Here is a 55,783-nt window from a genome sequence, read left to right on the forward strand (position 1 = left end):
GTACTGAAGAAACAAATCATACTATTTAATGCAGTGTTAATTTTTAACATTTAACCATATTTTCAGTGTATGATATACTACTTGTACTTGATAAACACCTTATTGAATTTAAGGTACACACAGTTATTTATATTAGAATAAGGTGTGGGGTGACTTCAATGATGAAACAATACGTAACAGCAAAATCTAATCTAAAAATAGAAAAAATAAAAAAATTCTAAGATTGATATCTTATTGTCGAAATTGACAACGCAAACTGAAACTTATTATTTAAAAAATATGTGCAAAATGTCACGCTCAAAGAATAATTTATAATGACACCATACCTTGTTTTCCAATATTCTCGACAATGGGTATGGCCCTTGCAGGCTATAGGGGAGTAAGAATGTTGTACCTGCTGCCCCTTATTGCTATGATCGTAAATAGGCGACTTAAATTTAGGATCTATTTTTTTCCTCTTCTTCCTAAACTATGTCTTTTATCTTCCTAATGCACTATCCCTTGGCACCGCCTACCTCACTTTTGGCCTTGAGTTGAGCGTTCGCCCCTGTGAGGAATGGCCTCTGGGTTCTGTCCCCTGAGGCGAGGACACACCAAAGTATGAAAAAGTGGTAGTAGTTTCTGCTCCTGCTTAGGCGCTCTGCATACAGGGGGTGTGGGGACCCGACTGGTTAGCCCGTTCTGTCTGTATATTCTGTGAACGGGGTAGAGGGTGTGTTGCTTGGTGTCTTCGGCGGCTTCATGCTTCAGTGATATAATGCCACTATAAAAAGGGGCAACAACAGTTCAATCTATACAAGAAGACACAACATGAAATATACCACAGTACTCCCAAAACACGCAACTCGCTCAACATACCTCGCATAACACCGAATAAATGGGGAGAGCCGTCCTTTGAATGACCATAGCTGCTTTTATTAGGACCGTTTCAATTAATCAATACAAAACCAAACATTGTCGTTGATTTTAAACATTGTTGATACTAGTTTATGTTTGTTTTTTGATAATCCAGTTGTACTGTTCCATTTTGTGCAAAACAGGCAAGGTAACTATTCAATGTCTATTTCAAGAGTTTATCTGTTTGTTTTTTTTACTCCTTTTGTCCAGTTCCTTTTGCTAAAAGCAAGTAACTTCAATATACAAAGGTTTAAATGATATTTTTTAAGAAATTACAAAACCTAACCAGTATTTGAAAATAGTAGATTATACTTGAAAATATTGATATCAAAGTACCAAAAAATCAATTCATGTATATCATGTTGTCATTATATTGAGTAAAATTTATAATAAGTAACTTATGGGTTTTTTTCAAATAATACATCTATCATTTATAACATTTTCATACTTACCTGATGGGTCAACCACACTTTCCTCTTTTCTAAGATTTGCATATCCACATCAGTAATATTAAATCCATATACTTTTGCTTAATATGTAATTGGACTCCTCTGCATTGCTCCGAAATCGCGTGAACAACATGATTCTGAGCTGAAAATATCAACAAAAGATGATGCAACTACAATATCTAAATACATCTTTATGCTGGAAAAAGAACTTATCCAAAGTGTTCAACCATTTAGACATAACCTTTTTCTCGTTGTGTTGGTTTCATAAGTCATCATTTGAAGCATATTAGCAAAATTATTTCTGTAAGTTATCAGTTCTCATTTTACTGATTATTACTGCTAATAAACATCTGATAATGTTACCATGTGTGCAGTTGACCCCTGGATATTATGGACATTTCAAAACTTCTTACTTTATACTAACCTTTCTGTTGGTCAATGTCACTGTCTGAAAGGTGGGTATTCGAAGATGATGGTTAAAATTGTCATGCCATGTAAAACATGCCTCTCTACGTTTCCTCCTTTTCAACTTATTGCTGTTGATACTGGCTGTAAAACAATGGTCATATGAACATTAACTAACAGACATAGCATTAGAAGTAATAGGATGATCCTTCAGGCGACTATTCAGGAGAATGTTTGAATACGAAGGTTTATATGGGTACCAATTTTCAAAATATACAATGAATTGTGACAGCAAAATTTCACATGTGATCAAGCTATGGAAAGTTCAAAAGGCAGCATATTATCATTAGAAACTAAACCCCATCTGATTTTCAACGTATTACTATGTTATGGGACATGACTACAAACAGTAAAGAAGCGTAAAAAACAGGACATTAAAAAATATGTGAAAAATGTATTGCTTTTGCAAAGTATCATTAACCATCTATTTTATTCTCAAATCCAACAACGCAAATTTAATAGCATTCTTTTTTTAAACAGTTAGTGATATTCAAAGCGTCTTCATCCTGACACAGGTATGTATGTTGCATTCTGCAGGAGAGACAACTTTTCCCGACATCTGATGGCAAGTGCTTTTTAGTTTTCTTGGTATTTTCTTTGCTAGAGGCAAATCACCAACATCCGTATCCGCCCACTTGTTGCATTGGGTACGATGTCTGGGTCTGCAAGCAATTCTTCTGGGATTGATACATGGAGTAGTCATCGAACCTACGAGTCACAGGAAGGCTCTTCACATGAATACCAGGTCCCATCATCAATGTTGAAGAAGGGAAGGAACTGCGCATTAGCTTGGTCATTCCATCAAATGTGTACGCCAGCTAACAAATTTTCTATGACTTCAGACCCCCAGCTGCCAGGGGCGGGGTCAAAAAGGGTTCAAATACATATGTTATTCTAAGAACATTTGGCAAAATTCTTCGTGAAATTCACTGAAATTGGCGGTTTAGAATCACAATTTGAATTCAGAAATAGGTCTTAAGCCTACCTTTATAAAAAGTGAACCTTATATGGTCCTGGGGGGTCCATGTTTGAATAATTATGACCCTGGGGTCTCACTTTACTATTGAAGTTCCTGTTTGGGTAACACATTTAGCATCTTGTTGGTCAATTTATTTGGATAATTATATTCAAACCTAGCCTTTAGAAATTTGTCAACATGCATAGGTATACCTCGTCAGGAAATATACGGTGGATGCGGTTTATTGTTGGGTCTATTGTGAATATACATCTTGGACTTCATGTAATGTCTGTGAATCCTTGCCCCCCCACCTCAAGATGGTAAAAGAATAGACAGAAGAAAATATAACTCAGAAAAAGAACTTCATGTTGGAATGTGGGAAGAAAAGGAAGATGGCATAAACAAATACTTTAATAAAATAGAGAAGGTCCTTAAGGTCCTTTAAAAAAATTGTGAATTATATGGACCCAGGGGTTCTCACAAATCAGGACCCTGGGGAAAAACTAATATGTTATTCATGTTTTACGATAGTTTATATACAGGAAAACCCATTAATTAGCTTATTTGAAAACCGCATCTGCCCAATACCTTCATAGGAAATGAGTCAAAACTTGGTTAGAGTTTATTAGCCAATTGATCAAAGGCATTTTTAATCACTGAAATGATAAAATCACCTACATTGGTACATCGTTTTTGGCTTTTATAGTTTCTGACCCTGTCTATTTTGCTTCAAGCAATGTTTGATCGAAGGCGTGTCTAAAAAAGTTTCAAAATAGTGCTAAAGCAGCTCTGAATCAAATCTTCTAAAGCAAAAAATTCCTCGATATAGTAAGCTGATTTCCCTATGAAGGTATTTACTGTTTTTGGAAAGGTCTTCAGGTGTTTTATAAAGATAGTTCGTTCATCGGAATTATATGACCTTTGGGGTCCTCACTGGTAACTGAAATCTCATGGGGAATATGGTGATTTTACTTATGTAACATATAGTAACTTAAGGCATATGATGATTGTCCAGTTGAACAATATATGTGCCCAAGTCTTCGTAAAGGACACTTTAATATTCAAACTTGAAATTCATAATATCATATATGCAAAGATCATGTGCATTTGTAGTAACATCCATATCCGTCTTATCCCCTGGGGGACCAGAGGGGTTCACTCCAAAGTCTGATTGAAATTTAACAGGGATAAATTATAACCAATCCGTTCAAAAAATACCTCTCGAGTAATAATCCGATTAAGGGGTTTGTTCGGATGGAAGCAAATAACTTCATTCATGTCTAATTCAGATCAAATGCATAAATCACTGCACCGTTTTTCTGTCAAATGGCCCCCCAGCAATATAAGCTAATTTCGCGATGTCTTTTTTATAAATAAGATTAGCTTTAGCTGTCTCTTTGGGCGAGATGACTACGTACACGGAAATAATTCGGACAAGAAATTTTACAAGACTAATTCGTCCCCGGAAATTCACGGTCAAAGATTTGCTCAGCAGCAATTTGATTGGTCCATGTTACAAAGGTCGCCTGGACATGACCCTAAAGGGATTTTTCTCAGATCCTCTTTTCATCTAACGAAGTGATAATAAGGTATAAGATAATTTAAAAATCAAGGATTTTTTTCTGGCGGTGGTTCACTATAAAAAAAAAAACCATGGGGTGGGGGGGTCCTTATCACCGTGGCCAATGGTATTTAGAACACCACACCGCCCCCCGCCTCCTACTAATCAGAAGTTCTAAATAAGTCATAGTCCTTTGTAAAATAACATTAAAATAACTAAAATCAATAAATTGTATATATGAATTTAATGTAACTTAAAGTTAAGGCAGTGAGATGTCTTTCGAAAAGGAAATAATGTTGGCGGGTGGGGGGGGTGAGTATGTTGGGGGAGTGGAGAGAGGGGGTCGACATTTCACCATCTGGAACACAACACCCCCCTGCGATAATAATGTGAAATTACGTGTTAACAAATGCCCCCTAAATTATTTCAAATAGTATGATTAATTAATTCTAGGATTAACCTAATATGTGTAACTCATTGTTTTATTTTTTGACATGTATCCGCTACTGGCAAACAAACAAACAGTACCACAGTCTCCTAGACTTTCAGCCACCCACAAAAAAAGCCACCCGCACTCGCACTTCACACATAGCAAACACACCCGCAAGCATGGGTAAGCCGTCTGTACATGACCATGCCTGTTAAGTAGGACGTTATAATTAATTCAAACAAAATAAACCGAAGATAATTATTCTTATCTTCTTATCTGGATCTTATAAAAAACAAAAAAGAAAAAAAAAAAAAAAAACTAGTGGCAATGACTTGTGAGATATATTTCAAAATGACCTTAGTTAATCAATTGGGCCGTAAACACTCGAAACAAAGAATGCATTTAATAACAAAACTTGATCATCTAAAATTGAGAAAATTAACCGAAGCGCAAAAAAGGTAACTTGGTTTTCCTTACACAATAGAACAGTGCGATTGTCAGATATTCCGATTTATAATATGCATTTAACATTATAAAATTTTATGAAAAAATTATATCCACATGCATCTCATTAAGATTTAACAGAGCAATAAACAACAGAAATTTCTTGTTATTTTAAAATTGATTGAAACTGTGTTAAAAGTCCGGGAACATTATGCAACTGAAAATTACGAATGACAGCCCTAGCATATTAATATTTTGTGGAAACTGAAGTTATACTAAGGCAGGGAAATGTTAATCAGGCTTTTTAGTCTCACCTAAAACTGAAAGGAAAGGGGATAACTCAAACAGTAACAACGAATACATTCGCTATGGCGGAACACGGAAGAGAATAAAAATGACGCCGCACAGAAAGAAATACATGTAACAAGTTTCAGTTGTGGTGAGAATCATTTCTTAATTTATTGATCGAATCGGTATAGAATTAATAAATCACTATAAATTAATTTGATTTCAATGACATGAAAATACTGTAATTCCAACACCATTATACTACAAATCTTATTACAATACAGAGACGCTAAGACGGTATTCTCACCGTCCATAATTCTAGGCGCTCAACGATTTACCCAAAACTACCCAAAACTTACCCAACAACTACCCAGAAAGAATTTATATCACTTCTCATAAAGTTAGTATACATTTTCTAGAGTCTGGAATTTATGACGTATAATTCTATTCAATACTCAAAGAAACGACAAAACCGGAACGTACAAGTTTTGTAATAGTGGTTATCGCTCCCATGTAACTGGGAGAAACCAAACCGTGTCCAGGGTAAACAACTTGCCGTCGGTCAGATAAGCACGCTTTCTGTTAATTAATGACGGATATGATAGTTCCCTATCAAATGATGAACGACATAATCACCAGAATGGTTGGACTTATCCACGTTAATGGTAACTTTACCCATAGTGATATTCAAAGAGAAGTACCTATGCTAAAGACGAATGAGCTGCCTCAAACCAAAAATATAACATAACTATTCAGATGAACAGCTGTTTCAGTACATTTTATTCAGTAATAGATTATAAATATATCATAATCACAACCAAGCAAATGTATACCCGGAAAATATTAAAATGATTAAAATTCTTACAACTTATAATCAAATTAAATACGTGTACATTCGACATTAAAATGAGATATACGTCTATTGAATTATATACTTAACTACTTTACAACAGAAATGGAATCTATCAAAAATATGAAACATGAATTGATATCACCCTTTTGTAACAACATACAAAGCATTAATTATTAAAAACGGAAGTTCCAACTAATAAAATGATAACTCAGTATTATGTACACATCATAATTTCAAGAAAATAAAGTTAAAACTGACTAAATTATAGAAGATGAATAATTTATTATGTATATATCAGTTAAAAACAACTCAATTGAAAAATAAAAATGTATATATCGAAGTACCGTGTGAAATATGCACGCGACACGCGGAAACTGAAACTGAAAATATACCACTAATTAAATTCAAAAAAAGCACACAAGACACATATATAAAAAAGGAATTTAAAGATATAAAAACAACCTAATGAAAAATAAAATTATTAAGAGCATTATGTAAAAATCATATTTAGATTATCCATAAAATATTGGCTCCGGAGACACACGTGAAACAGTAAACTGAAAATAATAAAAAAAGAATGCACAATTAAATAAACAAAACAGCAAGACAACATAATATAAAAAAGGAATTCAGTTAAAAACTAATAAATTAAAAATACAATGATTACAACGATATGTATAATTCCGTTATAAGAATACCAATACAAATTGATTTATCAACATCTGTGGCTATTAAATATGTACATGGAAAACCTCCAAAAACATTATAATTATATCCAAGAAATATAAACAAAAATATGAGACAACATTATAATTTCTAGATGCATCCGATCAAAACTGGTGCCGCGTGAATAACTTAATAACCTGTGTAACTTACCTTTACCCGGCCACAAGTACAGTTTAGACATGTGTTATGTCGTTAATATGAATAAAAAGTAACGGATAACGAATAACTGTATCAAATTTAATTCGCTCCAGCATATTGATCACCTGCAGAATCTGAGTCGGACTCACTCGTATTTGGTTCCAATGTGTCCATTTAGTTCGCATAAATCAGTCACTTGTGATCATATCCACTCCCATATCCGATTCCTTTTTTTGCCGACAGTGGCAACATACTGAGGTTCGTGGTCCTAACTCATGGTTTGGTACTTTTTGTTATAGTTATTATATTAATTAACAATTTACAAAGGACAGTTCAGACAAAACAATGAAATAATCCTATGACCTCCACCCCTTCCTTATATCTGGAAAGTCAATACACAGAAAGACTGAAATCCTCGGAGACGAAACCTCTGATTAAATCGATGTGTGAAGTTAAAATCATCAACCCAAACCTCACAGCAGCCGTCTTACATTTTTAGAAATCGTCTTTCAAGTAAATCTGAATATACTGACACTGCTTTTTTCTACTTTGGTTATTGTATCCACACCTGTGTAAACAATCCATGCCATGACACAACAAGAACTTTAGCTTGAGTCTCTAGAACCACTGTGGTTCTTAAATCCTAATAGTGCTGCGTAGGTAATGGTGTGAAATCTTCAGAGATACTTTTCCCCCTTCCTCTTCAACTCCTCTAAAGGCCTTAGTAATTGTTGTGTTTGATTCCAATCTTTCCGGTCGAACCTCTCCGAGTCGTATAGTATAGCTGGCTTCCCGTTTTTCTCCTGTGGAGTGTAACAGTCGTCCCCTCTGCGTCTGTCTTTACCGTTGACGTTCAAATTAATTAACTTTTTAATATTATATTTGTTTTTCAGGTTTTGTGAGGTACAGTTATAAGGCACAGGCTGGTATAAGTGGAATCCGCAAAGATATTTTTCGTGAGTCACCGGAATGCCAGAGTCGAAACTAATACTTGGATGGACAGAGTAAGTTTTGTGACTAGAGGATAGTACCTTAATTGTTTCTGTGACGAATAGTCAATGCGATTTAAAAATACATATCCATATTATCCCTACAGATCCACTGATATAGAGTCTGTAATTTAATCAAGATTGGCGACTAATAACGCGTTATATTATCGTCGGAGTTCGGTGAAACGGATTCTGAAAGTCAGATTCATTCGGACTCTTGCCAATATAATCAAAGTTTCTCCACTCCAGCCCAACGCGACTTACCAACAATTTTTCTTCTTCTCTCTTGCCACCACCCACACTTTTGGCCTTTAGTTGAGCGATCGCCCTTTGTCGAGGTATGCTCAGGGTTTTATTCCTCTGCGAGACACAAAAAAATTTTATAAAAGTGTAGATTTCTGCTATTGTTTAGCGCTCAGATAGTAAGGGAGGTGGACTACTGGTTTTCGTCTGTTGTCCTGTATAACATGTGACTCGTTAGGGGTTGTCTCCTTACGTATCTACGTGTGATTATTTTCCACTTATATACATGAAGAAACAACGCGAACACACCCACAGTCTCCCAGGAACTAGCACCCAACACTTCATACACGCAACACACCGCTTGCATGTCCCCAGGCTGTTAATAGGACGTTTCATTTAAAATCACACAAAACAAATTGAATCTTTAATTGTTTATTCATCATGATAAACAATAACTTATTATTACATTTGACGTGTCCCTGTCCTAGTTATAGACTAATCCTACAGATACAATTGTATAAGTTACTTTCTATTCGATCGGCCACGATACCAACCTTACTCCGAATTTCAAACTTTCCCTCTGGCTCGCGCTTTACTAATTAATCTTATTCCCGCTTACTAATTTAATAATTTCCCAATTTACTTATATACTAATTTTAATTCCACATTGTGAGCAAATCTAAATTAGACTTTGTAATTTCGCTCCTCAGCTGACGATACTCGTAACGTTTACGCGTCCCTTGTATTGAAGCGTAAAACGTCCGAGTAACTGTAATGTGAGCGAATTACAAGTTTAATTTTGATTCAGATATGACATAAGAGGAACATAATTTAATTAGATTGAGAAAGACATATGAGGAACTTAATCTCGATTGAAAATTAATCTTAGAAAATAAACATATGCAAAACATTTTATGACCCAACAAATATTAAAAATATGCAGCGCATTTAAGACATTTACGGAGGATAAAAAAATATTTTTAAAATAAAAAATCCCTCAAAAGAGAATAAGTTACACGAACATATTTTCTCCATAGACCTTAATATTTAACTCGTGATCCTAGTGTGTCAGCAGACAAAAGGGGCTGTGCATGTAAATCACGAGACATAAGGCAAACACTTTTCATTAATAAAAATTAAGTTACATACTCAAGTTTGATTTTGCACGAAGTAAAGTTTGAAGAGGAGAATATGTGCCATCATGTTGTATACAAAAATAAATAAGACCACACTCTTAGAAACATCTTTTACCCTGATTGTAACGAACATAATCTCTAACCTACTTCTAACGCTCGTAAATATTGCGTAACAATCTGGTTAAAAATCAGATCCATATTATCAATACTGTTTTGTAGCAACGCATAGAAAATGCAATTTGATCTGTACGTACAGGTGAATATTAAAGGTCATCTCCAGCAATGACCCTTTATCGTATGTTGTTACTGTTATAGACGTAAGCGGTTATAAGAGAAACTGTATATTTAATGAGATTGTTTTTCGTAGCAACATGAAAGTTAAGAAAAAACATAAAATAAACACACTTTGATATACCATTTTGGTTTGCTTATCAGACTTGTTTTCGAGGTGCGCTTATCAATACACAAGCTTATTTTCTTCCAGGCGAAACTTAGGGGTGGGTATTACCCACCGAAGAGCTGACGTCGTTTATTCAGTCATGTTCATCTTTAAAACTCATTTAACACCACTGTAAGCACACATGAAGTCTCTCACACAAAGCCTGGGAGAGTCCATTATTGTATTTTCAGGTGTAAATGAGTTAAAAGGTTAAAGTCATGTTTTTCCATATTAACGGATTACCATTCTGCCGACAAAGCCTAATTAATAGTTATCTTTGAACAATAGTTTATGTTTAGGCGTATATATAATGTCCTAATTAACACATAAAGAGATATAAAGTTATGCATAATATTAACAAACAAAGACGTCAATAGCACAGCGTAACATTATCATTGAGAAAGTTGACACATCCAATCGCCCCTGAAGTTAATGTAAGATCTTTGGTTATACGTTTTGACAGAACTCCCTTCGCAATTCAAACATACAAGACACCACAATCATCGAGAGGGTTTGTTCTGAACATGTACCTGGCTAATTTATGTTTTTTTCATAATTTATTTTTTCCACAATGTTGTTAGTGATATAACATATTTACAAATACAAGGTACAGCAAACACAAATTTGACTAAGACAAGATACATTGCATTTCAATCACACACCAAAACAAAACGAAACATGAAAAAATTCTCACGATTGTTAGCTATCATAGAATATGAAGTTAATTAGATATGATATTATATATACACAAAAACAAATTTTTCTTCATAGTAAAATATGAAGAAAAAGAGATCTGCCAATCAGAGAGCTTGATTTAAGTATAAAAAACAAATAAAAATTGATTATATTTTTGTGTAGATGAATTTTGCGAATACTATAATTGATAAATTAGTTTTGCCGAGCTATTCGAATCTTTATAGAAGAAAATTGGTATGTGCTTGAACGTGTATTTTGATTGATTTAATGAACAGCTAATAGTAATAATACTAATTGGGTCATTTATATACTTAGTAATAGGACGTTCATTCTAAAAATACCAAACCAAACCCTCATTTATTGCATAATTCGTGTTTGTACTGCGTTAAGGGAGTAGTGTTAGGATGATTTTAATATACCTACTTGTTTTAACCTACACCAATCCCAGACAAGGCTGGTCAAACAAGTAGTGACTGGAGAAGAACCGGAGGAAATAACGAGGAAATAACGAGGACAGATCCACATGGCAGTCAGTATCATCTTGCGATATGAAACAAAGATGGAGATAACGAGGACAGCCAGCAGTCAGTGCTGTATCATCTTATAAACAAAGGGAAATAACTCAAGTTTAAACATCCAAATGACCTGTTGGCTGAAAAATTGATAGAAAATTTAAATCAAAATTATCATAAGAGGAAATTCCGAAAATTTGACAAATGTTGTACTGTCTTAATGTAATTATATAAGTCGGGGATCCGTTAAATCCAGAGAAAAATGGCAACGACCAACATCTTGAAACCCGGAAGGAATGTTGATCTGATGTAGGTAGTGTTCTGTCTCTGCGATTTGGCTGAAACCCAGCTTATTAAATCCTGACATGTAGTTGTAAGTTGTTATTCTTCGGTTTTATCCAAAATCCAACATGACTCTGTATATTGGCCGCCATCTTGATACAAACAATTTTTGAGTTCTTCTCAATTCTGTCGGTGCGATTTGTTCGCGGAAAACTTGAGTGAAATTAGATCCATTTTTTTATGGTCCCCTGAGACGAAGTGTTGTTATCGCCTTTTGTCCGTTGTCCAAAATCCAAGATGCGCCGTCACAGCCGCCATCGTATGTGTAAAACTTACATTTTGACTTCTCTCTCAAAACTGCTGAAGCGATTTGGCTGAAATTTTGCATGAAACCTCCTCTGTATCCAGTATGAATGGCCAATCAAAACTGAAATTATATTGTTACATCCAGATCTGTGGGTTGATCCTTATAAAAAGGGGTAAAATTGACTCAAAATTTCAAAAATCTTTTGACTACTCATAGATCCAAAATGGTAGAATCAAATACCTATATGATAGAAAGGTCATTTGGGCCTCTTGTTTAAATAAAATTTGTTGAATTATATGAATTGAAAGTTGAACCTGGCTAATTTATGTTTTTTTTTCATAATTTATTTTTTTCCAATGTTTTTGGATATAACATATTTACAAATACATGGTACACAAACACAAATTTGACAAGACATATACATTGCATTTCAATCACACACCAAAAAAAACGAAACATATATAATTCTCGGATTTTTCTTCATAGTATATGAAGTTAATTAGATATATATATATATACACATAAAACATTTTTCTTCATAGTATATGAAGAAAAAGGATTCTGCCAATCAGAGAGCTGGATTTAGTATAAAAAACAAATAAAAATTGATTATATTTTTGGTGAAGATGAATTTGCGAATTACTATATTTGATAAATTAGTTTTGCCGGCTATTCGAAAAAATAGAAAAAAAAATTATATGTACTTGAACGTGTATTTTGATTGATTTATGAACAGCTAATGGTAATAATAATATTGGGTAATTTATACTTTAGTAATAGGACGTTCATCTAAATAACCAAACCAAACCCTCTTTTATGTTTAATATGTGTTTGTACGGCTTTAAGGGAGTAGTGTTAGGATGATATTAATATACTTCTATGTTTTCCTACCACAGATCAGAAAGGCTGTCAAACAAGTAGTGAATGGAGAAGAACCGGAGGAAATAACGAGGACAGCCAGCAGTCAGTGCTGTATCATCTTATAAACAAAGAAAAATAACTCAAATTTAAACATTGACTTTTGGAAAATCTGATAGAAAATTAATTCGAAATTATTATACAGAGGAAATTACGAAATTTTCCATATATTATACTGTCTTAATGTAATTATATAAGTCAGTGGGACTGGATATTTACGTAGAGAAAAATGACGACCAACATTAAACCCGGAAGGAAGTGTTGATCTGATGTAGGTAGTGTCTCTCTCTCGGTTAATAACCCAGTCCTACTGTAGTTGTAAGTTATATACTGGTTTACCCACTACATGACATTGTATATTGGTATGATCATACCATATTGTTGCAGTTTTATATATACTTGTCGGGGTTCTGTTCGCGTAAGAGACAATCAAAGAACTTTAGATCCGTCTTTTCGAATACTTTTCTCTGTGCATTATTAAAGGTATCCTTAAATAATTGATTTGAAAATTAAAATGTATTCTTATATTCACTTCGGATTGATAATAAGGATTTTTCTGATACTACAACTACCTATTATACCGCTATCCTCATCTGGCTTGTTATGGATAAACTTCTGGTTTCGGGTAATTGGATTTAATGAACAGACATTCCACATCAGCTAGTTTGTCTTTCCCGCCAATGAAATCCTGACCGATTGCCAGAAATGAGATATTTGGATGATATTTTAGCAATGTGAGTCGTCAAAAAGGCGGTAGACACTAACTACTATAGTAGCTATTGCTACCTACATGTAAACTATTATGATGTGCCATAGATAATCAATAGTCGTACACCGGTGTGGTATTTTCATTGTCCATCTAAACGATGCTGTGATATGACGTTCATCCATTCAGTGATACCACAGGGACCTGGCACGATGTTTACCAACAGTATATGTATAAATAGATACTTTTAAATATATATATACTGTTGGTAAAATATCGTGCCAGGTCCCTGTGAGTGTTACTGCCAACTTACTTTCGCGAACGATTTAGTTTTGTTGCCGATAAGAATTCGCTAAAATTATTATATAAGTGTTCCACTATACAAGAAGACCCAACAGGAATATACCACAGTCTCTTAAAATACGCACCTCGCGATTCACATACCAAAGACTTCACATATATGAGAGGCCGTCCTTAAAAGACCCTGGCTGTTGATACGACTTAATATATTATACCCAATCAATCGTTGCGAAAATAATTTAACCATTTTACAATTTAGTGTTTTACTTGTAAATCACGAAATCAAATCGCCAACCAATTAATTAATTAATTAATCAAACAAACAAATCGCCATGAAAATATTTTTTCTTGTGAAAACGCGAGATTCAGTCCCGTGAAAGTTGGTGTACAGTATATCTAGTATTAGTCTTTCAGGACAGAAATAGATTATTTTAATCTTATACATAATGTACTATTTCTAACACGTATATAATATGTATTTGTTATAGCGATTCAGCCTTTGGTGCCAATGAGAACTAAAATGCAATAATGTAAGCATTATAAGGCAGCGGTTTTTATAGGCATTGTCTCACCTACAACTACAAATATACTGTGTATTTTAAGTACTACAAGGCAATTATTTTGCTAAAAGTCAATTGTTTATCACTCTTACATTACATTATCAATGTTTTATATGTATTTCTATAGTTTTAGATGAGTATTGTGTTATATTACAGATTTCCTACTTTCTTCTATTTCATGAAAATAATATTTGCATTTATTTATATATGGCATAATATTGATATACTTATTTACACCGGATTTGTAAATAAATGTTATGGATAAAAGTACTAAAGACTTTGTTTATAAATTGTAAAGTTTCATCCCTCAACAAATAAACAATATGACGATGCATACAATATATATAGTTTACCTCTGATAACTGATATAATACTCCATTGGATGGATCATAATTGGACAAAATATTATATTCTTATATAAACGATTGGGCGATCTGTCTAAACATATTTCTGGACGATTGAAATATGATTTCCTGATAAATGATTGGTGGATTGGTAGCCATGGTAGGTATACTTACTGATAAATGATTGGTCGATTGGTAATCACCCTAACTGATAAATGATTGGACGATTGGTAGGTACTCTTTCTGATATATGATTGTCGATTGGTAGGTATACTTCGATAATGGTACTCTTAGTGATATACGATTTGGACAAGGTTAAATGATTGGACGGTTGGTAGGTATCCTTACTGATAAATGATTGGACGGTTGGTAGGTATACTTACTGATAAATGATTGGACGGTTGTGTGGGTAATACTTACTGATCAATGATTGGTACGGTTGGTGGTATACTTACTGATAAATGATTGACGGTTGGTGGTATACTTTACTGATAAATGATTGGACGTTGGTAGGTATTCTTACTGATAAATGATTGTGACGGTTTGGTAGGATTAAATATACTTACTTAGATAAATGATTGGACGGTTGGTAGGGTTACTGGTGGGACGGTTGGTAGGAATACCTTACTGATAAATGAGATTACTGGACGGTTGGTATGGTACTCTTAGTGATATACGATAGGACAATAAATAATGTCTCTTCCTTATAATGATTGGTAATCTTTTCTGATTAATGTTGGACTATTGATAAGTTTTTTTCTGGACGTAAATATTTCAAATGAATCCGGAGGATTTGTATGAACGTTACTGATAAAAATACAAATGTAATTGAACAATGAGTATTGGTATATCTAATAATTTGTGGGGCGATCTGTAATGTCCACTTTATATCAGTCGATTGATATAGATCATTCTAACGATAGAACAATATTTATCACATACTGTAAACTGGCCCGTCCAGCCATATCATAAATATTGTAAGGCACATGTTTAATTACACTATTATGACGTCACATGTAGATTTGACGTCACAATCTATATATGACCGGGCAGGATTGTCTCAGTAGACAGAAACGTCATATCCGAGCTGAATTTCTACTGTTTTGTGTAGAGACAAATTAAAAGTTTCACTTAAGTTATGTGATAAATAGAATCTTACGCTTGTGATTATGTAATATGAAGGCAAGTGGCATATGAAATTATTTAACGAGTTTGATGTATGATCATATATGTATACTTTGTAATTAATATATATATATAAAGAAGAGAGAACCTGATAATGCTTATGGATCACAGGCGTTTGACTCTATAAATATTTTGCTCTGTTTAAATGTAATACAATATTACATATAAAGAAAAGTATCTATAGAGCCAAACACCTGTGGATGGATGGTCTAATGATGATATTAATCCTTTTAATAAGAAAGTGGACAATATGTAGATATTTGATGATAAAAGATTGAACAATAAATATGGAGAAATTTTATAAATCTTTATTAGAGATAACAAACTATATTTATATAGGATATCTATCCACTAAAATGGGAATCATAAACACAATAAATTTCATCTTGAGCTTTTCTGTTAAAAAACCACTTTGAAACATCATAGGGAACATCTAAGAATAATTTGTGGCAAAAGACTAATTAAAAGTAGTTCTATCTGACTAAATATTGCCTTTTATTTTTGGTCAAGGGTTGATGCAGTCATAAATGGACTTCTCGCCAATATGTTAAGACATCTTTACAAATAGCACTAAGGGTTATGGCTACAATGACCCAAGTGCATTGCTTTTTGTAGACCAGCTGTGGGTGATTCATGTACATATTCACTAGTACAGTCGAACATCAATTTATCTATTATGGTTTTTACTTTTAAAGCCATCAACTGCACCAAACCAATATTAAAATGAAATGCTAAGCTCACAATGTCAAAATGGAGAAGATCTCTAAAAAGTACAAAAATAAGTACAAAATTAATGTAATAGAAATCTAAGATTGATTCAGGAAAACTGAACCTAAACAAGCCCAAAACACATGCCTAATAGAGCTAAGTGATCTAGAGTATAACTATTCTATTAAATGAATCAGATTTATTTTTAGTGGTAATCCCATGAAGGTCAAGGTAATTGATTAAATGTTAAAAAAAGAAATATTCTCTTGACTTCAATTCTCGTAATTGTTGATAAAAATGTCTTGATCGTTTATAAGTAGGAGAAAAAAGGATAACAATTAATAACAGATGACAAGTACATATGTACTAACTTTAGAATAATCCACCAAACGACTGGTGTAAAATTGCTATAGTGTACAAATTACACAGAAGACATTTCCCTCAATCCAGCAGATATTACAGAACTCTTTCAGATATAAATTCAGGAGGGATATTGTGATATAAAAATACATCTGAGAACGCCTATATCTCTGTGTGTATATATACAATCATTATTAATAATAATAAATAAATATATAATATAATAATAAGGGTCAAAGAAGTAATATCAACAGGATTTTCCAGATGACACGGGATCCCATCAAACGTAATTCTGTAGGATACCAATTACTTCCAATGATAAATATGGGACAAAGAAGTACTTCTAACCGTGTGGACAAAAATAATTTGTTGGTCTTTTCGAGGCGATCTACCCCTTTACTAAGACACACAAAACGAACATAATTACATAATAAGATATGAACAGTAATAAGAGATAATGAAAGTAGACGTTGGAATTACTTCTGCATCCCATACATATAATAAGTAATACATATATCTATCTTGGATGTGATTGATCTCATCAAATGGAGGGAATTTCTTGGCTAAAACCCACCCCTCCAAGTGTTTAAAAGGATGATTTAATGATGTTTCAGATTGCATCTGACTGAATTGTTTCTCTTAAATTACATATGTAAATGTTGTTCAATTAGAGGAAATCCTGCTAACAGAGAAAGAATGAATGGCATTTGTATACAAGTGTTCATGACCTAAACTCTTCAAATTAATTATAAAAGACTAACCCAGTCTATATTTCTCCACAATCAAACAAAATTAAATCACAATTAAAACAATACTGCTGCCATTAACACATTTATTTCCTAATGAATAATAGATACTGGAGAGTTATCTTAAATTGGGTAAATATTTATAAAATTATAAATGTACTTTCTTAGAAATAATTTTGATAGAAATTACAACTTTTGCAAAATTAGTCTTCCTGAACTCTGTATCAATCAGCATCATACATTTTTTAAAACTTGTGTATTCCAGTTTCATACTAAATCATGTGACTTGATTATAGATCCAATCATGTGACTTAATTGATTATAGATCCAATCATGTGACTTGATTATAGATCCAATCATGTGACTTGATTATAGATCCAATCATGTGACTTGATTATAGATCCAAGTCATATTCTAATAGTGTAAAGCAGGTACTACCAACATTTGTTTGACTAAATGTTAATTTACAGAAGCATACTTAACTAAGACTTTTTTAACCTTGACATGCAAAATACACACTTAGGAATTACTGCATTGCGAATAAGTATTGAAGGTGTTTTTCCCCACTATATTCACAAATGATTATACGAGCGAAATATTCATGTCAGGAAGTCATTAAAATACCTTCAAATGTATTTATTCAATAAATATTTGTGTTGAATTCATCTTAATTTCTCCATGTATGAACATAATAGTCCTCCAAAAGTTCTGTTACAATATAACTTACATATGTTAAAATTTGATGGCAATTTATTGGGGAGAAAACTCTCAAAAAAACAATCAATGACTTAGAGAAGATAAATAAATAATATATACGGATGTCTGTTTTGAAAATGTTTGCATATTTCTGTACTTTAGGTATATTTGTCAAACTGCACATGTAATAGAACTTTTGGAGGGCAGTGTATATACCGGTATTTTAAGTGCATACTCTACAAATAACTAAAATTAAACAAATGTCAAACATGCTAAAATAAGTCACCCTAAGAAATTGGTTAATGGATACACTAAATAATTCTTCACTATGTACATATGCTCATGTAACACGATATAGGTTAATGATTCATTACATCCTTGATATCATACAATATATATTTCACTTTAAAACTGATTTCAAATCATTATCTATTTATCTATCTAAATCCTAATCTTAAATAGACATAACACAATACATAAACACTTATCAAATAAAAAATATTTTATAAAGAAAATACCAATGAATCTAAAAGCTAAACTTCTATAATAACACCTCCCTGAATATAAGAGCTAAATTTCATTAACTCCCTCTCTCATATATTACAAAAACAAAAATTTATTTCACACATCACCATTGACAATAGTACAGTTCAACAATTCAGATTGTAAATGTTTTTTCTCTGCTTCGTCTTTGAAGTCAAACACCAGCACACTCAGCTTTTTACAGGCCTTGAGGGTTGATAAACCTGAAAGAGTGAGTCTACTGTTGGATTTAAGATCCAGGTACTCCAGCTTGTCAAGGCCGGAGGAAAGCGTCTCCACAGCGGAGTCGTTGAGTAAGCTACAGTTAGACATGTTTAGATGACGGAGATTTTTCAAATGTCGTGATATGTGATGAACTGCTAGTTCGGTACATTGCGTATAGCTCAGCTCCAGTCGTTCAAGGTGAGGTAGGTTCATTGCTACATGTTGTATTCCTTTCTCGTTCAGTCTGTAAAGTCCATTTAACTTCAGTGACTTCAGATTTGTCCAGCTTCCGATGTCTTGCATGTCATAACTATCCACTCTGCAACAACAGGAAAGATCCAGATCCACAACATTTTTGAGAGTTTGTTCATTTCCCTTCAGCCATCTTGGTTGCCAGGAGCAACCATGAAGGACCAATCGAGTAAGAGAGCTGGGTAGGTTGCTGGCGGAGATGTTATCGGTGTTACACATATGGAGGTGAAGGTCGCGGATGTTGGGACATCTTTCTCCGAGATCTCGTAACATGGCATCAGACAAAGATGGCTTCTTCTGTTTAGGTCCACCTTATCAACAGAAAAATATCTTTTAGTTTACTGATTTATATCATGTCCTAGGGTACATCAATAAATCACAATGATGATCGCATTTTTCAGATTTTCAATTTATAGTGGAAAGATATAAGAAACCAGAGTTTTCCAGTCCTCGATGCTCCAGGGGTCACTATCATTAACTAGGAAAGAGGTGGATATAACGACGGTGATAATAACCCCTGGTGCATCCAGCATGGTGAACAAGGAGCTCAGTTCGTAGATCATTCAGCGGAGGTTCTAAAGAATGTGCACTACATGTACACTAATAATATTATAAATCGGGTTGTTTCTCTCTTCAGCAAGGATTCCAGGTTTTCTTTGTATTTAAAGCAAAATAAGTACATGTACCTGATTCCACAAATCCGCGGACCTTCATTGTGAGGAGACATTCGGAGAAGTGAGCCCGGATCACCTTCCACATCTTCTGTAGATTGAGTCGGTAAGGAAGCAGATCCACATGTCGCCACAATGTGTTATCTCTCACCACACGGCGCCATGCCCGACACACTCTGAAAGAATCAGATTAAAGTCAGTAATGTGTTTGTTTCACATCCCTATAACAGTCTGAGCCGGTCAAAGACAAGGATTTATAGGTGACTGCAAATTAATGTAATATGTGAGTTTTATCCATATCACAAAGTTTTAGTTATAAATGTAGACAGCTAGTGATATAGCCATATTCCAGCTTCATTCGGAGGTTCAGGGTTCGATTCCTGGTCTGACCCCTACATTTTCTCCTTTCCTGTTACACATAACACGTCAGTGTAAAATATACTGAATGTACTTACGTGATAGCATGTTAGGACTCATGAAACAATTAATTGGTGATGTAAAGGAGGATCTCATTTAGTCATATAATTAATGCACGTAAATTGCTGATGTAATGTTACAATATAGATATATACATTTGCATACACATATAGCAGGATTGGACTGGGTATATCATCGGTGACCAATTGTAGCTCATGTAGAGCATCTGGCTAGTGTTCGGAGGTCCTGGGTTTGAATCACTGTCTTGCCACTACATTATGTATATATATGAGACCGGCCTTCCAAACACACCCAGCGGTGCAGCATCTTTAATTATATTATGATAACTACGTATTTGGGTTAAAATTACAACAGTACTACAATGAAATCAGTTTATAAGAGCGCAGCTCTCTGCGCGGCCAACGGCCGCGTAGAGTGAAGCTCTACTAACCATAACACGTGTGTGAGCATATAGATTCCAATACATTCCAGTACCCCTTGGACTTTGAAATTGTGTCCCGCGGGAAAAGTCTCGCGCCTCTATGCAGGCAGCCATGTTTTAATTCTTGTTATCAGCACGACAAGATTTGAAATTTTCTCCAAAGTTAAAATGTGTCATCAGAATATACTTTGAAATTACTGTAAGTAGTTTTAGATAACTACACAAAGACAAGAACAACACAATAAATATACTGGTCAAAATGTAAATGATGTACTGTTTGTGTGTTCTCAAGCGCATCCTTACCCGTGACATCAGGAAGCTTGGTGCCACAGGATGACAGCATATATAAACGCGCTTTTTTTGATACATGGCATGTTTGCAAGTTTTCAGCCTTAGAGAGAAACAAGATCGAAAGGAAATTGAACAATTCCAGTTGAATATTTCTTTCTGGACTGTATATGACGACTGTCAATAAATTGCTAGACACAAATAAAAACATCCATCATTTCCCAGGTATTTCGCAGGTATTCAGCCTCATTGAAAGTCAGGGGACTTGTTGAGAGGCATTGATGCGGCTCCATGCTTGCGATGTCTGAATCAATAGTATTAAAGAATAGCGTTTAATAAAAAGCAATGATCGGACTCACGGACTACAAGTTTAAACAGTTTTAATCTCGTTCTGAGGTTACAATCCTAACTATAAAATTTTTTACAAGAAACTGCGCTCTTATGAGGCTTTGCCTTAAATTCATATCAAGAGCGCAGCTCCCGCACGGCCGAAGGCTGCGTAGAGCGAAGCTCTACTAACCATAACACGCATGTGAGCATATAGATTCCACTACATTCCAATACCCCTTGGACTTTGAAATTGTGTCGTGCGGGAAAAGTCTCGCGTCTACTTTCCATGTAGGCAGCCATGTTTTAATTCTCGTTATCAGCACGACGAGATTTGAAATTTCTGAACTAGACTAAATTTGTTATCAGTATATGTTTTAAAATTACTGTAAGTATAACAAGGACATAGTCATTCAGATCCCCCGCCAATGGAGAGCTAAATCAATTAATGCATTAATTTTATATGCTTGTAAGAGTATAGGGAAAGTATTTTAAAACCCAACTGCAATTGAAGAATATATACAAAACATATTTATGGGTTTTTTTAACAAAGTGAAACCAACTTTGAAAACATTTGCTTCTTTGAAAAATACCAGAATTAATCTTAGCTTTAACAAAGTTCAGCAGCTAACAGTGCGATTTTTTATTTGTTTTAAACAGCGACGAGTTACATAGGAATTAAGTGAATGTTCATAGTAATTGAGTTTGATATATCTGAGTTTTACTGCATGCATATTAAATAAAAAGTAAAGCATAATACAAAATTAGAAGTCCTACATAGAATGTATCTATGAAGTTTCATGGAAATATCTCTGCTGGTTTTAGAGTTGTGCTCCGGAAACGATTCTTACACAAAAATCTGCCATTTTCAGCAATGTTTCCATGGTTACAGAAAAAAGTACAAAAAGTGAAAACATTAAAATAACAAAAGGCACTACTAGACCATAAGACTAATGTGCCTATGGAGTTCCGTGCATATATCTCAACCGGTTTTCCAGTTATGCTGCGGAAACGAACCTGGTACAAAAATATGATATTTTCAGCAATGTTTCCATGGATACGGAAAAAATGTAAAAAATGAAAACCTAAAAATAGCAAAAGGCACTACTAGACCATAAGATCAATGTGTGTATGAAGTTTCGTGGAAATATCTCTGCTGGTTTTAGAATTATGCTCCGGAAACCATTAAAATGGACGGACGGACGGAACCCATTTGTATATCCCTCGCCAACTTCGTTGGGCAGGGGATAATTATAATTTGCACATATACAAGAACAACGCAATTAATGTACTGGTCCAATATATACTGTCCCTCAAAGACACACGAGACCCTTCCAAACACCACCACCGTGGGTTATTTAGTTGGGCGCCAATTTTGTAACAGGAGAGGAGAAAATGTAGCGGCCAGACCGGGATTCGAACCCGGGACCCTCCGAACACTAGCTGAGTGCTCTACCGACTGAGCTACCTGGTCACCGATGATCGAACCACAGGAGTTTGACGTTCTGTCAATATATATATAGTAAAGTATACATATATAAAAAATACCCCCTAATCTACATAAAAACACTAAGGGTACGTATTTTTATATATGTATACTATACTATATATATTGAAAGAACGTCAAACTCCTGTGGTAAGTGCATGTCAGTTAAACATTTTATTGTTAATCTCGTAGAAAAATTTAGACAATATAAAGTTATGATGTTATAATCTTTTACATGTAGCTGCGCTCTTCTGAGGCTTTGACTTAAATTCATATTACAATGTAGGCTACAATGTACTGGCTCCAGAGTCCAGTACAGATCACATGGCCATGTATAGTTTTCTATATGAAAAAATAGCCAGAAGTACATATAAAATGTATAGTTTCTATATGAAAAAAAAATAGCCAGAAAATGAGAAAATCAAACAGCGACAGACGTCATCAGTTTATCAGTAGTCTGAATTAGGTACATAGTTACCTTCCTGCCCGACACAAATCCTTGACAGAGAGGTAGGACAGTATTTCCAGGAGAATATTTTCAGGCAGGTGTCTGATGTTTACATCCGTCATGTCAGCCATTTTGTCCGGAAATCGACGTCGTAGGAACGCTTGGATATATTTTAAGACTTTTTTAATTATTTATTTCGAGCTCCAGCTGAAAATCATTTTGACGAGATTTGATTTAAAAGAAAACGAAAATAACAGATAAGGATTCATGACTCTGAAAGTTCGAGTTAATGTGTAAGTACATACTAGAGTTATCGCCCTTGTGTAAACAAAAAAATATTCTATCACGAAGATGTTTGCAACGAATATCTGTCGCCCAACTTTTCAAGCAAGAAGACAATCCGTGGCGGTTTTATGGCAAAGATTGTTGCCACCCAGTTATAAAATACTGAACTATCAAAGATGCATCAATGTTTTAACAAATATTCCACCAAAAACATAGGAAATGTTCTACTTTCGTTTTCCGAGTACAATACACAGGTCATAGTTCAATTTCAAGAACGTATGCACAGCCGCTAGAAAATCATATAATAACTCCATTGAATTGTGTTCCAAGAAGATTTTATCAACAAAATAGCTCCGGCGTGTTGAACTCGAAAATAAAACAAGACAATGGATATTCGCAGTAGGCCTAGGCAGTGTAGTTTGTTTATATATTGGATGGTACAAGATGAAAACAGAAATTTACAGTTGTGATGAGCAGTGTCACGATGTCGGAGAGCAAAGCAAGGGAAAGTCCTTGACACTTCAAGAAGCCATCAATAAATCAAGAGATTTGGCTACAAGAATCAAGGTAACGGTTAATATTGATATGTATACTTACATGCATGATGTCCGAAAAATGCTCTATATTATTTGTGCTGGTGCTGGGACTAGAACCAACATACAGTGGTCACCCATCCAAGCGCAGGCTGCATTCGATGTTACTTCCCTTCGTTTCATTATCACAGGACTAATAGAAGCACAATAACTCATTAACAATTAAGAGTATAATCCATGAAAAGAGGACCGGGCATTATATAGTGTTAATTGCTTGCACCATCCTATTGTTGTTTTGTTCCTTTCAGATTTGATAAATAAATATACATATATAATTATAAATTGCAGACATTTCTAGTTTGAGTTATTTGAGTAAGGTGACCTGTTTTTATAACAATCAACAAACATGACATTGTAGAACATTGATTGTTTCTTGTGTTTAGGATGAAACTGGAAGCCCTGGCCTCGCCATCTCTGTCAGTGTCGATGGGAAAGAAATCTGGAGTGAAGGTTTGTATTATCATCTCATCCCTGGGCACACAATTAAATTCTTCTGATTCAAAGACTAGAACAGTTCATTATGATTTTTCAGGGGTTAATAAGTAAAAAAAAATTCTGAAAAGAACCTCTTGTAGTCGCATTAATGCAAACCCCTTTACTTATTTGTAAAGCTTGATATGCTTTGATATTGATTTGACCTTTTGAATTTGTTTAACATATTTCAAGAGTTTGCATCAATGCATCCTCGATACCTCAGGGGTTCAGATCACTTACGATCTACACTTCTGGAATATCTCTTAGTAAAACTGAAGGCAGCTCAGCAGAAAACATTTGACCAATCACAGGCCAGCAAAGATTTCCTTTGAAAATTAAAGAGAAAGCGCCTACCATCAAAGCCCTTCAGTGTACCTTTATAAGGCTCTTTTGATGTACTTCAAAGGACTAAATTACCTGTTCTGTTCTGTTGCCTCTAGTTCTACCATGATAATCCAGGGGTGTAGAGATCATAAGTGATTGGAACCCCTGGAGTATCGAGGATGGCATCAATGATGCTACATGTAACATTTAGTTTTAAAAAAAATAAGTTTGTGGGCAAATTTCCATTGTTGGTGAAAGAGGTGCTTTGATCATTTTTTTACGACAGTTTAACAAAAATTGAGGTGTGTGACTAACAATCTAATAATTCAATTGTAGTTCATTTAATAATAAAGTGAACACTTTATATATTCACACTCATACAGGTATAATTATGACGTTGAGGTTTTGATGGTGATATAAAAGAATTGATGATTATGTAATACAGTGTTTGTTTTTCTCAATTGTATATAAATTCAATTATAAATTGCATTTCAGTTATGGCAATAGCTACATGTATTTTTGGTAGATGATTTGAACTCATAAAAAAATCAAATGTTGTTAACAAAAAGTAAATGGTGGGACATCTGAGCAACTAAATGAAGTTTACTGAAATTTTATATTAAAAAATTGGTCATGAACAACAAAGAAATTGAAATAAGATATAATGGTGTTTTTTGGGTTCTATGAGTTTGAGATAATGAGGTTCAACTCATTCACCCCAAAGACAAATTTAGACTCTCCTAAATCAAGGACTGGAACAGTTCATTAAGGAATTTAAGGTGTGAATGAGTTAAAAATCTTCAGATGAGAAATTGTTATTCATTATTTCAGGCCTTGGTTATGCTGACGTTGAAAATCGTGTCCCTTGCTCCGCCGATACCGTCCTGAGAATAGCCAGCATCAGTAAATCTATCTCAATGGTAGCAGTTGCTAAGCAACTAGAGGCTGGCACACTGGATTTAGACAAACCAGTCCAACATTATGTACCGAACTTTCCGGAGAAAAAAGTTGATGGAAAGAAGGTAATCAACAAACAACAGCATTGTTCTTTCTTTTGGCTAATGTTTTCAGAACTTCATCCTCTCTTTAATGTCAAAGCCTCGATCAGTAAAAGGCTGCATGTGCTTCTCGGACTCTTTGCCCTGTGACTCTCTGGTTAATCGAATCAACAATTTCATTATTTGTGCAAAATTACACAGGATCTCTATAAATTGAAAGTTTTTAGTAATTATTTATTGTGATGTCAAGACAGTAACAATAAAATGAGGCCAGAAAAAACAACTTGATGTCAGGATTTCGAGAACAGCGGGGTAAAATGGCATTCCCCACTGTTTTTTTGCAATACATTTTTACGTGAGATTCTCCTTAATAGGTTTTTGTAGTTTTTTGATAAAAATTTAGGATCCTATATAATTATATGATTATTGTGTATAACAAGTTGGAGCAATGAATCCTCATTTTCAGATGCCCTAACTCCTGAAATATTGGTAAGAACCCTGTCATAGCACATAACTGATTCTGTGTAGTAGGTGTAGAAACCATATACATGTACATTATATATTATCTAGTGATGGATTAGTGTACTTTATAAAACTCTTTCATAAGTGGATATAACAGTTAGGGTTTTTCTACATGAGGGTTACAAAATGTGAAAACTGGACTTACAAAACTGGACTTATAAAACCAAATACTTATGAGAGTTTTAAAACATTTTGTGATCAAGATGGTAGCCTACATATCCACACATGATAGAGTATTATTCTCTCATTCCTCGATGTTTGATCACAATTTTACAAATATAATAGTCCACCATTTTGAGAAATAAGTCAGAAGAAAGCTGCAACTGCAAATCAAGTATCCATGCATGGAAATTGCGTGATAATTTCTAAGCAAATCACTTGTTTGCATTCTTTATAGTAAAAACAGCATAATTTATGAATATATATCGTTAAGATTCATCGCAAAAATTGTAATTTTGTTGACACTATGACATCATGATGCTGTATTGCATACCAGATTACTAGGTAATGTACTACAGCCTTAGCCTGAGTGCATTATTACACACATAGGTATGAGAGAAACAATTGTATAGCTTAATGGGTTGGTGAAGGAAAATCTATAGACAAGATTAATATTTATATCATCTCGAGCAATTAAAATGATACATGTACACCCTGCCTTAGAGGCCTTATGAGAATAATCTGGTGGTGTAGTGGTTAAATCGTAGATCTACTATAATCAGACTTATTTTATCAAATTTAATCGAATTTTAGCACAAAATCGACCTTAAACAGCTAGGTGCAGCACAATTTTCATGATATGATATCTAAATGATATTGAGCCAAAAACCAGTACAAGTAATTCGTTTCTTGAAGTGTACCACTTTGTTTCCTAAATGACAAACAAATGTATTTCATTTGTCAGTAAATTATCCTTTTTGTTGACAACAAGACATAGTAACTAGATTTATATTCGCTGAAATTTGACTTATTATGTATTTTTGTGTAATTTGAATGTTGTAGCATAGTCAGTTTCATACATGTTGTAGCTGGTGGCTTCCTTACAGAAGAAGAGAAGCTGTAACCAAGGTGATTACAATCAATCAATAAGTCTTACAGACCTAAATCTTTAAACTTAAATGTTTTTACAGGTAACCATAACAACGCGCCATCTTGTCTCCCATCTGGGAGGAATCCGACACTACCACACCAGTATCGCGTCACAAGAGGATACAAAGGTAAGCTTTTGTTAAACATTCTTTATAAAAGTAGAATTTCTGTTAATATAAGGATTCATCTGAGAAATTCTAACTAAAAACATCAATTTGGTCCTTGTACTTAGATTGAAACTAGGGGAGATAATCCAGTGAAAGAATTCAATAGACAAAACAGAGGGATAGGTGGCCATCAAAATATGTGAAACATTGCATGTTAAACAAGACATGCCATTTCCAATAATGATACTTAAGGATATTGAACACGATTAACGTGCATCAGTTGTGCGCAGCCAGTCAAGTAAAGCCAGCCCACAAACATTGTTACGTATTTAATAGGGTATTTATTGAACAGCATCATTAAAATTCTTTAACAAATTGATGATTATAGCAAGTTATAACTATCTGTCAAGTCACTTTTTTACTGCTAGCTGTCAATGTTACATTTTGCATTGTGTATGTTCAGACATTTGATCTGACATGGAATGGATCCATATTCGTGTGCAAATTTGGGGTATGGTTAGATATACTGCTTAGCAATCGGTCAATATATTAACTAAAGGTATCTATAAAGAGAAAAAGACATAAACAGCAGATATTTTAATTGAATATTCATAAATATATGAGTCTTAAAATTTTCTCTGAAACAAACAACTTTTCCAATGAATAAGAACCTAACATTATGAAACTGACTTTAACTTAATTCACCCCTGCAGACAGCTTTGAATTCTTCTACTTCAAAGGCTAGAATAGTTCATTATGAATTTTTAGAGTGAATGAGTTCAATAAAAGCATACATATACTCTGAGGGATATGAGGGGAAGTAACTCTATAGATCAGGGGTCAGTTTCTCAACTTTAAGGAATTCCTTAACTTAAAATTTTCCATAGGAAAGTGTTACAGAAGTTAAGGAAAAATCTGAAATTAAGGAGCCTTCCTTAAAATATGTAATGCGTTTCCTATGGAGAATTTTTAGTTAAGGAATTCCTTAAAGTTAAGGGAATGTTCATGAAACTGGGCCCTGATTGATGTAAAAGTGTATGAAAAATTATTTTGTTCTAGCCTACAAAGACAAACAGCTCTGATAAGAAAACCAATAAGGAGACTGAAAAAAAGAAATCCAATACAGAGTCTGTGACTGCCAGACAACCAGAGTTAACCAAGCAGGAATACTTCATATCTGATCATTACGACAGTGTCACTGAGAGCATGAACTTGTTCAAGGATGATCCTCTAGTACATGAACCAGGTGTGTTAACCTTACTTGTAGAATTAACTCAGTTACCCCTGGATATGTATTTAAACTCTTCTAGTTCAAACACTGGAATAGTTCATTATAAATTTTCAGGGGTGAATAAGTTAAAAACATGCCTTCAAAATTCATGATTTATCATATAATGTTAAAAAGGTACTTGTTGGTGTCAATGTAACAGATCACATGATTTGATAGAAACAGAATATGCACTGCCTCTTTCAGTGATCAAACTTGGAACCTTTGGATTATAAGTCTGATGCTCAATCAATCAAGCTTAAGATAAGTTTTCCATACCTGAGATGTATATTGCAATTAGTATTGACCAGAATTATATTAATTAATGATTGATAAATAGATGTAAATATATGATTGATAAGGCACATAACAAAAATAGCAATATGTCATTTCCAATCTTGGAAGTTTTTGTTCTGTTTAAGATTTTGTTTTCTATTTAAGGAACCAAGTATCTCTATACAAGTCACGGCTTCACATTGTTGAGTGCAGTGATTGAGGCGGTTGCCAAGACACCTTTTGACAAACTAATGAAGGAGTACTTTGTACAGATGGGAATGGAGAGTACCTTCCTGGATGAGAACACCCCACTCATCTACAATAGGGGACGGTGAGTTTAGTAAACACAACTTATTCTCCAGCAGCAAGCCTTAACCATCAATAAGCTAACTATATAACATTTTATAAAGACGAAGGTGGCTGGTCAAACATGCAACAGCCCCCTTGCCTTTTATGAAGCATATTTGAACGAGGGTCAAACAGACATCAAGCTGCTATGCTTTTTAGGTCATCTGTATTTTACGTTCTGTTTGCTTGTAACTTTATTCTGAAAATACATGGAGATCAATTAGGTTTTGGATAAAATATCTTTTAACAATCACTTAACGATCATATAGATTTTGCCTTTTTTTTTTTTTATTAATTATGCATATTCGGCAAAACATATTGCCAGAAGATACCTTTGGGCCAACTTCATATTGTATGCTATTCAAAACACGCTCTTTTTTCTTGGCTCATAGTAATTTCAGAGGTCAAAGGGTGAATAATTGAGTTTTGCATTGTTAAAGTCTTAAATTATATATTAAAGTAAGAATGATTATAATTATGATATATTTACTTGTGTCTGCCTTCGATATATGGGTTTGTGAATTTCAGTTCAGAAAACAGCTGCAAAATTTGAGAAGTAGGTCAGAGTGACCTAGTTAATCATTTGTTCTATTTTTGCAATATAGAAACTTTTATAATTTTCAAGTCTTCCATCTGGATCCATCTCTGGTTTCAGACATTACATGAAGGATAAGAATGGACGACTTATCAACACTCCTTATGTGGATTTGTCCTACAAATGGGCTGGTGGAGGATTCCTCTCCTCCACCCGTGACCTCATCAAGTTTGGTCATGTGATGTTATACAGCTTTCAACATGATACCATAGATCAAAGTGGTCAAAGTTCAAAGGTCACAACAAAGAATTCAAAGGTCATCAAGAGGTCTAACCAAGGGGATGAAAAGGCAAATATCCCAGGATTTCTGAAAAAAGACTCGGTACAGATGCTATGGGAACCAGTGGACAAAACAAAATGTGACTGGGATAAATTTGGATATTATGGGATGGGATGGGCTGTTGTTCCTCAAGGTGAAAACTTTGGACAGTGTCACCATAGCGACCATATTGTTTCTCACACAGGTGGCGCTGTAGGAGGCAGTAGTGCTCTACTTATCAAGCCAAAGAAATGTGATTCAGAAAAAGGGGGACAACCCAAAGGTATTGTGGTCGCCATGATTGTCAATATGACAGGGGTCGGCTTATACAAAACAGCTGTCAAAATAGCAAATTTATTTGAAGAAGCATCAATTTAAACACCAAAAAGTACTACAGATGTATACCGTATTCAAACTAATCAGTCATGCCTTTTTACTTCTTTTTTGGAGGACTCAAGGTCACCTACCTCTGAAATTAGATTAAAACGCAGACTGACATTATAAGAATCATACAGTTCCTTCAAATTATGAATTTTTCAAATTGGTTTGTGGCTTAATTGAGCAATATTTTTGTAAAATTGTGAATATAGTCCCATGAAGCGCCATCCTATTTTTTAAGAACCCTGGGCGGTTATTTGATTGAGTACAGTATTTATTATATCAGTAACAGGCAGCAAACATAAACAGTATATCAATCTGATCAGCTTTTACCAAATACAAAAATGATAAATGAAGTGTGTGTAAATATGTTATAATATGCAAAAAGACAATTAAATTCACCGAACCATAGGACCCATTCAGATACAGAGGCTGGTTATTATGAAGAAAGCTGACTAACCTAAATATTTTTAAAACCTATTAACCTATTGAGAGGCATAATGATGCAGTATTAGGTGCAGTCATGTAGGTGATAAACCCAGAAACTAATTAAAGTCATAGTGCAAAAATGTTTTGAAAATTATAAACAATTCAAATCATTTTTACAACCATATAGCTATATTGAGTCCAATCTGTATTGTTATATTCAGCTTACACATACTAAAAGTAAGTTTTTAGTCTAAACACAAATCTAAAATCAACAGCTTCATTTACACAGGTTTTGTAGATTCGAACAAAAATCAAGGATTAGAATCAAAACTGAGGTTACAGGCTGATGAACTCACCAAAATTGTTTTTATACAATAGTTACCCACCTAGAGAAATTCAGAATTTGGTCGCACCTTTCAAAATGTGATTTATTTTTATTTGCTTTTCCTGTCCAATACGTGGGTTGTTTTTTTCAGAAAAAGCCATTAGTGGTAGGATTATGATTATTTGACCATATGACCAAACGTTTTTTATATGGACACTTATTAGGCCATGGGCTAGGAGGGTCCCACATGCACCCCCCCCCCAAAACCTCCGAACCAATATTTTTCTGAACCCTTATGACCCACTGATCACAAATCCAAATGTTAACATTGCATAAGTTGGGATGAACTTCCGGTTATGACGTCATCAAGATGGCCGCCATCTCGAATTTCACTAAAAATTGAAAAATAGTCATAACATTAACATTTTTCAACCGAAGTAGACAAATGAGGTATCAAAATGACCACAATAGAACAACAAATACATATCAGGACCAAAAAAACCCAATATATGTAGTGATTTCTACGCAGGAAATTAAAAAATCGGATTTAAAGCCTAAAAATGGTGATTTTTCAGCAAATTTTTCATATTTTGTTTGACGCAGCAAAAATGTTTCCCAACAGCAATCTATTATTTCTAATAGGTTTTTTGACCACTTATCAATCAGTGTAAGCAACGAAAACAACCAAAACCAATGTTAACATCGTGTAAGTTCCGGTTATGACGTCATCAAGATGGCCACCATCTCGAATTTCACTGAAAAATGAACAATAGTCAAAACATTGACATTTTTCAACTGAAGTAGACAAATGAGGCATCAAAATGACCACAATAGAACAACAAATACATATCAGGACCAAATAATCCAATATATGTAGTGATTTGAACGCAGGAAATGAAAAAAAATAATATTTTCAGCTCAAAAACAGTAATTTTCAGCATTTTTTCATATTTGGCTTGACGCAGCAAAATTGTTTCCCAACAACAAATTATTATTCACAATCAGTTATTTGACCTCTTATCAATCGGTTAAAACAACAACAACAAAAATATATAGAAATGCAAAAGAAAATTTTTATACCATCATTTGGTTTAGAAAACATCACCGGATGCGGCATATGATTATTTTTTCCAAACCGCTAACACTACATTTTCCTGGTGTCTTGGAATTTCCTTAATATAACATTGGCTATTGACGATTTATATCTTAACAAATTTGAATTTAAAGTTGGCTGAATATCTAAGTGGGACTTCAAAATAATCCATTTTCATATTCGAAATTTTGTAGACTAGTAGCCTCTCAAACTGAATTATTATAGAAAAACGCTAACTAATAGCTATGGGGTATCAAATTAAAGTTCCGTAAATACCATGACACTTTTCTAAACATATTGTGTCTTTAAGAATGAGCACATCCATTGTTTATTTCCTGTGTATAACGCAAGGAAATATAAGATGGTTTACTGCAGTGTCACATATTTCTTAATGGTAATCATTTTCGTTTGTGCGTGCTTTCTCGCCAGAGTGTCGTCTTCGACCTCGGTGACCTGATGTGACATTACATTACCGGGTTACCATCGTGGTTCTAACTTATCAACTATCCATGGTCAGAGTTAAGATCAGAAACATCGGCTTCAGGGATGTGGGAGCTCTTCCTTCCAACGTAGTTTCACCTAGATTCACATATCGTATATGATGTTCCAGACTTCCCTGGCATGATGGAAAATACACCAGATCAACATTCTGCGGAGGGTTGAGTTGGTTCTCCTTAATTCGTATGAAGCACAATTCCTCATTCTTGTGAACCTCAGTGACCATAAGTGGCACAGGTGGATTCTTTGAGGTCATAAATGAGGTCTGCAGTGAAGTTTCACTCTTTGCCAAGTCTGGAAAGCACTTTAGAGAAGTCTCTACTGGAGAGTCTTCAATGGTCTCTTTGCGCATACACCAGATGTTACACAACCAGCACCTTCAAGGGAGTGGGAGAAGTCAGACCAATGAAAAACATTTAACATTTATGCCCTCATTAATGACCTCGATGATATCACCTGTGTCATTTATGGTTGCACGAGGGTCCACAAGATTCTTCATACGAATTATGGAGTTATGTGCTAAGGAGAACCAATCCACCATTGGAAGAATGTGCATTTGGTGTAATTTCCATTATGCCGGAGAAGTCTGAAACAGCATATACGTACGATATGTTAGAATCTGAAAGAGATCCCACATCCCTGAACCTGTTGTTCCTGATATGAACTCTGGCCGTGGATGGGTCATAAAAGGCTAGAAAAAACACTGGTAATGCAGTGTCACATGAGCTCATCGACATCGAAGACGTCGATCTGGCTTTCGACGAATTGGATACTGATATCTCGAGTATTCTGATTCGGACTGCATGTACCAGCTACCAGATATGCCGTGTCTCTTCAATGGATAGGTCAGTGAGGCGAGAAAGTACGCACAATGATAATGGTTATCATTGAGAACCAGTGAAAGACATATTAGTGACATTGTAGTAACCATCTGACATTTTGCTTATGCTATGCATAGGAAATAAACATTGAATGTGCTCATTTTCGAAGACACAAACGCTTTGGGAACCGTTAATGATATTAACGGAAACACAGGCTTAGCTTAGGTTACATTTGTCAGTAGGTGTTGTGTTATTTTTGAGACGCTGCTAATCTACAAAATTGAGGGTATAACAATAATTCTTTTTTTGCATTTCTATATATTGTTGTTTTTGTTTTTACTGATTGATAGGAGTTTAAATAACTGAATACGAGTAATAATTTGTTGTTGGGAAACATTTCTGCTGCGTCAAGCCAAGTATGAAAAATTTGCTGAAAAATCACCATTTTTGAGCTTAAAAGCTTATTTTTTTATTTTTTCCGTACAAATCACTACACATATTGGATTATTTGGTCCTGATATGTATTTGTCGTTCTATTGTGGTCATTTTGATACCACATTTGTCTACTTTAGTTGAAAAATATCAGTGTTATGACTATTCTTCATTTTAAGTGAAATTCGAGATGGTGGCCATCTTGATGACGTCATAACCGGAACCTATACAATGTTAACATTGGTTTTTGTTGTTGTTGTTGTTTAAACTGATTGATAAGTGGTCAAAAAACTTTTTTTTTAAATAATAGATTGTTGTTGGGAAACATTTTTGCTGCGTCAAACAAAATATGAAAAATTTGCTGAAAAATCACCATTTTTGAGCTTTAAATCCTATTTTTTCATTTCCTGCGTAGAAATCACTACATATATTGGATTTTTTGGTCCTGATATGTATTTGTTGTTCTATTGAGGTCATTTTGATACCTCATTTGTCTACTTCGGTTGAAAAATGTTAATGTTATGACTATTTTTCAATTTTTAGTGAAATTCGAGATGGCGGCCATCTTGATGACGTCATAACCGGAAGTTCATCCCAACTTATGCAATGTTAACATTTGGATTTGTGATCAGTGGGTCATAAGGGTTCAGAAAAATATTGGTTCGGAGGTTTGGGGGGGGGGGGGGGGGGGTGCAATGTGGGACCCTCCTAGCCCATGGCCTATATGAAATTGAGCCTCGATAGCCAAAACATCTGGCAGCACCTGATTTAAACCATTAAAGAACAAATATCTAAATTCAAATACAGATCCTTATTCTCACTTCATTTGATAAAGGCTTCTATGAAACGGAGGGAGTGATGACGAGGATTTGTAGTATTTTAATCACACTGTGTTTAAAGTACTTGTATAAATATTCACAACATTAAAATGTATATTCAAGGTCACCCCAATCCAAATTTTGGAGGTCCCAATACTTGGGACCATGTGATTTTACTTTAGATGAAAGAAAAAGAAAATATGTACAAATTAGATTTAACAGTATTATAGTTACCTGATAGGTATCTGACCTATTCACTGAAGGTAGAGGGGCCGCGGTGCCGAGTGGTTAAGATGTCCGACATATTACCACAAGCTCTCCACCTCTGGGAATGCGGGTTCGAATCCCATGTGGGGCAGTTGCCAGGTACTGACCGTTGGCCGGTGGTTTTTCTCCGGGTACTCCGGCTTTCCTCCACCAACAAACCTGGCACGTCCTTACATGACCCTGGCTGTTAATAGGACGTAAAACTAAACAAAACCAAACAAACTGAAGGTAGAAAATTGCACTTTACTGTAAATTAATCAACAGCAAATCAACTTAACATTTATATATACAATAATACATTTAATATGAACTAGTCACTATAGATATACAATTATAGTGTATTATAGTTCAATTAAGAGCAAATATACACAAAGGAGAAAATCAGTTCAGCAAAGTATTTTAGTAAATATGAACTAGTCACTAAGATATTTTACTATTAGTTTTTTTCAAGAGGAAATACACATTATGTTTACCATGGATACAATCAACCGAACAGAATTATTTTCAATCTAACTAGTTCATTTAAATTACTTTCTATAGTAATTGTTTTTTAATCCACTATAGATAATCTAATCCCTTCGAAATCAAAATTTAATGACAGACTTGTTTTCCCTATGTTTCGCCATTCTGTTTTCCCTATGTTTCGCCATTCTACTAAATTATATTCTGCAATGGTTGACAAGTAGGCTTTTTAACATAATATTCTTTGACTCGGACACTAAGCACATTTTTCTCATTACAAAAACCACTTACTTTAACTTACTCACCCCTGACATTTCACAATGGACTGCTCTAGACGAAAAGAGAAACAAGCAAAATCATGGCTTAGGGATTGGGACATCGAAAATAAATATATATTAGCAGTGGATTGGGAAGCCATTGAGGTGACTGCAGATAGATATCGATGGTGTTAGCTTGTTTAATAGATATATTAAGATAATTTATTGAACATCTTGTATTGAAGGAAGTGTCCGTGGTTGACAAAACAAAAACAAATGGCCTGTGTTGCTGACATGAAGACGCACTGGAGAAAGAAGCTGGTTTACACCGAATTTTGTCAACGATTTATAATGCACCTCACTAAACACAGCAACACGGGACATAACTGAGATTGCCCTAGAGGAAGTCGAGTCTGCATGCTCCTATAAATAGTGGGTAGGTGGTTTTACCTGTAATTATGCAAACATCATGGAGAGCATCAGAAAGGATCCCAAGACAGACAAGGAGACTATAAAGTTGATAACATTAGTCACAGCCATCCAAACATGCTTTGATGGTAAGATGTGTTTGTGCCTTATAAGGTGTAGTTTCGACTAAGTTCGTCATTCGTATTGGAACGGCAAGCATTGGTATCGTATCTTCAGTAACGTGCTCCTATACAGTAGAGGTGGATTACCCAGGCTTTGTCGAAAAGACTGGAGAGTCCATTTCTACAGAGAAACAAAAGATGATAAAAAGCATCAATTTCAGGAAATGTTATTATATACAGTCAAAAGGATTAAACAACAGGTAAAAATATCGTTGGATACTGTAGAGGATATATAGAATCTTACATGGGTTTGTGATGTAGACAGGGATATTTCAACCCGAGGCTTGCCGAGGGTTGACGGCCAAAATCTTTCACGAGTGTTGAGATATCCCTGTCCACTTCACAAAACCCATGTTTGATTCTTTTTCTTCCATACTTAGTAAAAAAAAATGATGAAATTCCATTTGGTTTCCAGCTTTTTCATCGCGCCACTATCGCAGGCCGTCGTTATGCGTCGAAATTGATAAGTCATCTACACTGTACATTGCGCGCCGCAGTTACGCCGCATGTATTGATGACGTCACGTTATTGTCTAGCGCGTGTGAGCTGTCTTACACCCCCTTTGTAAGATAGAGATATATTTTCCCTAGCAACCACGGGATATCCCTGTGAAAAATGGGAGAATAATAGAATGTTACATGGGTCTGTCAAGTGGACAGGGATATCTCAACCCGAGTGAAAGATTTTGGCTGGTCAACCCGAGGCTTGCCGAGGGTTGGCGGCTAATATCTTTCACGAGGGTTTAGATATCCCTGTCTACCTGACAGGCCCATGTTAGATTCTTTTTCTCCCATACTTTCACGAAACATTATGAAGAAAATGCAGTTTTTAGAAACATTTGCAAATCGCCGCAATCAAAGGAACATCACAGTGCGTCAAAATTAATGACGTCGCCGACAATAGGCACCGCATGTATTGATGACGTCATGTCATTGTCTAGCGCGTGTGAGCTATCTAACACACACACACACACACCATACTGCAAGTTACTTCATACATTTGATACTGACGCTCGTAACATCGACACCGATGAAAAATACAAAAATGATTGTCCGGGGTGTCAGTAAACATTAAGATATAAGGCAAAAAAATGTCTGTTTAGGGTTACCCGACCGACCCTAATATTTTTCCTCCGTTTCTACCAAAAAAAAACTTCATTAAAAGTCGTGATTTCGATCTCAGACTCCGGTTCTGGTCAATACTATAGAGTGAAAGACACTACGACCAAAATGGGAAAAAAATAATCCCGACCTACTAACCCTATTTTTTTGCCAAAGTAACCCTTACCAGACAGTTGGATTGCAAAACAATATATATCAATATGCACGTTTTATAAATGTAAATATTGTAGTAATCTTTCTGAGCATACAGATGTCGATCAGCTATAGACTGGAGGTATTAAGGTACTTGCTAATAAATTAGTCTAAGATGCATGTAAACAGCTTGCTATGGTGCGTAAACAACAAAAATGATGCATGAGTCAAAGCTATTTTTTATGGTTTAATATTAATCTAGCAACGACAGACATCATTAGTGTATCGGTTGTCTGCGGTAGGTGTATAGTTACCTTCCTGCTCGACATAAATCCTTGACAGAGCGGTTGGACAGTATTCCCAGGAGAATATTTTCAGGCAGATGCACATCCAACACGTCCGCCATCTTGTCCGGAAATCAACGTCATATGACTGATTTAGAAATATTTGATTGTTTTTCTCTTCATTTATTTAAACACAAAACCAACATAATTTCAGTTGTAGACTCTTGTTAATGCGTAATACTCGTTTGATTTGAATAATTTTTCAAGTCTTCACCTTTCACAAACAAGTCTAGCAGTCGCAAGATGCTTGCAATGAATTTCCACCGCGCAACTGTTCAAACAAAGTTGGCGTTTTCAAGGCACAAACAGGGACCATTAAGTGTAACAAGACATCGGGATCATAGATGTATCAACGGAATGACGGATATTCCGGCAAGTCAGAGGAGATGGTCTACCTTGGCTTTCCGACTACAATACACAGACCGAGGAAATCAAATAATAATTCCATTTAATTATGTTGCAAAAAGGCATTATCAACAAAATGGCTCGCAGACTGGATTTTTAAACTCGTTTAACAAAACAACAAGGGGAAAGGTTGCAGCTCGCATGTTAGGCAGTTTACTTTGTCTATGTATCGGTTTATACAAGTTGAAAACAGAAGTTTGCAGTTGTGATGAGCAGCACCATGGGTCCCAAGATGGCGGAGAGAAAAGGAAGAGGAAGTCCTTGACACTTCAGGAAGCCATCAATAGATCACGAGATCTAGCCACAAGAATCAAGGTAAACGATATCACTGTACAGTGGGATTTAGTTACAAAAATATATAAACGGGAGCGGCTAAATACCCAATACTACCCAATACTACCCAATACCACCCAATACTACCCAATACTACCTGTAAACAGCTAATAAACTACTGTTTTGGGACTTCATATAATCAATACTATTCAATTAAACTATATTTTGCTTGTAAAAATGAATTTTGTGTAAAAATGTGTGTTTTAAAGCCAAATATCGCCCAATACTGGCCAACGAAACGACTAAATACCCAATACTACCCAATACTATATGTAAATCACTAATTAAACATCCTTTTATGACATAATCTATTTATTTATATTAAATCAAAATAAAATTTGTCTTATGAAATGAGTTTTGTGTAAAAATGTGAGTTCTGAGGCCAAATATCGGCCGGAAATTACCCAATACTAGCTAACGAAACGACGAAATACCCAATACTACCCAATACTATATGTAAATAACTTACTAACCACTTTTTTATGACATTTTCTATTTGTCTATGTTAAATTAAAATAAAGTTTTGTCTTATAAAATGAGTTTTGTGTAAAAATGTGTCTTTTAAAGCCAAATATCGCCTAATACTGGCCAACGAAACGACTAAATACCCAATACTACCCAATACTACATGTAAATCACTAATTAAACATTCTTTTATGACATAATCTATTTAATTATGTTAAATTAAAATAGAATTTGTCTTATAAAATGAGTTTTGTGTAAAAATGTGAGTTTTAAGGCCTAATATCGGCCAGAAATTACCCAATACTAGCTAACGAAACGACGAAATACCCAATACTACCCAATACTATATGTAAATAACTTACTAACCATTCTTTTATGACATATTTTGTTTATCTATGTTCAATTAATATAAAGTTTGTCTTATAAAATCAGTTTTGTGTAAAAATGTGTCTTTAAAGCCAAATATCGCTCAATACTGGCCAACGAAACGACTAAATACCCAATACTACATGTAAATCACTTATTTACCACGCTTTTGTGACATAATCTATTTATTTATGTTAAATTAAAATAGAGTTTGTCTTATATGACGAGTTTTGTGTAAAAATGTGGGTTTTGAGGCCAAATATCGCCTATAAACACCCATATACCGCCATACATCTAAATGCCCAATACTACACAATACTACATAAAAAGCAACTAATTTAGCATTTTATGCAACATTTCTAATTAATTTTGTTTTATGATAAATAAGTTTTACTTTATTACAAATAATGTATCATTAATCCAAATCTAGTTTACATTATTCAAGGATTTAGAAGTGAGAGTCTTACTTATAAATCCTTGACATTATTATTTGAGTTATATATGGCCTAAAAAGTAATTTGTAAATGTAAAATAGATGATTTGCTTTGATATCCTTTACCCATAAATACCTGATATCACGCAACACAATGAGTCTAGATACTACACAATACTACTTACACATTGTTTTGTTAAACTCTCCTAAGTATAACGTACATTATGTAACGATGTTATTTGTCAATAAAATGCGCGTGCTTGTCATCTACTGGGCTAGATTTTGCTGTGGGAGTGGAAAAGGAATGACTTTCCTTGAGAGACAGCAGTCCACAATGTGACGGTTTATTACATTTTTGCTGTGAAATGCAAGGTTTTATTGTGAAAATATACGGTATTTTCCAGCCGGGTAAAATATCAAGTTTTGCATTTATTTGCAATACTTTTTTCATCTTTTATATCTAATTTGGCACCAATAGGCTTCCGTATATTTATATCCTAAAAGTTATCAATTTATATTGTAAAAACGTCATTTTGTACGTTACAGGAATACACATGGTAAAAATATGCTTGGCTAGAAGTAGAAGATGGGATATGCATATCGCTCTATATACATTTTAATTCCCTGTCTTTAAGTCAACGTAAAACTATGAAAAATATTAATAACCACTTGCAATTTCCATTTGCCGTTCCATTATCTATTTTGAGCAATACGGCAAATATTCTATTGCGAAACACAGGGATCATAAAATTAGTTATAGTTTATATCAATATGGACCCGTTTTATATTGGTATAGATCGAAAATCGGTAAAGTTTCTATTTTACATAGTATTGAGCACGTAAGAGGTCAGAGAAATCACTATATATTTGGAAATAAACACATAATCACGTGATCACTAGATACCCAAAGTACAATTCCATATTTCAGCCAATGACACAAATGAGGAAGTAAGCATGTTACTTGTTTAACTAGGTTTTTTACTGCAGAAAAATTCACGTGTTTTGCACTTTTTTAGTGAAATTCTCTCGCGGATCGTGGTTTCATTTCCAAAGTTGAGAAACAGATTGAATTTCACAAATATGAATTTGTATCTATCTTGTTACAAGCGTTTGTTATATAAAGGCATCACGAATTTTAATACGGTTTTAATGGCCATGTACAATATTGGTTCAACTTGGGGGGAGGGATCCTCCCGGAATGAATTTGAATTTCATACATGTACAGTATAAATAAAGATTAAGATGAATTGATAGTATCATATCCTTATTTATTGAATACAAGGTCAGTATAGAGGCTAATTTAGCAAGTCTGACCATTATGTATGGATATACATGTTGCGATATATTCAGCTACATTTAGGAACCATTGGAGATATTTTCATTAAGTTCTCAGTATGGGCTGTGCATCGAAATGAAGTTTTAAATGCTCATTGTATCCAATACTGTAAACAACTTATTAACCACTCTTTTATGACATAATCTATCTAATTATGTTAAAATCAAGTATCTTTTACCTTCAATAATGAACTTGTTTTTACAAATGTGTGTTTTAAAGCCAAATTTCGCGCGGAAATAACCAATACACTATGAATTAATGCCCAATACTACATAAAAACAACTAACATGATTAACAATCCTTTTGCCGTTTTTTTTTCTTTTGTGTTTTGAATGATGTTTTGGTGTAAATTTATTTCAAAATTTGTAAGTCCTATACTGACTGAGCCAACCCATAAATACCTAATAACTGTTTCAATTTCATACTCGGAAACAGGCTTTGAAGACTTTCTGACAGACGCAAAATAAGAAAACTTGTTTAGTCTATAAATCGAGAGTAATTTAGCACCATACTACCTCCATGTCACTTCTTCCTCTAAAAGTTCTTTGATACATTCTTCTCTCCATGTGGGAAATGACTTGGATGAAGCGACTAGATCAACACCTTCATTAGCAACTTTTCAAATATGTACATCACGTAATTCTGATGAAAAAATATCCAGCCAATTACGATTTTGGTGACAGATTCTTCAGATTTCTTTATTACTCTCTTACGTGTGTAACAAGAGGTCAAATCAGTGTAATACATTTTGACATGACGGAACACAGTCAACATAGCATTAGTATAATACAATCAACACAACATAAGTATAATACAGAATATAATGGAATTAATTGATCTAATTATTATAAATTAATTTCTCTAATTTCTCAATAAACCTGCTAAGTTGCGAAAGAATACGTACGTTACACAGTGAGATTAGACCTTTCATTTTTGTTAGATTAGGGTTCGTAATGGGTTGGTATTTCATTATAGTTACATATTACATTTACTCCAGTGAGTGTAATAAAAGATTTCTTTTTCATATTAACGGCGGACAAAAGTAATTTGACTAAATATTAACTATCTAAATATCTGGTATAATGCGATTACTAGTCCGCTAAACCTGCCTATATTATTAGGCTTTTTTATTTATTTTTTTTGCCTAATATATAGTCTATATAAAAGTATAAAAGTATCATTTTACACATTTCAGATGCATTGTGCAATTTTAGAAATAGATTACACAGTGTATGAAGATATCTTATAAAGTATATAAAATATCTTATATATATGCAGTGAAATTAAGGATCGACATTGCTCTTTGAATAAATGTCATGTTGGCTTGCCATAAGATTGATTTGTTTAATTTCTTAGCTTCAGAGTCTTTTATCACTGAATATATTTCCTTTCTATAACAAGCGACTATACAGTGTCCTCGCAAGCAACTATACATCGCCAGTTTCAAAACAATGCAAGTGACTATACAATTTTAACTAATCATCCTACAACTTCAAAATTCGATTAAGTAAAAGATATGGTGTCCATTGATATATATTGATATGTGTTTTATATTGTTGGATTCATTTGTAAACCTTAGATGGTGCTTGAAAGAATGAAAGTCATACAGAATACCTTAAAATTGTGCAAAATATTAGGCGGGCGTCTCAATTCTTCGATGATGAACAGCAGATCAACTCTCGAAAAGTGTCTGAAACGTTAATACTGATTAACCCTCAACATTTCATTAGTCACTGGTAGTTCAAATTGCTATCCATGACGCCATTTATAACTGAAAATTACAAAAAAAAAATGTATAGAATAAATGAAATTGGCAAAAATTATCCACTATCCATTGTTGCATTTGTCTTAGCAAGTGATCGAGTACCGCTATACAGACTCGCAACTACGAAATTTAAAAAATACTATATATACACTTCCGTTCATACACTGTGGATTCGTTCATGTCCAATGTTAGAGATCAAGTAACCAATGAGAATTCAGCCTTGTCAATCACTTGATGATTATAATGACTGACACCTGTAATTAGTGTCCGCTAGCCAATGATATGTTTGAAGAGGAGGGGCCTAGAGTCGTGCACCTGTCAATTATACCTGACTGATAAAAGCGATACTCTTCACGGACAAATGCCGTAATTTCTCTATACCGTGTATTTTGTAAAAAGATTAATTATAAAGTTTGAATGGATTTCTACGAAATTTTTGTAGAAAAAATCGCGTTATTGCACAAAACTTTGGCGTTGTTACGCGAAACTTTGGCGTTATTACGCAAAACTATCGCGTTATTACGCAAAATGTACATTATACGTATGATCGTTAGCACACATTTTTGTAGCTATCAGAAAATAATCAACAACTTTCAAACCAAACGGTTATTACATGATCAATGGTGCAAAAACGTGTGCATTTGATGAGGCAAATATTTATTTTATGGTGTTGTACCACCATAATTAATTTACATTGTGTAAATTATGAATGAGGTCGTATACATAATCGGACATCATTTTTTTATATTCTACCTGGGCAATATAACACCATATGCATATTAAACGAATTCGAATCGGTCCCTAATTTTTACATTAGATGCGTAGTTTCTCTGAAAAAATATCAATTGGATTGTTTGAGGTGCTTGAAGGATGGCCATAGGACACTACCCTGGTGAACTCAACGTTTGGACATTGGAGTTAAAAATTACAATATCTATGCGAATATGACGGCACAACACTAATATTAAGATGATATTTTTGAAAAAGGTAAACAAAAACTTAAAAGTCATATTCCTAACAACGGCAACAACCATTTTTTCCAATGATTTTCAAATTTCTTTTGAAGAGTATCGCTTTTATTAAATAAAAACTATATATTTTTGGATACGGTAGTGATATTTTATAACATTTACATGTGCATTTACATTAAACGTTTTATGGAGACACTTTGTTTTATAAATATAGTGGTTAATAATGAGTAAGATTTCATTATTAGTATTAGTCACTAGAATATGTATAATTCTCACTTGCAACCACTGTAGTTTCGAACTTTTTGTCACGGTGAAGGGGAGTTTTATAATTTTTTTTCCTATTTCTCTTTATCATAATCAAATTCAAGGTTCCACTTTCTTGTACCTGTTGGTGTATCAGCAGGAGAAATCAAACAGTAAAAAAATCTTTAGACCCTTTTTGTTTCTTAAAGAAAATCTTAAATTCAAGTTGTATAGCGGGTAGAGAGAGTATCTCCAAATGCAATTGTACATACATTTTTCGAAGGAAATTCTTGACTGCAGACACAAGACCTTGAAACTGGAGAAAATTAGTATTAATTGTTGAGTCATTGAGGGTAACTACACCAGCATTGTATTTTAATGAAAAAAAATCTTATACTGTATTTGTTATTTGGCATTACAGATGCTTCACCGCCGACAGAGCATAAATCATATTCATCATTTGAACAATAATTGGTGTTTAATCATGTATATATATGTCTAATTAACACAAAAAATAATACAAAATAATTTATTTTGCCTTTGGTGCATGGGCAATTAGTACTTCATTCCATATAGGACATAGTGCCACGGAATTTTTTTCGGGATGCAATTAATTATTTCATATATTTTCAACTTGAAATAAAATTAGAAGCTCAAACTTTTCAATGGCGGTAATGGTGTAAATTAAGTAACTTTTGTAACCGAAGAAAAATACTAAATCGTCTGCTCCTGTTTTTAATAGTGAAAAAATACTATTTGTCAGCGGTGGAGCATCTTTAATAGTATTTCTTGCGAACTTATCAAAAGGGTACAATGATACATGTAAATATGGATTGAAAAGGATGAAATTGGATTCACGTCGTGGATATTGTAACGAAAACGCTTGGCTCAAATTTCTCTAAATCTAACATCCCGCAGAAGGAAAATACAGATTTCGTGGAATTGATAATGATCTACATGCATATTAATATGAAGAAAAAAAAGCTTTGGTATTTCTGATGAAATATTTTTTTCATATCATTTTTTCGATTTTATTAGAAAATCAAGCGGGTTTCTTGAACACTATTACTGTAACAGTATTCTGTATTGCTATAAGACTTCTCCAGGGTGACATTCTTTGCCATCTTTCATTTCTTGTGACATGTATAGTTTATATTTTGTATTGCAAAGAAGTGTATCTCTAAAGTATTTATTAGAAAAAAAAGCATCGTAACTGAAGTAATAATTTGTCAAATTTTGACATGTAGAGTTTTGTTCAGTAATCTATCAAAAGCTAAAAGATTTAGACAATTAACCTGTAAGACAAGCATATACCGGTATGAGGATTTTTAAAATGGTTAATAATACAGATTTAACATATTGAAAACAACTTCGGTTTCTAATATTTTATGTATATTCGATGCAAAACATATTTTGAAGTCCATAAATACTGTAAAATATATGTACAAATAAATAAATGAGTTCACATAGTTTGTTTAATTGTAGAAAAGCGAACATCATAAATTTTGACCCGACACTTCTTTCTCACATTCTACATTTACTATCATAAAGAGACATGTTTAATTAAATTGAAAAAAAATGAATACAATGCAGATCATGGCAGAATTACGAATAATCGATATTGTCCTGAAGAGTGTATGATGATACGTATATCTGGCAAGAGAATTGCTCCCCACCTCACCCCCACCCCCCGCTTAGTTGCGACAGCTAGGTAACCTTTGAAACACCTGTCAAATCACCGAATGTGTCAGCTGAATTAACATCCGGAGAAATGTGTACACATCACCAGATACCAATTACGAGCACACTAATACCCGTTGACCCCAAACTTATATATGACCTTTTCCTATTTAAAGACTACTTTTACTTTTTTTGTTTATATAAATTATATGGATACCTACTCATTGTAATGAACCTTTTAAAGCTAAGAAGAGATATTGGTCTGTAATTAGACACAATGTTGGGGTCATTAGCTTTTTCCATGCGTCAGGATATACACCAGACGAAAGGGAATAATTAAATATAATAGACAGAGGCAATTTATTGATTGATTGTATATGTTGCGTACTTCCGTCGTTAAATAGGCTGTTGTCCACCTGAAATATTGTCATTTTTTATATAGGTTTTAGCATTAACTATATTGAACATTCCTTCCATTTCTTCTTGACTTGGGTAAGTATAGCAGTATTTTGGAATAAAATCTATTTCTTAAAAACATCACTGATTCGTGTTTGCATTTAAAAAGATAATGAAATTCGTCGCCAATATCCGATTTACATAAATCACACTTTCTTTCATTACGCAGAATACCAAGTCATCTTCCTGATTCTATCAGTAGGGTTAATATTAGCGGTTCTAAATTTACACATAATTTTTCTATCATTTTCATTAAGTTCTAATAAACACTTTTCTATGCAAACTGAACCCAGCTCTGGATAAATTATCTTTAACATATGACAACCATTTAAAAGACATAGACCAGTTTCATGTAAAGTATACATTAATCTATAATGTTACTTGGTAATTTATTTGAAGTTATAAGGTTATGCCAAAAAGTAATCATTCTACATTTTTTTTTTCAATATCAATCGGGTATCTTCCCAGCTCGCCATATACCATAATTTTTTTTTTCTACAACATTTGTATTTTCAAATCCCTATACTTCTGATGAGTATAATATATTTTAAGTTGAAGATCAACAGCAGAGATATAGTCGAATTAGCAAACACTGATTTATTCAGCAGTCCTTTTTCCTTGCTTTAAAAAAGCTACCATTGAAATTAAAAAAAAATATGCCTAGCCTAGATATGTATATCCTTCTAATAGATCTAATTCTGTATTGCATAACGTAAACTGGTGCTGATTTAGCTTTTGGAAATATTACAACTTTTGTTCTAATTTCAATTTTTTTCGTTTTATCAACCGCAGTCAGGTATGATTGACAGGTACACGACCCTAGGCCCCTCCCCTTCAAACCTATGGTGGCTAGCGGAGACTAATTACAGGTGTCAGTCATTGAAAATAAATCAAGTGATTGACAAGGCGGAGCTTCTCATTGGTTACTTGATCTTTGGCAAGGTTTCAAGTTTTTTTATTTACCAATGCAATACAGCACATAGGTTTAACATATACATAAATACATAGTACAATGATCGTTGTTATATTATCAAGATGGCGGAGGATAATTCCGGTATACTTATATGCAAAGTAAATTAAAACAAATTTGACAAATATATGGGTAATGATAATATACAACTGCAGATTAATGAGAATTTTCCTTTTTTCTTTTTGCCCGGATCGAATATTTCCCCAGGACATGAACTAACCTATTTCTAAAATAAATTGCACATGTATGTTGAAATGTGTAAAATGAGGCTTTAATTCGAAAAGATATGACTTGAATATGTTCAATACTGAAGATAGAGACATTTTCATTTTCGCCTGTGGGGATATTGAAGAAAAAAGGAGAACTGCAGAGCCTGGTAACATTCTTACTTAAAAGAAAGGCTAAAAGTTCTACATTAGATTTTGCAAATACGCCATTACCCTTACTGCAAACACAACGTTTCTTCAAAATTACTTCTACATGCTGGTTACATATAACTATCAGTTTTAAATAATGAACATTTCTAGCGATATTTTTGGAACAAACGCGATTTTAGCATTTATTAAATATTATAATTAGAAAGTGGTGTTATAGATTATTTATTTATTTTGATGTGTTTTGGGGGATACAAAATTTTGTTTTCTAGCTGGACTTTTACTTTCATCTAATAAAAATAAAATAATGAAGAATTTGATCTCAGCATTTTGATCTAATTTCAGTAGTATTGATTTGTTAATTTGTTTCAGTATTGGGTATTTATAGATGCATTTGGCATAAAAAAAACTCCCCTTAAAATTAGAAATAAGGCCAAATCTTCATTTGACAATATCAATTATCGAAACGTGTGTTAAATATAGTTGTATTTAAAAGTAATTATTGGGTTTTTATATGTTGGTTCAGTCGGTATAGGTGTTTATTTGACATTTAAAAATTAGCAATAAAATTACAACAATTAGGCAAAATATCATTCAAAAATACGGGAATGGGGTGGGGGGGAAATAGACAAAAAGAGTGTTAATAACATTAGTATTATAATAATTATTTGGTATTTAGTCGTTTTGTATTTAGGTAAATTTTCGGGCGAGATATTTTGGCTTTAAAACTCACATTTTTTTACACAAAAATCATTTTATGGGACAGACTATATTTTCATTTAATCATTCATCAAATGGATTATGTCATAAAAGAATGGTTTTAATTAGTGATTTACATATATATTGGGTACAGGTATTGGGTATTTAGTCGTTTTTGTTAGCTAGTAATTGGTAATTTCCGGTCGTTATTTTGCTTCAAAACTCACATTGTTCTCCACAATCTTCAGTTTATAATACAAATTATTTTATTTATAGACATAATTTAAATATGATAATTAAGTTATAAACGCGTGTTAATGGAATTATTTACATGATAATTAGGGTATTTAGGTCGTTTCGTTGGCCAGTATGACGAATATTTGGCTTTAAAGACACATTTTTTTACACAAAACTGATTTTATAAGACCTAACGTTATATTAAGTAACAAATATGTAAACAAAATATGCATTAAAGAATGGTTTAATATATGGACAGATAGTATTGGGTATTTATTGGTATTTTCGTCGTTTTCGTTAGCTAGTATTGGTAATTTCTGGCCAGATAATAGGCCTTAACACTCACATTTTTACACAAAACTCATTTTATAAGACAAATTCCCTAATTTTAAGTTTAACATAATTAAAAAGATTATGTTCATAAAATGAATGTTAGTAATTAGTATTGGGTAGTATTTAGTCATGTTAGTATTGTATTTGGGTAGTATTGGGTATTTCGACAAAGAAAATTTCGTTATTACACATATGGTATTCGTTAGTAGAGGGTAATTTCCCGGCCGATATTTGGCCTCATAAACTCACATTTTTACACACAAACCTCATTTTATAAGACAAATTTTATTTTGATTTAATATAATTAAATAGATTATGTCATAAAAGGATGTTTAATTAGTGATTTACATATATATTGAGGTATATTGGGTATTTAGTCGTTTCGTTTTTGGCCATATTGGGCGATCTATTTGGCTTTAACACACTCATCTTTTACACAAAACTCATTTTTAAAATGCAAAATATAAGTTTAATTGAATAGGTATTGATTATATAAAGTCCCAAAACAATGTTTTATTAGCTATTTACAGTGAGTATTGAGGTAGTATTGGGTAAGTAATTTTGAGTGGTGGTATTGGGTAGTATTGGGTAGGTATATTGGTATTTAGGCCGCGCCGGTCTGTTTGTTTATCGAATGATACCTAAGGAAAACGCTAACACCATATACATATGTAGTACCTATAACACTAGTATCCATACATATTTAATCCATACACACCACCATACATATATGGGTTCTATAACTCTAGCGACCAAACATACATGTATTTAATTTCAAAATATTAATTAAGATTTAATAAGTACTTTCAGTACAAAACAATTCTTTGAACTAAAACGTAAACAGCTGAAAAACGAATAAACTAACTAAGTCATAACAATTTACAATTCTTCTATTGAGTGTCTGAAACAGAACCGTGTTGTAATCTTATACGGTAACTGTTTAACTGGGGGCCTTTTACAATTTTAGGCCTTCTGTTTTGACTAGAGCACCGCCAAAAAACTCAATTTCGAACTTTCCCTGACTGAGTACGACAAAAATAAAGATTTGACGAGGCGCATAATCCATTTGTGATTTTTTAAAAATTTTGATCTACTCACTGCCCATAAGGTAAGGTTCAATCATCTTTCATTTATTTATCTTTTGACTTTTTGACTGTAAATGTGGACTTAATATGTTCGATTACGGCATTGTTTAAGAACCTGTTAAACCTTTCCTTGGTTTTGGCGCAACGCAATGGAGACTTTTTCACGTTCTGTTTTGTTTGAAAATATTCAAGCGATCCTTCAATTACATTCTTATCGATATTCTTTGATTATTAAATGTCCGTGAATGTAATTTGCGAATGTAAGTCAGTCCGAGTTCGCGATAACTTGTTATTCTATTGTAAATCTGTGTCCTGTCCAAACATTACGTCTGTTTACATATTTTACAATAGTAAAATCGGAGTGCAATTGCAGCCACCTGTCTTTCACCTTGGACGCACGAAAATTGACAATACAATGCAGACACACTGCCTCAGGTGATTTTCTCTTTGGCGACAATAGACTAGGCAGAGAGATTCTGACGCCCAAAATCAGAAGTGACATCGCACTCAACCACATTTACCTTATACGGCCACCAAAACGGATTAATTTGTGATGTACTTTTCAAATGACTGAAATTACATATTTCTGTTCTGTTGAAGCGAGCCTCTAACAAAAACTATTAAAAGTCCATTTGTAGGAGATCTTAAATCTAACCTCTATAACATATGGAGGATGGTTGCTAATTATATATCCGCGGATGATTATAGTTTTGCTGAATATCGATATGGTTTATTTTGCGCACAGTGTTCTAAAACTGCCGTAATTTAAAAAAAAATGTATGTGACATTCATTTCAAATGCTCAAAGCAATTTTAAAGACAATTCGCGAGAATCTTACTTAGTTTCTTGTATAGCAAATGAGTTTCTTAAACAGTAAATTCGTGACAATCGTTCTACGAAAACTGGCATAGGAAAATCTTAAAACAGATATACACAAATTCCTCCCTGCCAATGTCTGAAGAGAAAACCATGTAACTTCCTTCCGAAACACTAGGCAGTCCAATTTCAGTCCAATCACAACTGGAACCTTTCATTTTGTGATCTAGAATTTAAAAAAGTCAAAAAATATCATGATACAACGGAATAGTAGTGCAGCATAAAAAGCAATATAACATATTCCGATTGTATTATATGAACAAAAACACTTTTAAATGAACTCTGAAACCTTAGAAGTTAGGGTCCCCTATAATCCAGGCATTCTTCAGGATGTTATTGGGTATTATGTTATTTGATATCGACAAAAAGCCGGACAAACGAGATCAAGGGTAATGTGGCATTGTTGGCTATTAGTCTCTCCTTCTGATATGTGCAAGGTGAGGCCATCCATGCGAGATCATTGGATCAATTCGGCCATTTCACAACCCTTTATGGGTGGCAGGAATGGAATAGACCTGTATATCACAAGGGAAATAATTTAATTTAAGTCAGAATGAAACGGACTGTGTTACTTAAAAGTGTCTCGCTTATTTAATTATCCTGACATACTGTTGTATTCCATGTACGGGACAGCTGTTTTTGGGCAGGTCAGTATCATTGCATTAATAATTTAAAATCTCATTGATGATGTTCATAAAAATTCATAAAGGCTGTTGACATATAACAATCGACAAATTTTTTAAGGCCTTTAAAAATAACTTGATCATTCTTTTTTATCCAGTAATCACAGCTTGAAATTACTATGGAAGTCCTTGGCCTCGCAGTCTCTGACAGTGTAGATCGGGAGAAAGTCTGGATAATGAAAGGCTTTGACTTATTGTTGGTGTTTTCAATTCAGTTTTTTTCTGTTCAATTGAATTGTTTCCCTTCTGAGTGCGTATTATTATGTATGCCTTTGATCCGCATGCTAAATCTTTATATTATTACATAAAAATCGCTGTAATGTTTTTGGACATATTTTTATACATGGCCCATTCTTTTAGTGACCTAATACCCAAAAACATTGGGTCTAAAACTAAGATTGTAGTTATGACAAGGCAAAACATTGACGAAGGATGAAAATTTAATAATTATAAAACCATTAAATTTGTTTTAAACATGCTCAGACAAATAATAGATTTATCTTTTACTGTTAATGTTGGCATTAAACTACTATTGTACATTTTGTATTTGATATTCAACTCATTCTTATTTTCGGCCACAGTAAAAAAAGACTTTTTGTGAAGGTGATGCCATTTTAAAAGTACCAAAAAGGCACACTTTCCACATTATATAGTAACAATTGAAATTATGTCGAATTGCAACGGATCCACTGTCAATCTGTTAGGATGAAGGATATTGGGTTTGAATTAAGCATCAAAGATTTACGAGCTATTCAAGGTGGTCAAGGTTACGCTGGGCCCTTTCGTATAATTGCAACGCTATAAAAACAAATGGCCAAGTACGTTTTTATAATTTGTATATGTAGTTTGTTGTATTAGATAGAGCATGTAGAAATATAGCTTGACAATTTAATATGTTATAAACTACGTTTTTTCCTAACAGGGACTTAGGTCAAAATGCGGGTACAAAAGATTAGGTTGTGGAACTTAATTTTATTACCTCATATAATAGGAAAATGATCTAAAAAAATTTAATGTATTAATATTGTGTAATAGATCTTGTTCGCTCATTTTTCAGGACTCAATTTCGGTGATATCCTCAATTTCGCCCTATGTAGGTGAATTAGGACTTTGCGTATGTCAATATGTTATATTTATTTTGGGATGATCGGTCAATCATTTGGCCGACAGCGGACATCTTTGATTTTGACTAGTTGAAGTTTGTTGGAAATTTCTTCAAAAAGTGCAAGAAGGGATCTTTCATAAAATTGTCATATAAAGGGTTCCCTAGTACTCGGTTAGGATGTACACGGCATAGTATTGGGCCTTTGGTCCCCCCGTCGCATCGTCGTTATCGTTGGCTTGGCCGAACAGGCGGATCTTGACCTATTTTGATAAATACAAAACAAATTTTCTGAAACAAGTGCTTGAAATACCTTTCCAAAATGCTCTTTTAGAAAACCAGACTTCCTGAAATTGCATATTTTGCATTTTCAATCCCCTAATTTTTAAGTTCTTTAAATACAGGTACAAGACATTGGATTTTTATAGTTGAAGTTTGTTATCGTTAAGTTTTTTCTCAGAAAACAAAATTGCTAAGGGATCTTTCTCAAATGCTTATAATATACAGGTCCCCTAGTAGTGTTGTTGTGGTTTTCGGGACATTCGTCCGAGCTATCGGTTGGGTAATTTGGCCGACAGGGCGCCATATTGGATTTTGAAAACTCACATTTTTACACTCTTCTCAAAAAACTGCAGATGTTCCTCAAAATTTCATATAAAGGGAGATCCAATGTCCCATTTTTGTCCAGATTTTTGGCGGGTCGACAAATCCAAGATGGCCGCCACAGGCGGCCATCTTGGATTTTGATACTTGGAAGTTCAAATATATGCTATTTCTAGTCTATGTATTCCCGAAGTCCGCAGTTTGATTAGCAATGAAATTTACATGGCGTGTCAACCTGTTTGAAAAGTTTGTACTTTCAAGTACTTCTACCGAATATGGAGTGAAACTTGCATGAAAGCCTGACATTCCTGATCATTTTTTTTCTTCTCGTCCGAAATGTCAAGGATTGGATCAAGTTATTCCTTGATGTAAAACATACAGTTGATCTATTCTTTCAAGTTCTAGGTAGTTTTGTGATAGTTGCAATTACGCCAAAGGTTCGTCAATCCCAGTGGCTGAAAGGGCTCACATTTTTGACCTTCTTCGTCATGTTCTTCGTGCATTTTGGCTGTGCATGAATTGATCCACCGACATGTGTCCCGGACACAAGTGTTGTTCTTGTTGCCGGGGGACGATCCGAAATGTGTAGATGGCCGCCAGCCGCCCATTTGAAAATCTTTTGAACTTTTTCTCAAGTTTCTACCGGTGCAAATTTGGCTGAATGAAAACTTGCATGAAAATGATCCTGACATGGTCCGACAAAGTGTTGTTATTTTTGGGGTCGATCCGAAATCCAAGATGGCCGCCACAGCCGCCATCTTGAAAACACATTTTGAACTTCTTCTCAAGTTCTACTTTGGTGCGATTGGCTGAAACTTGCATGAAATGATCCTGACATGGTCCGACAAAGTGTTGTTATTTTTTGGGTCGATCCGAAATCCAAGATGGCCTGCCACAGCCGCCCATCTTTCCATCTTTCTTTCTACCGTGCATTTTGGCTGAAACGTGCATAATTATTGGGACTTTAAAACGGTGATCTAAACACATTTTGAACTTCTTCTCAAGTTCTACCCCATCTGCGATTTGGCTGAAACTTGGTCCATGACTAATGATTCCTTGACATGGTCCGACAAAAGTGTTGTTATTTTTCGGTGTCGATCCGAAATCCAAGATGGCCGCCACAGCCCCATCTTGAAAACACATTTTGAACTTCTTCTCAAGTTCTACTGGTGCGATTTGGCTGAAACTTGCATGAAATGATCCTGACATAGGTCCCGACAAAGTGTTGTTATTTTTAGGGTCGATCCGAAATCCAAGATGGCCGAGCCACAGCCCGCCATCTTGAAAACCACCATTTTTGAACTTCTTCTCAAGTTCTACGGTGCAATTTGACTTCTTGAATTGCTGACAAACTTGCATGAAATGATCCTGACATGGTCCCGAAAAAAGTGTTGTTATTTTCGGGTCGATCCGAAATTCAAGATGGCAGCGCACCACAAAGCCGCCATCTTGCACGCCAGCAAAAACACATTTTGAACTCTTCTCAAGTTCTACCGGTGCGATTTGGCTGAAACTTGCATGAAATTATGATCCTGACATGGTCCCGACAAAGTGTTATTATTTTTCGGGTCTCGATCCGAAAACCAAGATTGCTGCCACAGCCGCCATCTTTAAAAACAAACACATTTTGAACTTCTTCTCAAGTTCTATCAGTGCGTTTTTTGGCTGAAACTTGCATGAAATGATCCTGACATGGTCCCGACAAAGTGTTATTATTTTTTCGGGGTTGATCCGAAATCCAAGATGGCCGCCACAGCCACCATCTTGAAAAACATATTTGAACTTCTTCTCAAGTTCTACCAGTGCGATTTGTGCTGAAACTTGCATGACAAATTGATCCTGACATGGGC

At 34.1% G+C, this 55,783-nt stretch overlaps 2 protein-coding genes across 2 annotated transcripts; one reads left to right on the forward strand and one right to left on the reverse strand.

The window, feature by feature from the left end:
- Nucleotides 1-16,112: 16,112 nt before the first annotated feature.
- LOC138312780 (F-box/LRR-repeat protein 12-like) lies at nt 16,113-23,572 on the reverse strand. Its single transcript, XM_069253539.1, has 3 exons — nt 23,445-23,572; nt 20,022-20,182; nt 16,113-19,646 (listed from the first exon to the last, which is right to left on the reverse strand). The coding sequence occupies exons 1-3, from the start codon at nt 23,543-23,545 to the stop codon at nt 18,958-18,960; spliced, it is 951 nt and encodes a 316-aa protein (XP_069109640.1). The 5' UTR covers nt 23,546-23,572; the 3' UTR covers nt 16,113-18,957.
- Nucleotides 23,573-23,587: 15 nt separating this feature from the next.
- Nucleotides 23,588-31,898, forward strand: LOC138312779 (serine beta-lactamase-like protein LACTB, mitochondrial). The gene is made up of 7 exons (XM_069253538.1): nt 23,588-24,266; nt 24,676-24,742; nt 25,922-26,112; nt 27,741-27,827; nt 28,866-29,052; nt 29,515-29,680; nt 30,353-31,898. The coding sequence occupies exons 1-7, from the start codon at nt 24,144-24,146 to the stop codon at nt 30,927-30,929; spliced, it is 1,398 nt and encodes a 465-aa protein (XP_069109639.1). The 5' UTR covers nt 23,588-24,143; the 3' UTR covers nt 30,930-31,898.
- The last annotated feature ends 23,885 nt before the right edge of the window (nt 31,899-55,783 follow it).

The sequence above is a fragment of the Argopecten irradians genome, unplaced genomic scaffold, assembly GCF_041381155.1.
Source record: "Argopecten irradians isolate NY unplaced genomic scaffold, Ai_NY scaffold_0465, whole genome shotgun sequence".
Lineage (NCBI taxonomy): Eukaryota > Metazoa > Mollusca > Bivalvia > Pectinida > Pectinidae > Argopecten > Argopecten irradians.

Excerpts from the sequence above, each read along its gene's own strand:
- LOC138312779 (XM_069253538.1), top strand. The coding sequence starts at position 24,144 with ATGAAAACAGAAATTTACAGTTGTGATGAGCAGTGTCACGATGTCGGA. Across the intron at positions 26,113-27,740 it reads AAAAAGTTGATGGAAAGAAG|GTAACCATAACAACGCGCCA; the intron begins GTAATCAACAAA and ends ATGTTTTTACAG. Across the intron at positions 29,053-29,514 it reads TCCTCTAGTACATGAACCAG|GAACCAAGTATCTCTATACA; the intron begins GTGTGTTAACCT and ends TTTCTATTTAAG.
- LOC138312780 (XM_069253539.1), bottom strand. The coding sequence starts at position 23,545 with ATGGCTGACATGACGGATGTAAACATCAGACACCTGCCTGAAAATATT. Across the intron at positions 20,183-23,444 it reads GATTTGTGTCGGGCAGGAAG|AGTGTGTCGGGCATGGCGCC; the intron begins GTAACTATGTAC and ends TGATTCTTTCAG. Across the intron at positions 19,647-20,021 it reads CCGCGGATTTGTGGAATCAG|GTGGACCTAAACAGAAGAAG; the intron begins GTACATGTACTT and ends TCTGTTGATAAG.